This window comes from Triplophysa dalaica, chromosome 21, assembly GCF_015846415.1.
Source record: "Triplophysa dalaica isolate WHDGS20190420 chromosome 21, ASM1584641v1, whole genome shotgun sequence".
NCBI classification, from domain to species: domain Eukaryota; kingdom Metazoa; phylum Chordata; class Actinopteri; order Cypriniformes; family Nemacheilidae; genus Triplophysa; species Triplophysa dalaica.
Genome location: NC_079562.1, coordinates 3,741,658 through 3,813,746, shown reverse-complemented (window position 1 = coordinate 3,813,746; position 72,089 = coordinate 3,741,658). Strand labels below are relative to the sequence as shown.

General features: G+C 39.5%; 2 protein-coding genes across 2 annotated transcripts; both read right to left on the bottom strand.

The window, feature by feature from the left end:
- Positions 1-51,226: 51,226 nt before the first annotated feature.
- Positions 51,227-58,037, bottom strand: arl8bb (ADP-ribosylation factor-like 8Bb). Its single transcript, XM_056735333.1, has 7 exons — positions 57,817-58,037; positions 56,468-56,548; positions 56,026-56,099; positions 55,852-55,945; positions 55,047-55,114; positions 54,678-54,748; positions 51,227-53,980 (listed from the first exon to the last, which is right to left on the bottom strand). The coding sequence occupies exons 1-7, from the start codon at positions 57,937-57,939 to the stop codon at positions 53,931-53,933; spliced, it is 561 nt and encodes a 186-aa protein (XP_056591311.1). The 5' UTR covers positions 57,940-58,037; the 3' UTR covers positions 51,227-53,930.
- Positions 58,038-60,945: 2,908 nt separating this feature from the next.
- bhlhe40 (basic helix-loop-helix family, member e40) lies at positions 60,946-64,590 on the bottom strand. The gene is made up of 5 exons (XM_056735505.1): positions 64,256-64,590; positions 64,103-64,166; positions 63,806-63,913; positions 63,265-63,388; positions 60,946-63,062 (listed from the first exon to the last, which is right to left on the bottom strand). Exons 1-5 carry the CDS (start codon positions 64,333-64,335, stop codon positions 62,209-62,211), a joined length of 1,230 nt encoding a protein of 409 aa, XP_056591483.1. The 5' UTR covers positions 64,336-64,590; the 3' UTR covers positions 60,946-62,208.
- Between the last annotated feature and the right edge of the window lie 7,499 nt (positions 64,591-72,089).

The following is a 72,089-nucleotide window of genomic DNA, read 5'->3' as shown; positions in this document are numbered from 1 at the left end:
TCCTCTGGGATTCGAAATAACCTAAATCCTGCACACAGTTGTTATTTTAAGAGCATTGCAACAATATATTGCTTATCGCCACTCTGAGAATTGAAAAATATGAGAGTTTGTCCCAGAAAACTGTTTATCACTGCAATAAATTTAAGAGAGCGAGAGAAAGAGAGAAAGAGATTATGTAGGGAAACCTCTTCTCCTAAAAATGTATGATCTGCTCCTTTACACAAAATATCATGAAATATCAATACTTCCAAGCATTAAATCATACAGTAAATTATTTCTACCCACAAAATGTTTCCTTTTAGCATAACCAACAATGAACATAAAACGCAACGAGAAGTATCACAAATTTCCAAAATGTCCTAAAAATGGATTGTTAAAGAATAAATTGCAGTTTGTTTAAAGTGTTGCAGAGTCTGGGCGTGTGTGTTTTTCAGAAGACAGGAACACCATCCAAGCGTCTCGGTTCATTTATCATGCTATGAATATATTTTCATTCAGCCAAAAATATCTCCCTCCCCTTGCTATTTAAAAACAGAGAGGCTTCCAAAATCATTGGAAACATAAAAGAGGGTTTTGAAAGCATCTTTTCTCCACCTATGCTTGTCTATTACCGATACAAAAGTATAAAATAGGGATATTATAATGCATAAAACTAAACATTTAACACTCCCAAATCAGATATATTGGCCAAAGCCCAGTGCTGTTCTGGCAGCAGAGATGGAACAACTATTTATAAGAAGAGATAAGAAGTTGGCTTGGCACAATGAAATCATGAATGAAAAAAGAGATTTATCATACCAGAGATATCTGTCCTTTCCATTAGTGGAGAGCGCAAAGGCCAACGCTGGTACGTCGCCCCATTTCAGGTTTAACTAATTGTTTTACAGGAGTAATTTGATATGGCTGGTAAAACATTGCAATTACCTCGACCCTTTAAATCCGTCCAAAAGAGACACGTTAGTGGTTCTACAGAGCCGAATGAAAACCACCTGGGAGGAAACGGGCTCGCAGTCGAACAACAAAGCTTGAATCTGATTAGGCTACGAGGACGAATGACAGAATCAGGCCCGAGGCATGTGAATGAACGCTCAGCCTGTTTGGAAAGTCTTACGCTTCGGAGCAGGAAGAAACGTTGTTTGATTTACTGGAGCTCCCGTCCGAAACATCAGCCAGCAAAGACGCAGCTAAACTCTTCTAAGAGTCGTTTTGAACAGGAGCCAGCTCCGGAAGAGGGTTGTCGAGCAGAAAAATTAAACAAGGTTGGCATGAAAGGTTTGGATGTGAGGGGAAGAAGGGAACTGAATTTCATTACCGCAGTTTAACCGCAGAGACAGCGTGATCCAGTAATCAGTGTAAAGTTGAGTGAAATCTGCTTCTTGAACGCGCACACACAATCACATGTGCTTTTCAGACAAAACTAGAAAAGCTGATTTAATTTTTACAAATTAATTAAATTATCATATTTCTTATTACTACATGATCTATAAATGATCACAGGTTTAACAGATTTGATTGCTCAATGCTTGATTTCATGCCATTGAAATGATGCACATTTCAATTTTTTACTTACTCTGAAAGCTCATATCCTGAGACTTGAATATCATATCTATAATAAGGTGCTTAATAGAAAAATACAGAAACATTTATTAAAGGACATTGTGGAGGATCTGCTAGAGATGAAAGTCTTTGGTGTGAATGTGTTTTAAGATTTCAAGATTTCAAAAGCTCAGAATGCCAACTACCATCTCTTAATTGTATTCTGTATCATCCAATTTATATAAACATAGAAACAAGCCCTAAATGTGAATGCACTCAATTCAAATACAAGTTTCTCTTATAGGGAAAAATCATGACGCTATCACTTAACCCCTCACAATGATATTATATGTGTGAACGATCCATCATAATAATATTTCTATGAACAAAACTTCTATAACTGTGGGGAAATGTTAAGCATTTCATTTTCAAAGTCATAACAGTGCACGGTTTTAGAACATGGCTCTTATTTGTCTCCCCAAATATGACTCCCAGTCACTTGTTTTTGAAACTGCTCTATTACTAGGCATCATCGGAGAAATCATGATATCTAGTTCCCGAACTTGCTTGGTTTTGCTATGGTTGGTTGACTCCTGTAAGTTTTCTCTCCTCTGATCACAGTGGATGGGGATCGTCCTTCCCTGTCGGTTTTCCTCCATGCTCCTGATCACCAACCAAAACAACAGTTCGCTGCGGTGAACCTATGCACGGATATTTTGAAATGCTCGGCATACAATGTGTAGAGTCCCGGATGGTTAAACTCGTGCTTTGTGTGTGTGTGCGTGTGTAATAAACCCACTCAGATGCATTTTAGCAGTGTGTTAAATCATCATGACATCCCACACAAGTATGATAAGAATGTAATTAGACCTAAACTTTGGATTTTTCAATTAGTTCTAAAAATAAGCCTGAGACTTCTGCTGCGAACAGGGTCTCTGATGCAATAGCATCAAATGTCAGTCATTTTTCTGAACAAATGTATTTCTATTGGTCTCATATTATTTTTAAAAATCGGTCTGTTGCATCATCTTGTGTGGCCGAGACCAAAGCCAAGACATCCAACAGCCAAGCCAAAACATCTGGCACGAGGTCGTTTTCACTTTTAATATTACGCCCACTTGTAACAATGGGAACTGTTCTACATCATTAGACTCAGAGCATCTTTCTTTCCTCCACACATGTACATAGTTCATCTATATATGGGCCTATTTAACAATATGTTACCACATATTGCAATTCAACCTTTAAAACAGTTTCTTTATTAAAGTCATCTTAGATAACAGAATGTATTGCAAAATACATGACATGTAAAATATATTCAGACAACATAAGGATAAAATCTGCATTGACTGCACAGTACATAAACACCATACTAAACACTTCATATTTCCATACACAGCTGTCTGCTGATTTAAAATAGCTCTTAACAACATACACAGTTTCTTGTCTTTCTTGCGAATTGTCGCTGTTGTATATAGGAGTCCTGTTTCTTGTGAAATGAAACATTTGCTATTTCTGTTTGAGTCTAAAACTACTGCAGCATCACTTTAGTGCTGATGTTCTTGTGAAAGATGAATGTGTGTTTTTGTCTTATGTGACTTATTATTTGATTGCGTTTCTCATTAAATCCAGCAGCTGTGTGTTTGTATACAAGCTTTGCTTGCACACTTTCAGAGTTTGCTCTAGGAATGCCTTGCTAATATTAACAGCGCCAAAACTTGTATTTTATGATTCTTCGCTGGTAAACATTCATGTACAGAAAAATTTACAAAAGCGTTTACAGAGACCCTCACATACAGTGTTAAAGGTTCTGCTATATTTAAATCACTAATCTAGTGTAAATGACATTGACCATGCTAACTCTATGGGCATGCAGACAGATTTTCTTGCTTTTCCAATATTTAAAGCACACAATATGCTATTTGTAACCTTTACTTACCGTAGCATGTTGAGATGGACATAGGTTGCTCATGCCGACTTAACTTAATGACTTTAAGCCATTAAAGGGATAGTTCACCCAAAATATAAATGATGTCACCATAGCATCACCCTCAAGTGGATCTGTATAGATCTCGTTTTTTCTGTGGAACACAAAAGAAGGTTCTTTGAGAAATACAGTGAAAGTCAATAGGGTCCGACGTTGTTTGTCTATCAACTTTCTCCGACATGCAGCTGTGAATTATTATTTACTAATTAGAATTTACTACTTATAGATCTGTGTTTAGGTAAGATGATGTAAATGACTGGGAAATATTTTTACCAAATTTCAAATAAACATAGTTTATATTTGCTTTTAATTTGCAGAAACTAAAAACTGGAGAAACAGGTCAAAATAACAGACAATATGTTCTGTCAGACCTCAAAAACTGCAAAGAAACCAAGATCATCTTCACATTAAGCAATACCACAGTCATATTTGTACATGTATTTTATTTTCTTTGTGATAACCTTCATTTTTATCACAGTTTGTTTTGTCCTGTCATGCTGTCAGTCATTCACATTACTGAGGTTTGATTTTGTTAAAATTCAACAGACACTCGACTGGAATGGCCACAATACATCTAGAAATGCTGATTAAATAAACATTTGGATTTGAATTAACATAAAAAGGAGTAATCTCTTTAAAACAAAATAGGGAAAATAAATACAATTAGACATTGTGATTTGTAATGAAAAAATTTAAATGAAATAAAAGAATTATGCAAAATTCAAAAGTATTTTCAGTAGCGGCCCCAGTCAGACCTCTACTCTTATTAATATATTATAAGATGAATAAATGAATAAATGAATAAGTGTAAGGCCACGTTGTGTCCAGTGAGAGTAAAGTCACTTTTGGAATAAATGTGGCCATTAAGTCCCATCTGAGACCCATCTAATGTTTGGAATCATATCAGACCCACTGTGGCTAATTAGAGATTATATTTGGAACAAACCCCACACAAACAATTAGAAAAGCTGTGGACGCTATGGTGCTGTGTTTGTCTCGGTCTGTCTACTGGGTCCCAAGAGAATGTTTAATTTTGCTCAGTTTAAGTTTGCATCCAAGTCCCTACCTTGCGTGTATTGATGTGCGTGTGTGCGAACGATTCTCTCCTGGGTCACGCGTGTTTACAGACCGGCCGTTTTCCTAATTACCAGCATGTCTGAAGTAGTCTCTGATAGTCTCACCGCTCCCCTGAGATAAATCACATTAGTCAGCGATCTCCCTCTCCACTAATTTATCTTAATCTCACCACTAATTTCATCCTTTGGGGGCTACCCGCTTTTTTCTTTGTTCACCTTATCTCGCTGTCTTCAAGACCAACTCAAAAAAGGAGAGAAACAATGTATTGTTTAAAGAATGCAGGTTATGGTTTGGTTTCTCTCAGGAGTGACACTCCGTTCTCTCTTGTTTCTCGCACGAGAAAGCAAAAGGCTTCTGGGAAGAGCCTTTGTAGTGCTTGAGAGAAGAATAGGGGTATTTAAGTAAGATAAGGCGATCGTTCAACGGCTGTGTCTACGGATGTCATGCAACTTTCCTCTGCCCATCTTTGCTGTTTTAATACATCCAGATTTCCAAGGTATTCCATTAGCACTGCATATAAAGAGTAAACCAAATGATCGTTGTCTGCCTTTTGGTACGAGATTTCTCAAACTCTCTGGGATTATAGCGGTATTTTATTTGCTGCCAACCGCCTTTTATATATTCATAACTCCTGTGTTGTCCGTGTGTTTGTCCCGTTCACAATGATTCTACGGCAGTAGAGCTTGGCCAACTATGACGATAAGTTTACAATCCTCATCCACTTTGAAGTGACACTAAACTGCTGTGGAAAAGCAAAGTGAGCCGAGGTGAAATGAGCTGTACCGAGCCGAGTCGTACTAAACCTGACAGTACCATACAGTGGAAAAGCGCCAATAGAGACTAAGTGATGAGCTCCATTAACACTTTAGGAGCATCATACCAGTGCCTTAGCAACCAAACAGAAAAAACAACCAAATACCATAGCAACCACATAGCAACCACATAGCAGCCTGGCAACATCCCTATAATTGTTCTGGTGTGTTTCACATGGCACTACTTATAATATCTTCTTAAAAAAACAAGTAAATTAAGTGTTTATTTGCAATAAAAATGCATGTTTTTAATAATGCTATCATGTCTTTATTGTGTAAGCAAGGTTTTTTTTTTTGTTGTTGTTGTTGTTGTTGTTATTGTTATTATTACTTAAACAAAACAACCCAACTGCATGTCTGATTAAAATTATAAATGCTGATCAGAAAACATGAAAATATTTAATTAATTTTGCAAATGATCTCTTCAAATCAAGCAAACACTTTTGTCTCCGCAACGATTTCTACCAATATGTTTAGTCGGTCTCTGACATTTAAGAGGTAGATGATGTTAGTGCACTTAGATATGATTATTATTTTATGAAGATTATCATGTAAACATCTGGAATGTGTCATCCTGGTTAGTGTGTATTCCAGCCCACCTGTTTCAGATAAAAAGGGCTGAAGAATCCTCCCATGATTTTCACCAAGTCTAGAAACTTATCTGAAAAAAAGCAGAAAACACACACACATTATCTTTAAATATCATGTCACTGCATTCTCTGGAAAACTTATCTGGACGTACATGTGTGACCGTTGTTGCAGTAGATTACAAAACATCAAACCGCATGTCATTATTTTAATGGACGAAAACACACTTTCCAAGCATAAAATACGTTGTTAACTTTAAAATCGAAATGATATACTGCAGGTCTCTTCCTGAAGGGACACGTTCTCCAGAGCTTGGTTCCAGCCCTGTTTTTACACACCTGCTTGTCATTTCATACATATATAAATATATATACACATCTGTGTTTATATGTCTACATTTTCATCAGCATATTGGACTGAAACAATTTCCTTGACAAGCCAGTATGACGTGCCATTCGCCTGGACCGAAACAAATCCTACAGATGACACACATGCCTAACTCATGCAAAGGTTCAGTTTTGAACATAAACAGGATTGCCCTCTGCTCACAGCCCAACGTTACAAAACACATGAGGTCATCTGTGTTTACATTCAATGCATGTATGAGTCTGTCCCACTAAACCGACACAAAGACGGATGGCAAATCACACGTATGGCAGTCGAACCTCACACTATCTAATCACTTAAAGCAACAACGCTCACAGGACGAGAGAACGCTAGCTCTCACGGCCTACACTATTTCTCTTCTTCCAATGGGAGACAGGGAAGATAATCCTGACTTGATAAATCCAGCTGTGATTGAAGCCAGAAGGAAGACCAAGTCTGATTCGGTAAAACCGAACAGTGCCCCTAGTTTCCCAGTATTATTGAAGCTGTCCAGAAAACAGCCTCATTATTCTTCTGTCTGCTTTTAATTTACTCCTTAAACCCTGTACTGATAATCTGTTATCAGCGTACACCCAATCTTACCCAAAGACACAAATCTAGCACGCCACAGAATGGAAACATCAATGGAAATATCCGGCAGTTTAATGAGGTAATGCTCTCGCAATAGTGAAATCCCTTTCATACCCTTTCGAACTGTCATGTTGGTAAATGTAACCATGTTCTCACCCTCCTCCATGTCAGAGCGGCCGACTCGGAGCGCTATGATGAATGAAGTCGGCAAAGTCCACGAACCCTGCATTTCGTTCCCAGTTTAAATTACATTATAAAAAGAAAGGACGCGACATGCCAGAAAGAGATCGGTGATCAGCCCTGGAAAAATGGGACGGATCCGATTCTGATTTTAACCATTTAGTGATGCAATGACATCAAGCTCCAAAACCAGAATCTCTCAGATGTAACAGAGGATCAGAAAGATCAAGGGTCACCCCTCCAACGTCTCCATCTCTGTGCCCATCCAGACAAGAGGAAAGAAAACAGATTACTATCAGTCTCATCTTTCATAATGAATTCAGTCTGTTTAGTGTAACTTTTGTGTGCGTTTATGCAGGTTTTCAAAAAATGTCCTTGGAAGAATACACCTGACAAACCAAAGTGATCTCAAGGGAATTCAAGCGGATTTTTCTAGGTGGGTTATTTGTTTAAATTTGTACGATGTGAATAATAGAAAAACATACACTGCAAAAAAAAACTGTAGAAAATAAAAAAAATCCTGCAGCTGGGGTGCCAAAAATGTATCTTTTTTTATCTTTGTTACTTAAAATAACATTTTCGATTTTTGATTTTCTTGTACCCCGTGACCCGAGGTAGTTCGGATAAGCGCTAGAAAATGGATGGATGGATGGATTTTCTTGTAAATTTGCAGTCATTTTCTGTAATTTTACGGTTTTGACCGTTTTTCAAATATATTTTTCCGGCAACATTTTTTTTCAAACATTTTATCACAAATAATTTTACCATAATAGCAAAATGTAATCTAACATAAAATTATATTGGTTTTGACTACATCAACTAATAAAAATCCTTTGTCTTCATTTAGTTGCTAGTGTGTGTAAGTCTAACCGTAATTCTGAATGGGTCTTTGGTATAAAGTTCTACAGGGAATGGGATGCACACGAAGGCATGGATAAGGGTGGATCCTCGTCGGCTCGCCTTTCTTCTACGCATTCCCAGAATGGCACGCTGGGAATGCATAGGATCTCCTTACCGATTCACCCCGAGCCCAAGCATCTGCCCCCAGCCCGTCATCCCCCAGGAACCACGAGCCACAGCGCTCAGACTCTATACGTGACAGAAAAGAGGGAGACACCCAGAAAGAAAGACAGAATGCACAGAAGAAGAGAAAGACAGAAATAGAGCGAGAGGTTTACAGGACATAAACTCCGCTCATGTCACTAGGCTGGAGTGTTTGTGTGCATGTGTGGCACTATGTTTATAACAAGATTGAGTTGCTCTACAACTTGTTGCGTGATGCTAAATAAATGCTGGCATGTGTGCCCAGAAACATGACGCTTTGGCTGAAAAGGGTCAGTCACCTCATGTTCATAGTGCCTGCTGCTGCCCGCCCAAAGAGTCTCTTCGCATTAATGAAAACAAGTGCTGCAGTTTTGTTCCTCTGCTTGTTCTTCAACACTACAGTATGTGGCAGGGTCGAGCTCCACATCATTCTTCTGCTAACAAGAAAATAAATAAGTGTTTGCTTTAGATAAGGTTACTAATTTTATGAGACCGGACTATTCTATCCATACTTTGTGCCAATGATCCATATAAATACTGCCTATTTTATACAGGGGACTGGCTATATTTAAACAATGTCAGGTTTTTCAAAATATCCCCTTAATATACCCACTTTGTTCATACATACAACACATTAAAAGTATATAATTTATCACTTCTTTTCCCAATATGTGTAAATATGCAGATTTTCCCATACTGATTCCAAGTTACTTTCTAAACCACCATTGTCATTACAAATGGATATATTGACCCATCCTCGGCCCATTAGCGGACTAACATAAGGTCACACAGTCACTTGTGTGTTGTTTTCCCTGGAACAGATCTCTGCCAAGTTCATTTGCTCTTATGTTGTCTGTGATCAATACGCCCTCTGTAGCAAATCCCCACTGCAGGCTCTGTTATCGACTAGAAGAAAGTGAATGTATTATACAAACATAACCATGATCAATGGCTCACAATGCCTATTAGGTTAAGCTAATGGAAACAGAGCAGGATTGAACCCTTCACTGGAGATAATTAAAGAGAAATCCCAATAAGATATCTGAACGGTATCAAGTGCTCAAGGCTGGAATGATGAGAAATACTGTCAATGAATTAATAATGAAGGACATATTCATTATCAATTCATCACATATGTGTAGAACCGATTTGTCAGTCAATATCAAAGAGTTCATGGTTGACTCCATTTCTCTGTGGTCGATTATACAGACATGCTGTGTAAGTCATGAATAAAGCAAGTAAGAAAGAAAGAAAGAAAGAAAGAAATAAGGTAAGAAAGAAAGAAGGAAAGAAAGAAAGAAAGAAAGAAAGAAAGAAAGAAAGAAAGAAAGAGAAAGAAAGATTTAATTTAAATGAACACGTAATTAAACTGTACTGTAAATGCTAAAGCACAACACAATGCAGTGCAAAATTGCAAAATAAAATGTAAAGAAGTTAATATAAAGAAAATCAATACAGGAAATACCTACATATCAATACAGTAAATATTCAAATTAGGCTAGTATTTCATAATAATTCCTTAATAGTATGCCCTATTTTACATATTCTTACTGCAGGTTTCAAAAGCTTGTATCTTATAAATACAACAATTTACAGATGAAAACAACAATTGTTTTTAGCAATCCAGAATCTTACAACCTTTCTATTCTGTCAATAACTAATGTTCTGTTATGTCTGCTTTTCTGTATTTGTATTTTCTTCCATTTTATAAGTGCCATACACTAACATGCTATATAAATGGCTGTATGAACACACACTGACCAAAATCACAAAACTGCAATATTGATTTCTTAAAGGATTCCAAGTAACATTAACCAAGATTCTGCTGATTTCAGGAAAACTATCAAATGAAATTTTGCTTCCAACATCCCATTATTATAATCACACTAGGTGTAATGATGAGAAATATGTATTTTGGCCTGAACAACTCCAAAAAACACCTGCTACAGCAGTGTTAAGGTTGGCCTTGCTCTGAAATCTCATGCATTACAGCACAGGAAGGAGCAGCTCTCACGTCTCACGACTCTCTTATTTGCTTGAAAGCAGGTGTGTATACTGTAAATGTGTTCGCACGGTTTTCTGGCCGGACCACACATCAAACACAGCTGTACATTACAGCTGAAGATCCTGAGACGGCAGCTGTCTGCACCTCTGCTCTGCCATTCTCATCCACACGGAAACAGCGAACATGCATATATCACTCACAGACACCAGGAGACATGTAAAACCAGAACCTAATGCTCATGACTTACAGATGCCTGTGTGTTATTCCTTCTTTAATCATGAGTTTACAAGAAAGCAGGCACACTCCTGAAAATATATACAAAGTGAGCAGAACCTCATGACAAAATCAGATCCCGTGCTGAAATTAAAATGGGACATATAGCATTTAATCAGTTAGTTTGTAGTAATAAAATAAAGTTTCTATGCTTTTTAAGATGTTTGTGTATCTGTAAAAGTACATTTATATTTTTCACTTTTATATATTTCAGATAACAGCTCATATAGTTTTTATCTAAAAAAAAATCCTCCTAACAAAGAAGTCACTCATTATCTTGGAAAGATTTTTTTAATGTTTCAATAAAAAAAATTACAGCATTGAAGCCCATTTTCGACTCTCCACAAAAACCCAGAGCAACCGCCAAACCAAACTATTATTCAGTAAAAACTGTGTGGTTTTAAAATATCCTTTAAATTAACAGTTTCAGAAGCATTCCCCTATAAATATGTATCTCATTAAAGAAAACCTCTTTTCCCTACCACTGAAAAATCACAAAAACCATACAATTGCTAACATAATATTTGTCTCCGAAGAGATGTAGCCCTACTTTGATGGAATGAAGAGATGAGCCCTTTCTTCCAATCTGTTTCTCCCTGTACACCTTATTGATGGTTTCCATTATAATGAAGTTACAGGACAATCTGAGGAAACATTAATCATGTTTAAACTATCATTCAAACCGTTCGCTTGTGTGTGAGCTTAAGGACAGTTGACGTGAACAGCGCAGAATAATGAACGACTACGGTTCAGTTTAAGAGCCAAAGTATGCAACCTGAGTACGCACCTGCTAGGTTCTGTTCTTCTGGAGACTAACCAGATCCAGCTACAATTAGACCTCATCCAGGACTTATTTCATCAATGCTAACACTGGACTTGTATTCCTTTAGTTGTCAAATGCAAAAGTCTGTGGTACGAACATCAACCACAACAAACCATGGTTATGTTTTTGAGCACATGCATCATCATCCCTTACAGAAAATAAAAACACCTTGCTCTAACGTTCAAAATTATTTATTACCTTTGTATTGGCTATAAGATATGGCCATAGGGTGGCTTTTTGGACATGTACTATGGAAATAGTTAACACGAATAATTCAATAATATATGATTTAAAAAGTACCATCTGATCATTATAACATTTTATTAACTTGGAAAATAATGGCATATGCTTAAATGGATAAAAATTCTTGCATCATTTACTAGAGCTGTTGCAAACCTGTATAAATGTATTTTTTCTGTTAAACACAAAAGAATATCATATAAAAGAATGTGGGAAACCAAACTGTTCTCAAGCACCATTAACTTCCATATAAGTATTTTTTACTATAGCAAATAGTGCCCCAGAACCGTTTTGTTTGCAAAGACCCTTCCAATAATGTTTCTTTTTGTTAAGCAGAACAACAAAATTAGTTTGAAACAACTTGAGGGTGAGTGACTATCTTTATAAGAGCCAAACACAAAGTAGCACAATAAGAAAGGGGGACAAGGGTTAAGCTGTCATAAGTCTAACAATTGCCACAAAGTTCATCCCAGTTGGTGCCCTTACTACAACTACACATACCTGTGTAATACTTGAGAGGTTTGAATGACCCCAATAATGATCAAATCAACTCGGGTTACAAATGAGAAGGGGCCTCTCTGGCTCCTTGTGTCACCGCATGCTCTCCAGAACAATGCACTGTAAAATACCCTGACCTGCCGACTGCTCCTCTTTCCCACAGTGAAGAGCACTTTGCCCCTTTTCCTCCCTCCCTCCCCAGCATATAAAACAGCAGAATTTAAGGGAGTCCTGCTTAGGAGAAAGATGAGGCGCCATACGGTAACATACATCATAAATTACGGTCTCCACACACATATACACTTTAAGGAGTGCGCTCTCCTGAAACGCACGGACTGCCTTGGTTTTACGGGCTGAGACTGTGACATTGTGCTTTAGTTTGACTTGGGCCTCGTGTTATAATTAATGGCTCAGGTAAGGGTGGGAACATTTTGTCATAATTAGGAGTGTTAAGTTGCAGGTCTAAGCTGAAACTTATTAATGGTGATGTATAGCCGAGTCTAGGTTGCGATAGATTTTAGGGCGCCTAAACAATATGCTGCGAATCTATTGTGCAACGGAAGGCTGTAAAGGAAAAATGCAAGAGTTTACAAAACCAGTGTGAAAAAAACCTTTGCTGACGTATGCCTTTTTCTGACCAATCAGAAGTTCAGAGGGGCGAAACTAGCTTTGCCTTCTGTGATACAATTTTCTTTATTTTAATGCGTCTTTTACACCTAACAGAACAGAAAATGTTTTAATAGAAACAGAAAAAATACATTAAATTGTGCATGTTATTAAATGGAAACATCCAAGTTCATTTACACACATTTAGAGTCATGCAATATTACACAGTCAATATTACACATCACACTATGAAACATGACGTGAGTTTGGCAGCTTATAATCATTTTATTGCTGTGCGACATATAAAAGCCATTGTTAGCATGCACTGGTGTGTATCGCGCGCAGATTTTGCGAGAGGACTGAGAAAATAAAAGGCACTTAATTGTCAGCCAAAACAAACTTTAGCATTACAGTTAGGTGCCACTTACACTGTCCCCTGCTTCTATAAAACCACAGAACCATGACAAACGCTCTCGAAAGACTGAATCAGATTACAAAGTTGTCCAACTACGCTTTAACCAATTACACGTGTTGAAAGTCCCCAGGTTCAAGCACAAAAACTGTAGTTATACCCATTTTTAACTTCAGCTACAACTGACGACCAACAGCGGTACAATGACAACAAATGAGCTAATGCAGCAAATGCCGCTGATGCTTGCCAAATGCGTTCAACCACAAATGCTTTTCAATTGACTGCTAATTACTCAACTTACCATTTCAGCAAATTTCACATTTGGCTCCACATTTAACCCACTACTTCTTGACTAGGGGATTGTTTACGTATGAGAAGGCTCGTTTTGTCGATTTTGTGTGTATATTTCTCATTCCTCCAGGCTCTGCCATCTTGATTCTGTCAATGTTGACTCTATGAATGTGGGAAATTTGTCACCGCTGTGGTTTAACTGGGAACTTTCAGTGTCAGGAAAAGTTCCCCGTGACGGACGCCAGCGCACCACATCACTAGACATCAATGCGAATGATTGTTACCTCATCAGCGGGCCAGTTTCTGGCAGGTTAAGTGATCTTTAATCTGAACCTGCTTGGAAAGTGGTAGAGGGGTGGAGGTCTGAGAAAGGGCGGTGCCTCTTTCCTACGCTTATTTCCTGTCTGCTGATCTCTCGCGGACCCTCGTGCTTCCCCCGCTAACCCCTGATGCCGGCTGACAGGAAGCAGGGCTCGACTGATAGGGCCTTGGTACATGTGAACTGCTGACACAGATCACAACTGATCCATCATCAACCTTTCAACTGTCCTCTCTCCTCACTTTTCACCCTTAGCTTCTCTCGCTCTCTTTAGATGTTGCGCTCTTCCTTTCTCCTTGTGGTAGAGTTGCCATTAGAGGCAAATCAATATCAGCAAAGCGCCAATGTTGCCTGCAAAAAAATGAGGCAAAAGATAAGAGAAAAGATCAAATAGACATGAATATAAGGCAAAAAACAACATCTAAAAACAAAAGTGGAATGAATAGGAAAGACTGCTTTTACTCAACACTACACATTATACTTGGATGCATGAAAGTCTTAAAGGGACAGTTCACCCAAACAATACAAATGTGTCATCATTTATTCATCCTCATGTCATTCCAAACCTGTATGACTTTCTTTTTCAGAACACAAAAGAAGACATTTTGTAAAACGTTGGTAACCAAACAACATTGAACATTGACACAAATTCACAGAATTTACCAAAATATCTTTGTTTGTGTTCCAGAAGAAAGAGTGACATTTTGACATGACATGTGGTTGAATACATGATGTTTTGGGGTGAACTAACCCTTTAAACCAAAAAGAATTATGCTCTTTATCCTAAAAGTCCTCAGTGTCTCATCCTTCTCAAGTCTCTCAGGTATACGTTAAGAGACTCTTTGTATGCGATCTACTTCCTGTAATGAGAGCATGATTCAGTTGATTTTTATCATGGAAGACGATGGATATACTGTCAACTTGCGTACAAAGAGACTCTCTCTTCCCAGTTACCTCTCGCACGCTGCTCTTATTCTAATTGGACACACAGAGTATGGAGCTAAATCTGAAAGCAGGCGTTTGTTTAGTATTCAAGGGGATGAGCTGGACAGGTCTGATGAACTGAATCATTTGACCCATGGGAAAACCTATTGTGACTGTTAATCTTAAATTCCCTTTCTCCTTATGTTACAGAATTACCTCATTAGCATTACAGATTGCTTCTCGTAGAAACAACAGTGGAACATTCATGAACCAGGCATAATGCACAAAGCAATAACAAGCCTTTCTCAACAAGCTCCAATCTCATTGGCTGGCTCTAAACAAGGGAAACAAAGTTATGTATGACAACTTTTTTTAAATTCATTTGGTATTGTCTTTATGAAAACAGAGACAATTTGATTAAACTGACTTGTCCATAGATTTCTTTTTTAGGTAAAAAGGAGCAATGTGGGGATTTAGAGCCATCTAGTGGTGAGGTTGTGAATCTCTACCAACGGCTCACTCCACCCCTCCTTTTCGAAGCACTATGGTGGCTGACACAGGACAAAGATGAGGTCACGTTTTTGCTTCTTTGCTGAAGGAGATAACGTATTTACAAAACGCGCTCAGAGCAGTTTGTCCATTTAGGGCTACTGTAGAAACAAGATAGCGAATTCCATGTAAGGTGGCCCGCTGTGTAGATAGAAATTTCTCATTCTAAGGTAATAAAAACATAACGCTTCATTGTGTAAGATCTTTATACACCACGTAGTTATGTGTATCATATTGCATTTCTCAACTCAACTCAACTCAACTTTATTTATATAGCGCTTTTTACAATTTTCATTGTTACAAAGCAGCTGTACATGAGACACATTTAATACAAGTATGAATTCTAAAGCAGCCCCCCCGGCCAGGCAGATAGTGCAAAACAATATGCAAACGGTGGTGAGGAACCCAAAACTCCCATCGAGAAAAAAAACCTCAGGGGAACCCAGGCCCAACCAGGGGATTCCAGTTCCCCTCTGGCAAAAGCTGCTGCCTCTGCACAAGCTCATCAGTGCTTGCACAACAAGGCTTAATAAAAATATAAAAATTAAAGATTATCATTCACAATCTAATAGCATTTGAAATGTTGTAGAAAAAAACAAAGTTGTCGCGTCCTTTATCCAGCTCTATCCTCTTAGCACTTGTCAGGTCACCGCTTCCCATTCTCAGCTCTGCCATCAGGTCTGGGCATGAACTGCATCCTGCGGTAACCTTGGAACAAAGAGACAAGACTGGCTGAGAGTAGAGTACTGTTCTGCACTCTTTGATGCAACAAGTACATCATTTGTTGTTGGATGTGTTCCTGGTTCCGGTTGATCTAAATAATGCAGCCTAAATCCTCTGAGGATTAATATTATGGAGGTGTAGTGTATGCAAGATTAAAAAGATGAGTCTTTAGTCTAGATTTAAACTGACAGAGTGTGTCTGCCTCCCGGACCGTGCAGGGAAGAATATTCCAAAGTTTAGGCGCTAGATAAGAAAAGGATCTACCACCTGCACTTGATTTTTAAATTCTAGGTATTACCAACTGACAGGACCCCTTAGAGCGTAATGTACGTGGTGGTCTGTAATACAATAGAAGTTCATTCAAATACTGCGGCGCTAGACCATGTAGGGCTTTATAGGTAATAAGCAAGATCTTAAAGTTAATGCGATGCTTTATAGGTAACCAGTGCAAGGTTGACAGAACCGGGGTTATATGCTCATACTTTTTTGTACGTGTAAGAACTCGAGCTGCCGCGTTTTGAACCAGTTGCAGTTTTTGTAATAGGCCCGCAGGGCAACCACCTAGAAGTGCATTACAGTAATCTAGTCTTGATGTCATGAATGCATGAATTAATTTCTCTGCATCTGACAGTGACAGCATATGACGTAATTTAGATATATTCTTAAGATGGAAAAATGCAATTTTACAGGTGTTTGCGACATGGCTTTCAAATGAGAGAGTACTGTCAAATACAACGCCAAGATTCTTAGCTGATGACGAGGATTTTATGGAGCAACCGTCAATCGTTAAGCAGTATTCTTGGTTGTTACGCATAGCAGTTTTCGGTCCAGTAAGTAACACTTCTGTTTTGTCCGAGTTTAGTAGTAAAAAATTGTTACTCATCCACATTTTTAAGTCAACTATGCAATCCTTTATTCGATGAAACTGCTGGGTTTCATGAGGCATCGAGGAAATATAAAGTTGAGTATCATCAGCATAACAGTGAAAGCTAATTCCGTGTCGCTTTATTATATCTCCTAGAGGTAGCATGTATAATGCGAAGAGCAGGGGCCCCAAGACTGAGCCCTGTGGTACACCGTACTGGACTTGTGATTTGCGGGACACCTCATTGTTTATTGCTACAAATTGAAAACGGTCGGATAAATAAGACTTAAACCATTTCAATGCTATTCCGTTAATGCCGACGTAATTTTCGAGTCTATGTAGAAGTATGCTGTGGTCAATGGTGTCAAATGCAGCACTGAGGTCTAGCAGCACCAATAACGAAATACAGCCACGGTCAGACGCTAAAAGCAGATCATTTGTAACTCTGATCAAAGCAGTCTCTGTACTGTGACATGCTCGAAATCCAGACTGGAATTCATCATTAATGTCATTCCTTTGGAGGAAGGAGCATAATTGAGTTGAAACTACTTTTTCCAGAACTTTAGATATAAAAGGTAAATTCGATATAGGCCTGTAATTCCCTAGTTCTTTGGGGTCGAGTTTGGTTTTTTTTAAAAGAGGCCTTATAACAGCCACCTTAAATGCTTTAGGCACATGTCCTAATATCAGAGATGAGTTAATAATACTAAGAAGAGGATCTATAATTTCGGGGAGCATTTCTTTCAGTAGTTTTGTAGGTATAGGGTCTAGCATGCATGTTGATGATTTAGATGATTTAATGATTTTAGACAGTTCATCGTGATCTACTGTAGAAAATAATTGCAATTTCTCCTTAGGGGTGCTGTAGTTAGTTTGTTCAGCGGATTTCACGACAGGTTGCATTGTTATAATTTTTTCTCTTATATCTTGGATTTTACTTGTGAAGTAGTTCATAAATTCATCACTGTTATGCTGATAATCAGAATCTGACGTCGATGACGACTTATTTTTTGTTAATTTAGCCACCGTGTTAAATAAGAACCTAGGGTTGTGATGGTTTTCCTCTATTAGTGTTGAAAAGTAGGCGGATCTAGACGTTTTTATTGCTGTAGTAGAGTAGGCGGGGCGAGACCGTGGTTCGAGTCCGGTGAGTAATTGTGAATTAGCGTCAGCTGTGCGCACACCGGCCTCGAATCACGTAGGAGATGGGAGAATATAAAAGGAACGAGCGACCGGACCGTCGAAGAGAGAGGACCGGGCCCGAACTTGTGTTTGTATTTGTATTTATGTTTATGTTATTTCGCCGGCGGTCGTCCGTGAGGGGCCGCCGGCTGTTTTTATTTCTGTTAATAAATGTTTAATGTCTGCCGGTTCCCGCCTCCTTCCTTCCATTTTATTGAGATTTGTTACATTGGTGCCGAAACCCGGGAGGAAGGAGAGACATGCTGTCGGAGAGTCCTCGCCGCCGAGTGGCCTCGCGGTGCCGGAGAGTTCGGGCAGCGCGGACGAAGGGCGTCCGCCAGTGGCTGCCCGAAGCGGTGGCTCTGGGGAAACGGAAGTGCACAGTGCGGCCACCGTCAAAACTTCGGTGGAACGGCGACCTTTGCTGCCGCGCCCCTGGGTCGAGGTGGGGTGGCTTTCGTCCAAGTGGGAGCGGGGGGGTTGCCGCCGTCCGCCAGAGGCCGGAGCCTGTGTCCGTCCCCCGAGGGGGAGGAGCAGGGGGCGGAAGTGCCGGGTGAGCCACCGCCTGCCAGAGGCCGGAGCCTGCGTCCGTCCGCCCAAGGGGGAGGAACAGGGGACGGGGAACCCGCCCCGACTCCCGGATAAAGGAGGAGCCACCGCCGGCCGCCAGGGGGCGGACGGTCGAGCCGTCCACCGAAGCCCCAGGGCTACCGCAAGGCACCGCGAAGGAGAGTACTCCGGCTGGTTGAGGAACGAGCGGCAGCATGTCGGGGAACCGGATTTTTTTTTTTTCCTCTCTCCCCTCTCTCTTTCCGGTCGCTCCGAGGGCTCCCGTCTCCGTTGTCTCGTCTCGTCGCTGCATACCCCCCACCCCACCCCCCCCGAGGGAGGGGGAGGGAGCTTGCACAGTCGCGGGGGTACCCCCCGGCCTGTGAGGGGTGATGGGGGTATGTAGTAGAGTAGGCGGGGCGAGACCGTGGTTCGAGTCCGGTGAGTAATTGTGAATTAGCGTCAGCTGTGCGCACACCGGCCTCGAATCACGTAGGAGATGGGAGAATATAAAACGAACGAGCGACCGGACCGTCGAAGAGAGAGGACCGGGCCCGAACTTGTGTTTGTATTTGTATTTATGTTTATGTTATTTCGCCGGCGGTCGTCCGTGAGGGGCCGCCGGCTGTTTTTATTTCTGTTAATAAATGTTTAATGTCTGCCGGTTCCCGCCTCCTTCCTTCCATTTTATTGAGATTTGTTACAATTGCATTCCTGTAATTTCGAGTACTATCCTTCCATGCTATACGAAATACCTCTAAATTCGTTTTCTTAAAGTTGCGCTCCATTTTACGGGATGCTTTTTTTAGAGTCTGAGTGTGTTCATTATACCACGGTGTTGGGCTGCTATTTTTAATTTTCTTTAAACGCAGAGGAGCAACTGTGTCTAATATTTCCGAGAAAGTAGAGTTAAAATGTTCAATAGTAGTGTCAAAATCGTCAACGTTATTACTCATGCTGGATATTTTAGACAATTCAGGCAGATTATCGAGAAACGCATCTTTGGTAGTTGAAGTAATCGTTCTACCATATTTGTAACAAGGAGTTTGATTTGCAGCCGTAGGCCATTGAAGCAAACATAATATCAGATAATGATCCGAAATATCTTCACTCTGCTGAACGATTTTAACATCGTCCACATTTATACCATAAGAAAGTATTAAATCTAAAGTATGATTACGAAGGTGAGTGGGTCCTGACACATGTTGACTAACGCCCATGGAGTTAAGAGTGTCTTTGAAAGCCAGTCCCAAGGCATCTGTATCATTGTCTACATGGATATTAAAGTCACCGACGACAAGGACTCTATCTGCGGCCAGTACTAGTTCTGATAAGAACCCACCAAAATCTTTAATAAAATCTGTGTGGTGCCCTGGAGGCCTATATACAATAGCTAGAATAAATTTTAAAAATGTTTTGTCCTTAGTATTAGGTGTCGATACGTGAAGTACCATGACTTCGAAAGAACTGTACTTAAAATTAGACTTCTGAGAGGTAATAAAAGAATTCTTGTAAAGTGCAGCGACACCTCCCCCTCTACCTTTTAGACGAGGCTCGTGTTTATAGTAATAATCATGGGGAACGGATTCATTTAGAGTAATAAAATCATCTGGCTTTAGCCATGTTTCTGTCAAACAAAGCATGTCTATTTTATGATCGATTATCAAATCGTTAACAAAAAGTGCTTTATTTGAGAGAGATCTAATATTAAGCAATCCGAGTCGTAACAGCTGATTATCTGTATTTTGTTCATGTTTGATTTGTTTAACGTTTATTAAATTACTTTCAAGAGGTTTACGCAATATCTTATGTTTGCTAATCCGGGGGACAGACACAGTCTCTATTTTATGTTGTTTGTAAGAAGGGATTATTACATGTTGTATATTTTGTGTATTCTGTAACGCGAGACGGCAAGCAGACAGTTGGTTAAGCCATTCTGTCTCCTTCCTGACCTGGGCCCTAGGTAGTCAGACTTTAGCATTATTAAGACTGTGTGCCAAATTTCTAGAGAGGAGGGAAACCCCATCCCAGGAGGGATGGAGACCATCTCGTTTCAACAGGTCAGGTCTGCCCTCAAAACTCTTCCAGTTATTTATAAAATCTATATTATTCTGCAGGCACCACTCAGACAACCAGCCATTTAGTGATGATAATCTGCTATAAATCTCATCACCACGGTAAGCAGTAAGGGGGCCAGAGAATATTACAGTGTCTGACATCGTTTTTGCGAGCTCACACACCTCTTTAATATTATCTTTAGTGATCTCCGATTGACGGAGTCTAACATCATTTGTGCCGACATGAATAACAATCTTACTGAATTTACGATTAGCCTTAGCCAGCACATTTAAGTTTGACTTGATGTCAGGCGCTCTGGCTCCCGGTAAACATTTGACTATTGTGGCTGGTGTCTCTATGTTAACGTTCCGGACAATAGAATCACCGATCACTAGGGCACTTTCAGCAGGTTTCTCAGTCGTTGCGTCACTGAGCGGGGCAAACCTGTTCGAGACTTTAATCGGAACGGTTGAGTGATGTTTTGTCCTGCGACTATGCCGTCTCACCGTCACAAAGTTTCCCAGCTGCAGGGGATTTTCAACCGGAACCGAGCTGTGTGCGCTAACATTGCTCGCATCCGAAGTGTTTTCTACGGTTCTTACACTCTTACTATCCTCAAATAAAGATTGGATGCGAGACTCTAATTCTAAAATCTTCTCCGTCAGCCTAACTACTTCCCTGCATTTATCACATGTAAAACCCTCGCCGCTGACAGAGAAGGCTAAACTAAACATATGACATGAGGTGCAAGTAACAACAATAGGAATAGAAGCCATAACTCACCGGGTATGAAGTGCAATCCTAACTTACCAAGGTTGCTTGATGAGTCTTAGTATATACGCTTAAAAAGAGAAACAGTTAGCACACAAGACAAATAGGGGGAGATGATATTCCACAATGTAAACAGAAGGCAAGCTAACACGCTAATATGCTAGCGGCGTTACGTTTCAATGAATATAGGTTTAAAATATAAAGTTATAAATAATTCGGCAACGACAGTGATATGTAACGATAGTAAAATACACTAATAATAAGACCAAGAACAAATGTGAGGTGAAGCAAGTGTCAGAGGATACAAACTAGCCGCCGGCAGCGATGCAATCAGGAACCGGAAACCGATGCAATCTATGCAAAAAGTGTCAAGAAAGACACTCTATTTCTGTCAATAGACACGCTTAAATATTTCACACAGCACCTTTAACACAAAGACAATGGAAAGAACAGACTGTCTGTCTGAATGCTGCACGGAGAAATTAGGTGTGAGAGACAAAACTGTGACATTGAGTCAAACTGCACATCTGTGCTTCTTCCCACAGGACATCAGACTCTCAGTCAAGCAAAACAAGCCATCAGCTGATGAAGAGTGAGAATGTGACTCAACGTGGCTCACCTATTCCCATCCGATTGACAATCCTCCAACTATTCTCATAGAAATAGATGAAGTCCTCTGTCTCAATGATCACAAATATAGCCAAGTACTGCAGATCGGCCAATTTGATTATTTGAAATAAAATAGAAAGTGATTTTAGAGGCCAAGCTGATCAAAAGTCTAACTACATAAGCTGTGCATTGTCTACCCCAACTGCGAGAATCCCACCGGCATCACAGTCTAGTCCACTTCCCGCTGTCTCTTCAGCATCCAGCATTCGAACCCTGGAACAAGCTCCCTGCAAGACAGAAAACAACAACCTTTGCTTTTATCACAGTCATGACACATACTTCCATGGGTCTGTGATGAAAGAGTGTAGCATCCATAGATCTACTCTCTCTGTACTTCAGTGTCTGTAACTTTTATTTTGTTGTATTTCTAAGGCAAAGCTGCAAGGGCCGAATCTCTGAAGTCTGCAGAAGAGATCAGACGTGTGTTCCTCAAGAGTCAAAAAATCATCAAGTGCGTTCGGCATGCAAGGGACTTTTCCAGGGAATGAACATCATAAGACAAGATCAAAACATTTGGCCCACTGTGATGTGGAGAGTTGGAGAGGACAGTCAACTGGCAGCGGAAAATGAGACTGACAAACTTTGTAAGGCAGACAATATCATTTTCTTTTCTTTCACACAAATCAGTCTCCCATCATCAGCATTTTTAAGCTAACATTTTTCAGCCTTTTTACATATACTTTGATATAGACAGCTTTACTGAAGGAAATTAAAGCGTATATTTGGGTGAAATAGACTATTTATAGTTTTAAATTGAAACTAATGTCTAACAAAACTTCCATAGGCTACAACAGCAGAGGGTTTTTTTTGTAATGCCGCATGTAGAGTGCATTGCTTTGCAGCACCCCCAAATAAATACTTATAATCTTAAACTTTCAGTTTTAATTAAACCAACAACATCTTCAGTAATACAATGCAAAAATCCCAATTATTTTGGTTGATGGTGTAATTTTTCTGATGTTTGATTGCACAAAATGTGTGATACATTTCTTAATTTCATAAAATGGCATCAAAATCTGTGGCCCCCTGGATGCATCTTGGGGCCCCCAGTATATAAAATATGCATTTTAACAGTAAAATATTTGAAAACATTTTATTCAGTAAAAATATTTGCAATGCATAATGGATAATACTTATCCTTGAATGATATATATGAAATGCATTTAAATGTAGCCAAAACAGGTTAAAATAGAAACCGATCATTTAAACAGAAACATTTTAGTGTCAACCGTTTATAAAATATTGTCTAGGTGGGCAGCTTATTAGAAATTTGTAACGGAGTCTGCGTATTTGACCCTTAATTTAAAAGGTTTAAGTCAAGACAGCCAGCTTGCTTGTACAAGGCATCACTTGGCACCAAGGAAAATAAGTTTATGGGGAAACAGTGATGTAGGGTATCTGGCACAATGCACAAGAATAATTCAGAAGATAAGTTGCTTCAATAGGCAGCAAAGGAAGAAAGAGAGAGAATTAGAAATAAATTATTGCTTAAGATTAAAGGCAGGTGAACCTTTTCCAATACTTGGAAAGAAAGCGTCCATGTACACAAAACTGCATTCATCACAGCCCTGGACCGTGGTCAGCGCATTGGAATGTTTAGAGGATTTAACACAGGGTCATTGTTGTTGATCTTCTCTCAGAGGTCTCCCTGCCGGACCTCAGTTATTCACCACTGTTTTTGTCCTTTGGGGCCCTCAGACATCCACCGAGCAGAACTCTGGAGTACACACACGCGCCGGGGCACGGCAGCCCTCCGTCGCCACATCTGGAACCCACATGTGAAATAGGGCGTGTCAGACATTACCACAGTACCCATTTAAACCACTTTAAGAAAGTTTGGGTAAAAGCGTGTCTGTGGCGGTTGACATATAACACACGCTTTTTGGAATTATGATTATGGGAGAATCCCTATTTAAGACTGAATGTAGTTTGGGACATATAGAAGACCTTTCCGAAATAAAACGCTAAATCTCTCAACAAAATGCTCCTTGAGGATGTGGACTGGGTTAAAGGTGGCATGAATTAAAATATTTTTTTTATCCCAAGCTCTTGTTATTTAAGAGAGAATCGTATTCACACGAGCATCCTGCAAGTGTCAAACTGAAAAAACGCCCTTGTTTCTGAGATTACATCTCTTATTGACTCCAGGCCTAGCGAACGGCAGGTTCAGGTACAGACTACTTCTCTAGCCCCGCTCACTGGTTCGCGCATTTTTCAAGGTTTTATGTACCATTTGCGAATAATAGAGTCTGCTTTGAAGTGTTGGGTGATATCCATAAGTTACCTGTGTAATGTCGAAAAATGCACCCCTGCCAGATTTTGTGTATTTATCATGGAAACTCTCGTAACATTTGAGACCCGTGATTGCGGTGATCTTTTGTCCGGTTTGGGATCACTGGTTTAAAATGCTGACAGGTTTGGTCATATATCATTAAACGCAGTGCAACTATAGACTATACAAACAATACGCAAAGCCATGCCATCACATCCGTTACGTCTCAAACCAAATTCACAGAAGCCTCCAACTATCCAAACTGCTATCCAATCAAAGCGATGGTCGTTTACTTCCAAGTGTCTGCGATGTGCCACGCCCATTATAACCGAGCGTGTGCAGACCTGGCCTCAAAACCAGTGTAGAAAATAGCCTGTAACTTATTGATTTTGATGTTTTTGGACGTAAAAACCACGCAAATGTCATAAGTAGACCTCATACAACCGTAAAAAACAATAAACAATGGCAGTTCATGAGACCTTTAAAGGAACCATACACTTAAAATAAAAACGTTGTCATTATTCATTCACTCTCATGTCTGTGGAACACAAAAGAAGATATTTTGAGAAATGTCTCAGTGGTTTTCTGTCCATTCATTGGAAGTCAATGGGGGACAATTTTGTTAGGTTACCAACATTCTTCAAAATATTTTCTTTTGTGTTCTGCATAAAAAAGAAGAAAGCTAAACATGTTTGGAATTACATGAAGTAGAGTTAATGATGAATTTGTGATACATATTTTTCCCTAAATACAACATTAACCATTTTCCTCATATAAATATGTTTAGACTTATTTCTACCTTCTCAACTGTTATTCGAGCTGGTTAGGTTTGGAATGCCGCAGTGTTCCAGGAAGCAGTTATCTTAGGATGTCCCACAGCAGCAAGGGTTTCTCAAACAGAGAGTAGAGAGAAAAAGAAAGAATCGTAATTTCAGGGATGGCAGAAGCAGCCGTATCCCGAAGGTGCCGTGAAATCATCTGGTTACCTCACTGTGGCTCGCACACAAAGAGACTTATGTCATCAATATACTGTTGTGAGGCGTTTAAGTCTTTACAGCTTGTTGGAGAGGTGAAGCCATTAGCGCTTTTTTTGGGTGGTGTCACCACACACAATCCACTTAGGTCATCCATCATCACGGGCTTCTCTCAGGGGTAAGATGCTTAAGCTGGAAGCTAAGAAAATTAGTGTTGTTGGTCATATCAACAAACAGTGTACACAAAAACATAGATGTACATTTTGTTGTTGATTATTTGCAAATTCTGTCATTGTTTATTTCAAAGTCCGTATTTGACACCTTCTGTGTTTCCGCTATATTAATTTTGCCGTGGCAGGTCATCATGCCAAAAATCCTCCCAAGCATGACTAAAGTGAAGCACGGTTTCCCCTTCCTTCCCATTAATAATTTGTCATGCCATTGTTGCTAAGTTTGCGACTCTTTTACTAGATTTAGCGACTTTTCCGACCCCTTTAGCGGCTTTTGTTTAGAAGACGTGCAATGTTTAAGCGGCAGGGAGAAGCCAAAGACACTAGATGGAAAGCCTACAACCTTTAGCCAAAAAGCATAATGACTAATACTGATGCCCTAGCTTCAACGCAACGTAGGAAAGGAGTCCAGATGCGAATTATTTTTTAATGGATATCAATGTGTTTTGTTAGCTGTTACGGTTTCTGCAATTGGAAAACCAGAGTATCTCTGGAGAAGCAGCACATTCAGTTCACCGTACGGCGGCCGGCTTGTGAGTACAAAACAGTGTTTCCAAAACCTGTCACTGATATCGGCTTTTTGGACATATAAGCAGGAAAACAGTTGGTCTGTGAATAAGCACATTACTTAGACAGAGGCTGCACATGGGCTGTGTGACAAAATATAGCCAAATTCTCCGCTCTTTCGTGCGAAAACACTGACCTTCTTATGTGAAACAGCAAGTATTTTGAGAAATCAAGTCAATGGGAGCCAGTGTTGTTAAGTGACAAACACTCTTTAAAATATCTTCTTTGGTGTTCTGTAAAAGTAAGAACCCATACACCCCCATACATCTACGGCATCGCTGTGAAGAACCGTTTAAGTACCTTTTTTTTGTTTAGTGTATAGGTTTGGAAATAAATTAGGCAGAGTAATGGAAAAAATATATTTATTTAAAACTGATTTGTCTTACCACAGAGGGCAAGGTCGTTCTTAGTTAAAGAAAAGTGAATAGTCTCCTCGAGCATAAAGGTTAGCGGCTTCTTGTGAAATTCTTTAAATTAAATAGAATCAAAAACTGTTGAGACACACACTAAAGCATATGGAGATATTGCAGCTCTTGGGGCACTCACGTGGAAGACTGAAATCTGTAGTAGTTTGTGGAGTTTTGTATTATTTCTGGAGACTGAAGACAGGAAAGCAATTTTACTATAGATTACTTTCGGAGGAACACATGGAAGAACTTACACTAACCCCGGTAGCCAAAATCCACAGGCACACAGACAGTAAACACTGAAGACAACTGACACCTTTGGAGATAAAAACTATGACAAATGCATGACATATAGACCATTTGATTTGACCGTGAAGTTTCCAGATTCATATTCTCTCACAAACAAGCTGTACCGTCACAGACATATCCACAGAACCATAGAAGAAATGCAACAAAGTGTTAAATGTACGGTACCTACTTTCTCACGTGTGTGTGTGTATGTATGTATGAGTGTGTGAACTGTGAGATCTCTTTACAATATCAACTGACTCATGCCAGGCAAAAATGTCTCATAATAGGTGAAATCCAATCCTCGAATTTGGAAAATAACAAGGAAAATTACAGTACTCTTAAAGGAAAAGGCCTTTTTAAGCATTTAATTTAAAAGTGCCCATTTAAAGAATGTCAGGTCATGTCAAATACTACACAACTGCAGTCTTATAAGACAGGAAGTGGAATCCATGTTAAAACGGGTCAAGGCAGTTGTACACAAGTCATGAAACTTAAACTCCTGGGTTGTAAGTGGTCAAAGTTCTGCTACACTTGACCTTTCCTAAGACTGTAACACACACTGAGTAAACAGATGAAGGAGACAGAGGTGTATTATTTGCACTCTCTCACTCCGGGCACAAGTCAAAAACGCCTACCCGTATGATATCATATAGTAGCATTATACTGGGAATGACCAATTATGCATTTCAAAGTGCATGTGGGTGGGCTCTCAAAACCCCTGGAGGTTCTTACATATGTGTGAACGTCTATACAATGTGGTGAGAACGTGACTCTGTGCCCAACAAACACTTAGAGAGAAAGAGAGATAGAAAGGGTTGACAGAGAGAGAGAGAGAGAGAGAGAGTCACTGACCTGGTCAGGATATGAACATCAATGAGTAAAAGCCGATCGTGTTACTCAGTTTGATTTATGAACTAGCAGCTGCAGTAAAGTCTGGGACCACAAACAAAGAGTAACTCACACACATTACCACTAAACTGTAACACTACTCACTGCAAACCAATTACATGATATCTCTATACTGTAAATCAATGCAGTGCGGTATGCGACCCAAAACACAGGGATGTCTGAGGTTAGAAATAGATTCATCTTTGGTTTTATAGGGCTCCGTCTCACTCATTCAGTACACACACGTGATATGAAATGAATACGGTAATGCCCCGTGTCTGGACTTCAAAGAGCTTCATTACTTATAGGGGCTCTTCTCAGAGATCTCTTCATCGGTTTGTGAAGAGAGGATGGGAAAATCACCTGGCGTGAGCAAAATTACATCACTTCCTGTTCACAAAAACTTGTGGGATTAGAATTCGGTCATTAAATGAAAGCACTCTCATTTCAATTCAATGGTTAGAAAATGAGAAAAGAGAAACTTTAACTTAAGTTTAACCACATCACCATTGCAGAAACTCACTAGAATTATTAGGTTTCATGTTTCATGTTTAAAACAGAGAAGGTGAAACTTAATTCATGATTATTTTTCTTACCCCATTGGAAGATTTTTTCGCTCGTTTAAACATAAAAATAATTAATTCATACATTTTCTTTCATAAAACAAGACTAGATCTCTTGAGTCAATTTCCTTCTTGATATAAGAATTAGTTTTGACATTTTTAATCGAAAAACAAGACATAACTGGCTAGTAAAAAATTTAATATTTTGCTGTGTTTTTATTTGTAATGTTCAAATCTTGTAAGGAGCTTAACTGGTAAAACATTTACAGGGAAAACATGATAATTGAATGTATATTGCATTAAATGCAAATGTATAAGTTGAGGATACCAAAACCGCATATTTTCTATTTAAAGGTGAAGTCAGTTTTGAAGTTGCAATTCTTCTATCCCAGCTCAATAAGGACAGACAACTACAAGCAAGTCATTTTTGCAATTATATTTGGCGACACATGATGCAAAAATGTCACACTTCACTTTCTACAAGCAAACGCTTTATAAGAAATGAGAATAAACTCAACAAGTGGCATTCATGTCATGTGCTATGAACGTTCTGTGCGTCTCATGAGGTTTAAAAGCAGATCAAAGCATCTGAAGCCTTTACAGTGATAGGCACAGCGCCGCATAAATCTTGCCATCATTCATCTCTATCAGTCCTGGCTCTGATCCAGCTGGGTTAAACTTGACTGCATATTTCAACTCAAATGCCTTTTCTAAGAACAGCAAGCTTTGACAGTCCCTGGCACAATCTCTTTTGTTTGAAACTACTTAAGCAGATTTACGAACCTGCCTGTTGCAAACTGTTTTACACAAGCTATATAAAGTGAAAGAAGCATGCGGAAAGATTGGCAGACATCTGATGCGTTACAGCGAGCGATCGTGTCACAACAAAGGCCGGTGCAAAAAGGTTAACATGTGCTTAAGACTTATTAATCTGCTTCTAAGCTCCAGGCCCGGATGCAGTCCATTGCTAAACATCTTTCGATACCCCACACATGATATTTCCCATACAAATGGCAAAGGCCTCTGCACTGCATAGCATTACAAAACACACCCCTTTGGCCCCCAGGGGGGCACTTACTTGTACTTTTGCCCGGGTTTGGTTTCACACAACCCCGCTGCGGGCTCTACAGCTCTGGGGCTATTGTTGCCCGAGGTTCACCGATGCCTGGCTCCCAAAACAGACGTCAATGGACTTCCTCATCCTGCTCATCTATAATGGTATTAACCGAAAAACAGGCTGGTGATGGGGTGTACGCAGCACTGGGTGTTGACCCTCTACATACAGTAATTTACAGCTAACTGTAATAGAACGCGTGTTGGTCAGAGGATCAGCGGTAACCGCAGAAAAGGCCAGAAGGTTTTAGTGGGGGAATGAAATATGTTGGAAATCATGCAGCCAGAATATTTTGAAATACAACCAAGTTGTGCGAAAAGTATCAGCGGGCAACCAGGAGGTGTTTTGTTAGCGTTTCTCATAAAATATAGATTGTGCAAGAAAGGAATAGACCCCAGAGACAAATTTTACAAACAGTGCTGAATGATGGCAAGCGTCTCTCTTGCACAGAAGAGTTGAGTAAGAAATGATGTGTCATAGGGAGTTTATCATTGTTTTGAAACCGCTTTGACGATGACTTGATGTAAATCAGAAGAGATGTTTATTAAAGAGGTGGAAAGACACACTTTAGCATGACTCAAATTGGCTTAACGTGGACGGAAAGCAACAAATATAAAAACACTGCCAACGCAGAGTTGTCTCAACCCATTTTCTAGGTTAAATTACACCAAAGGTTGACACAACACAGCATCTTTCTGGAGTGTGCTGTATCTTTTTCTCTTCTTCACGCAACAGACAGGACAAACTCAGCTCACGTACTATTAAAAGTGAATAAAATTGGATCCAAACAAGCTCATAGCAGCATCTTCTACACGAATGCTTCATTTACACTCTCAGTCGAACCCTATGGTGATATTTTCATAACCCTGCGTCTATGAGGTAAGAAGCTATAAGCGACAGACAGTACAGAGATACACGCTCTCGACAGCTGCCTCCGATGTGACATCTTTTCTGGACCTTGATCTTGTAACACCACGACGGTTCCTAAAATAGAGGTGTCACACCCATATAACACGAGCGATCGAAACGGTTAAGAGCGCCAACTTGTGAATGATCAGGCCGTTCATGTTGAGCAACTATTAAGCTGGAAAGTGCAAGGTTCTGTGTAATTTGATGTAATGCCAAGCTGTCACTCAGGTAAACATATGTAGGCTATTTCATCCATCAACACAATTGACTGTGTTTATCGCAAAGTAAACTATCTGTTGGGTGTATTTAAAAAAGAACTCATACGCATAAAGGGATTGAAATTCTCAAAACTGCACAGTCCAACATAAAGATATTTACAGCATTGTGTCAGAGAATGTTTGAGTCTGGTTTAGCAGAAAAATATTAGTTCAAAGCTGATTAAATATTAGTATTTGCCAATAGACAACAATCGCTCATTTGACACAAATTAGTCAATGTAAAAAGTCAATATAATAAAAACATTCATGGTTAAAAATAATTCCTGCTTTATGCTACATATGTCAAAAAACTGAAATTTAATTATGAATAAATTGCATTAAGTCTTAAAGTTCACATGACGTTTAGTACAATAAAATAGCAAAGCTAAAGGAAAAGGTCACATGGCTGGAAAATATTGTAATGTTCTTGTCATGTGTTATAGTGCGTGTTTACTGTAACTATTGTTTGTATTCTTGGGCATGAATCACACCACAAAATTCATAGCTTGTTGGGGAAAGTGAAGGTGCTTCTCTTCAAATAAAGAATAATCAGGAAAAAACATGCAGCTAATCCCATAGATTTAGATTTAAGGAGCACGCTGGGTGGTTACGACACATGGTTGCCACAAATATGGACAAACCAAACCACTGGTTTAAGTTAACATACAGAATTAACTATAAACCTCTCTGCAAGATGTAAATACTGGCCCAGAAGCGCTTCCACTTCCAGTTTCAATATTTATTATAAGTATTTGTAAATCTTGCATATCGTCGCTGTCCTTCCAAAACCATGTATGTCCAAATTCACAGTTGATACAAGGTTTCAAAAGGACAACAGCGATATGTAATCAAATCTTAAAGATATTAGTTAAACATTTTAAATCGGTTATAAATATTCTGTTGGTGGAATTTTGTTCAAACATTTGTGTAACTGAAACAGAAAGTTCTTCTAGACCAGCGTTCAACCAGTGTCGTACCAGCATTGTTTATGTCATCGAAAGAAGTCCATGTTCTTTTAAACAGATATTTGTGATTGTCGGTGTTTGTCCTTTGTTGACACATTTTTGTATCTCGATAGCTGCTGGAGCTTTTACCACAGTATACTGTATTATCATGGTACTAAATTTTGTCACACAAACACATTGAAAAACACCTATTTATGATTTTTAGTGTATAGTGCACTGCAAAAAAAGACTTTCTTACTTAATCTTCTTGTGTTCCACCAAAATGTCTAAATTTTCTGGAATCAAGATGCATTTTTTTTCATAAGCAGAATGACCTAAGAAAATTAGTCTTGTTTTTAGTAAAAAAATATGAATTTCAGTGAATTTGTGCTTAAAACAAGCACAAAAAATCTGCCAATGGGGTGAGAAAAATAATCTTGACTTGAGTGACTAACCTTAATTTAAGATGATTTTTCTTACCCCATTGGCAGATTTTTTTGCTTGTTTTTAGTAAATTAATTTTGAAATTTCAATGAATTTGTGGTTGAAACAAGACTTTGATTATATAAGGTCATCAAGAAAATGCTAAGCAAGAAAGTCATTTTTTTGCTTTATTCCAGTGTAACCACCTACAAAATTGATGCATTTAATATGCTTGAGAAACTCTCGTAATGTTATTTATTTTTTATTCAAAGCATTTTCATTTGGTTCACAAAGTGTTGCAAACTTGCAATGGTTGACGGAAAGGACGCTAATATGCATTCTTGAAATCCAATGAATCATCATTATTCACAGCATTTTTAAGTGTGCACAATAACAATATCGTACATCTTCATTGACGCGATATATGGTACGATTAAATACAGGCATACCTCTAGTCTCAAACATGGGTTGAAACAACCCCCAAAAAGTTAAGTGTCGCTACTATAGTTTTTGCGCCCAACCAAACCCTTACAAAACTGCAGCATCATGCTGGCAACCTTTTTACAAAAACAGTAGGCACCACTAAAAAGGTCAAAGAATTTGCTGTTAAATCCTTCAACTGTAAAACAAAGCAGTATGATACAAAGCCAAACACCCCAATAAACGTGACACAAATTCATTTGTTTCTGTATAATCCTATGCAGGAAAAAATCAGATGCAGGGATAGTGGGCATCCATAACAGGAACAGGTGCTCATGCCAGTATTTTGCTAGGGCAACACAACTCTGCAAGTCTGCCCAGCGGGCAAGGTGCAAACACATTTACCACTCCCCTGGGCAACATTAGTCCTGCGAGAGGGAGACATGTCAAAGCTTGTGGTGACAGTTAACCTTGGCAGAGACAGGGCATCCTGCCAAGCGGAGCACAGCAGAGCCGCAGACAGACACAGGAGAACTTAATGAGCTCTGTCCTCAAGCCAGCAGGCCACAGCGTCAGGTGGCTGCTGTATGTGAAATACACCAAACCAACAGAGTAAACCATGCCCGAAACTCTATAATACCAACCAGATGAGAATATAAATGAAAACAAAAGCTGGTAAATACATAATAGCTGTAAATACAAACCACACTATAACTGAGAGTGACCCCCCACTCTTTGGAAGTATTTTCCCTTTATTTTCTTCATATCACATAATTGTGAATGACGTGATGCAATGGTACAATATAAAACATTTGAAAGCCTAAAGTATAATCCGTTTATTAAAAAATAATGTATACATCCAAATAGAAAAAAACTTGAATGAGAGTGTACGGAGACTGATTCAATTACATCATTCACGACGCATGAAGACAAAGCTTGATTCATGAGTAATCAGATAAAAGGGAATCACTTCTGCTCTGAATGAATCATTTGATATTTGAGGCTTTGTGACTGTCATTATGATGATGTGTGATCTAATGTGTCTGACACACAGTGACGCCGTAAGCATAAGTACAGGACAACAGAGCTCATTGGATTTCTGCCTCTCATGTCAGTGTACATTACATGCACATTCTGATCCTGAAACAGTGTTCTAGTCCTGAACTGGGAATATGACTCCTGTAGTCTTTAAAGAAGGCCATTGTACTTCCAGCTTTCATTCTCTCTATCAGTTTAAGATATCAAAACCATTTTTTGGTGGTTATTAAGAGGTGTCTGTAATTTAATGATCACAATCTCCATGCGTGACAGCTCACCATCATTGTATTTCAAAACTCCCAGAATATTGAGAAAATTGCCTCGTGAAGTTGTTAATCGGGGGCTCTTTTGAGGGCCATCGACTCAAAAGAATTAAGTTCTTAAATATTTAAGGTAGGAAATTAACAAAATATGTTCATGGAACATGATCTTTACTTAACATCCTAATGATTTTTGGCATAAAGAAAAATGTATCTTTTTTTTTTTTTAAATAATGTTTGTGATCCAGGGTCACAATTAAGAATTCCATCAAATATTCTGATCCTTGAAAGAGCAACCTCTTCAGAAATGTTTTGATCCATTGTGAACAGTCATCCAGCAAAACAAAATCTGACACCCAAATCCTAATTGTTTAGCCTGAAGTTAAATTCTTATATTTTCTTTCTCAAAAATAGAGTGGATGCATTTAGTAGACAGCCTAACCTCTGTAAGTTACAAAAAAACAAATGTGTTAAAATATCACTTTCCAAGCATTGATGAAAGATGAGAAAGGTGATGCTGCCACATTTCTGGCAGACGTTTGAGGAAAGGTGGTGACATTTGTGAGCCCTCACCACAAATCCGTTATTATCACGCTGCTAGTGATAGTTAATGGAGGAAAAAGAGGATTTTCCATCATAGAAAGGAGAGAAACTTCAGAATGTCATAAATTGAGGTAACACACTTCAAACCAACTGACATCAATAAACAAATCATGTGGTAGGCCATATTTTCTTTAATGAAACACCATTTGGTTTGATTTTTTGCTAACGCCATGATATATTTTACCTGCAGGTTAAAATGTGTTTAACATCTTGATTTTCTGGATAAATATTAACATTATGACAGTCCTGCTATATCCTAAACTGGTGTTTATACAGTATCTTTACCTGCACGCACAACAATATGTGTTCAACCAATGGCATAAGTTAGGATCGGTTTTCTGACCAATGGTGGGCCAAGGTACTGTTTGAAAACCTGTTTTACAATTCTAACGGAGCACAACCTTTTGCCAATTAAAAACCAAAGGAATGTAAAGATCTAAAGATCTTGATAAATGAATATCATTATCAAATGAATCACATAAATCCACACACATCTGTGATCTCTTAGCACGAAATTACTTTGTACTGAGTGAGACCTGGATTCCAAAAAATATATCAGAAAATTTCCAGTAGAAAACCTGATGATAGACATTATATATCAGCAATGTATATTAGCAATTAATAAGGCTCACGACTGGTCTGCTTGCCAGTTTTCATTTAACGCAGTGTTCCGTTCCACTTGATCTCTCGTATTCACATCAGCACAATACCCCTATTGAGTTTGTCCAAACAGGCGCTGTCTCCGTGCCAAGCTGTTCACATCTGGTCTCTGTTTTCACCTGTGGATGCATATCAAAAACCCAGAGCCGGGCCTCATATGCTATAAGTGACCCAGGGGACGAGTGCTGATTTTGGACCGGCTTCCCTGTCTTCATATTGTCTTAATCAGCAAGGACACGGGGGGTATATTGGCCCTTGTGCGTGCTGCTGCAGTGTCATGTGACCTCTGATGGAGAGGAAGGTGGGTTATGGCAACACTCACGGACATGGCGGAGAACAGGATTGTTGGACAGTCTTTCTTCCCAGCTGATGAGGTGAGTGGTGAAGAGGAAGAGAGACTGTAAATTGAGACTTAATATAAGGAAGGGTTAGAAATAATAAAATGAAAAAAAACTAATTTTGAAAATCCTATCATAAATGTGGACTGAATATATTCATTTAATAATTATCACAATTATTTAATTATATAAATAACCAAACACAAATTAATAAATAATGTGAATGACTTAAATTGTAAAAAATATATAATATATGATCTATATGAAAATGAATACATTTTTCTGAATTTTTTTTAAGTTTTGTGTCCTGTACACAGAGGTCTTCATTCTGTTTTACACCGGCCTCTAAATACTGTACCTCCAAATCTGTGAAGAATCTCCTGTTTGTCGACCAGTTTTATAACAATAACATTCTTGCCTTACCCTACCAAGAGCCAACGCCCCACAAAACAAATATTTTTCATATTCTCCCTGTCAGCCATTGTACTCATTTTCCCCGCAAAATAACATAATTTATAGGGGTTGCATTCAAACTGTGGAGCATCTGGGTCCCCTGGGACGAGTACGAACCAAGCAAAGGAAAACAAAACAACCAGCGATGCACACAGTCTCCGTGACAGAAATGCATGAAAATATAAGAAGAAGCATAGAATCACACACACGTATATGGAGGGTGACAGATAAAGAGAGAGAACGCAGTGTAAAAGAGAAGCAAGAAATCGTATCTCAAACTAAACCCTGAATAAAACCAGCTTCAGTCACCACGAATGAATTCAGGACTTGGAAAAAACCACTTCAGGTCTACAAAAGACAAACAAACAACCAGGATTATTAAATGATATTTGTTTTTTCGTAATATAGAGACCACTGAAAAAGAGTATATTAAAAATTCCTCTCTGGTAATATGAGTATATATTGGCAATGATGTCCATTCAGCAGAGCCAATATAGAAAGCCGTTCAAAATCACCATCCCGAAGAGAACACAGAAGTCAACAACGGCCTAAGTACGAGGCCATAAACATTTACTGCTGGATTTGGTCCTATATCAGATCAAAGCTCTTTAACTCAAACCTTTTCACAGTGATCTACTGTCTACATGCCAGATCATGAGCGTTTTCGTCATTATGGGATTAAGGCATTCAGAAAATAAAGCTTACTTTTCATTACAGAGTTCTACTCGCCATGAAACAAAACCGTTTCAGTGATGACAGGACACCCGTCAGAACGCTGGATTAAAAATCAAAATACATCTGTATGTCTGACGCTCATCCAAAGAGAGTGCAAAAGGAAAATATATTCTTTGTCTGAGCTTTGCTATAATGATGTATTAGTGTACTGTGTCAAATATCACATTCTCTATTTCTGGCTGTGGTTAAAAAATATTACACAAATAGTTTATGCAAGCTGTACACATATTTAGCTCAAATATACTTAATTCTGTCGGGGTTACCACCGTCAAAAATGATTGACAAGTCGCATACAGTTTAGAATAGTATTATTTTTCTTAGGTATTTAATAGTCCTTTAGGTTCTAATTTGGTGACGACATATCGTATAATAATTTTGTAATATTTAACATTTGAAACTGTTTGTTCCTTCACTTTCCCTCAAGGTAAATGAAATACATGTTCTCACAGAAGTTTAATTGCACAAGCACGTTCAGCGATTAAAAATGGTAAACAGAGAAATTATAACAGGTTGAAATTTTTATGAAAACAGGGTGTTCCCAAGTGCTTGGCAATCACTAAAGGAAAATACATTTCTCTTTCAACGTTCATTCATATAAAGACAAAAAACTAAGCATATTTCTTTAGACCGGTAAATAACTGATGTCATCAATTCTAGATCCGGATGCAATGCTGCAACAAAGGGTGTTTTGGAAAACAAAACCTTCCTTGTGATTTTTTGCACACCTTAAAATGCAACTTAAGGTGTGTCTCAAATGGGTTATGTGAATTACATCTGGAAAAAAACATTACCAATGTTTGTTCTTTTACTCTCTTTCTCTTAGAAATAAAAGGAATGTGAATAACAGACACGTTTTCTTTTATGCAAATCTGTTTCGAAAGCAAAGCTAAAGGAGAATTCATTACTGCTTCCTGTTATGCATCAAATACGTAATCCAAACACGCATTTTGTCCACAGTACAGGTGTGGTTTCTGTGGTGTCGGCCAAATATTGTTATAAGAAATCAACATTGTTTGATTTGTCGTGTTTGATTAGACTGATTACGCTGTGAAGTTTTGATGGATTTATAAATTAATATTTATTTGACGGATGAAGACGGATTGCAATTCTGGATATGAAGTGAATGTAAACTCCAGTCAAATTACTTGTTATGCTCAATAAGTCAAACACCTATCAAAGAGAGAGCCGTGACAAAATAAAGATGATTTGTTTGTCTTTCCAGCCTTTTGGCATACAATCCTGCACTTGTAATCACAGAATTTCTCCTAGAAATAATAATGACATATACAAACTGTGAACGTATTGATTTTTAGCATTTTTCACAAATGTTAGCGCTAATTGACTGGCACATACAGTATAATGCTGTGCTCTCTTTTGTCCTGAAACTAATTTATAAAAGAGAAAGGGAGGTTTGTGTACATCTTTGCAAGAGTAAATTAACAAATGACGAACAAGTGATGGAGATCTCAACAATGCCTGAAAACTGTCAAAAGTCGAAGACTTAAAATCTCAAATCTATAATAGCATTTTTTTTCATACTTTTACTCCATGTCTGATTGGTACCATCCTTTATTCCTCTAAGGAATCTCAAGACATCCAAGATAAATTTGATCCATAAATAAAACATAACTGTGAACTCACTTAAGTCTGCTGAGTTTTAAACTGGACATCTTTTGGGAAATAACATATTCCTTTGTGGTTTACGTTGCCCACTGCCGTCTGAAGACGAGTCCCAAGAGGCCAAGGTCTATGCGCTGGTCACAATAATGAGCTAAGACTTAGACAAATGACAGCTCAATAAGTCAGACTGCGATAAAGCCAGACTAGGGGATGTCTAAAACCAGCATAGACTCTATCCTGACCAGAGTACTAAGACAAGCCCATCCATCAGACCCAAGAGGTAACCTGGGACAGTCTCAATGGTCGGGCACAGTCAAGAATGCCGTCCATTTAGCAGAGAGACAGAGGGTCCGGGTAAGAGGTCAACAGGGGGCCTGAGATGGTGTAGGGAGGGCAGGACGCAGACAATGAGAGGAAGAAGTAGTTCTTAAGAATGAAGGACAAGGATGAGGAGAGACAATGAAGGAGGGGAGGAATAATCGGACCACCAAGGACACGGTTATCACGGTGACATTCCACAGAGACACCCACCGAGGTCTAGGGTCTGACCTAACGCTGCACATTTTCTTCAGTTCGCATAACCTGACACAGGAATTTCCATTTGCATCCATGTCAACGGATTACTTTAGCATTCCTAGAATGTTTTCAACAAAGATGGCATGTTATTTTACATATCGTCACGAATGTTCAGCATAAATCGGACCACTAAGTCGTTCCCTCAAACAAATTAAACCAGCCGAGTCACAATGGTGCGAATCATTGTTAGGTCAAGCATTACTTTTACTTTAATTCATAATAAAAAAATTATGTTCCAACCCTGCTTATAGATCTTCGGGGAAAGAGCATGAAACCCAAAAGAAGATCTTTTGAGAAATGTTTTGACTCGATAATGGAAGTCAATGGGGTTGTTTGTTTGGTTTGCCAACATTTTTCAAAATATCTTCTTATGTGTTCTGCTCAAGAAACTAAGTCATACAATAGTGCAATGAATAGTAAATAGCCAAATCTGGGGTTGAAAACCCCATTTTACTGTCAAATCTAATGGTTGTCCTATTAATTATTTGTTAACCTATACTCAGTTGGCAAAATGTATACATTTACTAGTTTATTAGTAACGAGTACTTACAGGGGAAATAAAACAACTTACTTTTCGCCTTTAGTATATTTTACTTAAATCAAGCAAGTAGCGGCAAGCGAAGCAATAGCTTTACTACACCAGCGAGAGGCAGTCGAGAGCAGATCCTGCCTGTACTCAGAAAAGATTCCCAGCATGCTTTCGCCAGACTGCATTAGGAGAGTACATTTTTAAAAGCATGATTATTTTATGTTTTTAGTAAAGTTAAAGACTTGATAGTGTTTAATGTTCACTTCTCTTAGATATTTAGAAGAGTTTGACATATTTTTCAGTTTTGTGGTTACCACTGTTTAGAAGATAGGTGCATGGGATTAGGGTCTGCGAAGCTCATGTGTTTTTATACCAATGTCCATAGTCTGTGCATACAGTTCTGAGATCAGTCTCCTCTTGCTCATTTTGTGTTGCACAAGTCAAGGTGTTTGATTTATGCAATTTTAGAATAATATTCATGTGAACTGTAGTAAAATTTTATTTAGCTATACAGTATTCAAAATTTAGTATTGCAAACTTGTCCGGGTTTACAGTGCAATAAATCCAATGGAAATTCGCAAGTTGGTAATAATAGTTATTTCTGAATACTCCACACTGAGTCAAGAGTACATCTGAACTAATTTTTTTAGTAACTTGAACTCAACAATACCATTTCGCTTTACTTAGTTTTTTAAGGCAGTCGGTTTGCATGCTTTTTTTAAGTAAGATCAACTAATTCGATTTTACAATGTATACCCCCATCAGTGTCTCTTCTGGTTATGGTCCTGGAAACAGCCGCCATCACAGCCTGTTTCTCCTGGGAATGCATTCCATTCAGTCAGTTTGTTAACACAGGTACAAGCGCACATCCCATCCCATCCGTTCTGCCCTTACTTGCCTATCAAAATAGAAGTGCATCTGCAATTCCCTGGATGTGCCAATCCTCACATTCTTATATCTATAAATCAATGCTGTTTCCTATGAAAAGCTTCGGGCGCATCATTTAAACAACTCTCAAACAATTTTTAACAAGACACAAACATGACCGGTTTAGCATCAGTAATTGCCTCCCATTTCTTTAAAAAGCCCAAAAACAGGAAAATGAAATTCATCACTAACAACACAGCCAAGTAGGCGATCTTTCATCTGACACGACGGTGTATTTTGGAAAAGTCTCAACGTCTGTGAGAGAGAATTGGCTGAGTGGAAAACTGCGTTATTAATCTGGGGAAACTAATAAACGGCCCATTAAGCACTCTTGAAATCTGACATGAGAACCGAGATGGCTGACAGGGAAAAATAAGAGCATCATGCATTATTAACTCTGATAACAATATATATGGCCACATTTCGTAGGCTTCCCTCCCCGCCCTTGTCTCCAGCATGTCAAAACAGTGTGTCATGTTGAGCGGTTTATGCTGAACAGCAGTCAGGTGGCTGTAGTGGAGGGCAAATGTATATTTTCTTTTTTCACTTGTGGTCGAGAAGACCAAGAACGTCTCGGTGAACGCCGCATCTGCTACCAATCCAGATAATTAACCATTATTTCAATTTGCAAAGAGAAGTTCTTTACCACAAGGCTACAGAAAGCCAACGACGCAGAGGTATTTGCTGAAAAAGCAGAGCGCTGTCCTGACTAATGTTTTGAGGGAAAGTGAGCCAACTGTAACAACAGCTGAGCAAGCGCTCTATTTAGATTTAATTGTTAAACAGGCACTAAGCAAACAACTTGTGTTTCGGTGTTGATAATTATGGCGGAATGTCTTGATAACGTAATACAGTGGAAACCTTAGTAAAGATAATGAGATCATTTATAAGTATTTATACATCACTGGGGTTTTTGATGTACCTTACGGTCTTCATTTTATTTAAGAAAATATAATTTAATATAACAAATCTTTCCAATCTTTGTATGAGGTCAAATACAATTCAAAAGGGCAATTTGGTGGAATCAACAGTTACAATATGTTGCGCAATACAGGTCGGATTTAATGTTACATGAATCGTAAAATGCATCTTGATCATTATAGCCTGCTTAAATAGTATGTTTGCCAGTAGAGGTTTGCAAAAGGAAGAAGTAATTCGTAAACAATTTGTGGTACACCAGGGGAAACCAATAACTGATCTGAAAAGAACATCTGCCTCTCTATTAACAAAAGAACTCATTAAAAAATGACATTAGCATAAGCAATTTCTGTATGTCTCCACATACTTGAAACACTCAAATTAAGAAGAGAGATTTAAAACATCAAGTGTACAAGTTTCCTGTTCCACCAGTCAAAAGCTACACAAAATCCAGCTATTGTCACTGTGTCAACAACAACGTGAATATAAAGTCTATGTCAAAAGACTATCAAAGGGATACACCACCCAAAATAAATATTTCTGAGTTGTTTAGTAGAGAAAAGAAGATATTTGGGGGATTTTAGGAGTTCTGGGGTAACTTTGACTACCATTTCATTTTTTTGGTTAAAGGTGCCACCAGAACTATCAGTTTCTAACATTCTTACAAATATCTTTCTTTGTGTTTAAATTAACAACGAAATGTATAAGGGTTTGGAACAACTTGAGGATGAGTAACTTAGGACAGAATTTTCATTTTTGGGGGAAAGTATCCCTTTAAGTGACCTGTGTGAAGAGAAAGGAGCTTTGGTTGGGTAATGTAGGCAAGACTTCGCTGTAAAAGTGCTTCATGATGCCATCGAAGAACCATTGTCGGCTGAATAGTTCCTTAAATTGTTGCAAATGCAATCTATAGAAATTCTGACAGTCTTATATACAGTATGTTCCTCACTAAACTGGCAAACATTTGCAAGTCACAAATTCCAATCAGTCATGTTTACAATGTACAGCAGTTCATCCTACAGCGTTCAAATCAAATATTTTCAAAATCAAATATTTTCAAATCAAATAAGTCCTAGGACCCCACAATCCAGACTGATGTAAATGCTCTGTTGGTTCAACTCCTGTAGAAGTGACACAAAACTTCAGCCTGCCCTCCCATTACTTTATGCACTGTTAGCATTTCAAATAATGTAGACGTCGTCTTCAAATAATTACATTCGCACACCCTACATCTTCATCCCATAACAAATACATAAATTCAACATAGCTTCAGAAAATGAACCAAAAGAGAATCCTCCCCACCCTCTGCTTTCCTGATAAATACTCAATCTATATGTAAATATAAGGTACTCCTAAAATATCTGGAGAAATGAAAATGCATTTCCCTTTCCTATTTGATCAGCAGCCCCAGAGCTAAACCTATGACTTTTAATGAAAAGTGTTTGGCCGATTGAACGGACAGAAAGGCATCAACGCATAAATACAAAAGACGCACAGAAAGGGTGACAGGTCGATAAACGACCTTGAATAAAACGACAAATTCTAAATCCAAATGGATTCACTGGATTTGAAAAGCTCATCAGCTTCCCTTGTAAACTTGGAACAGAGGCAAAGCCACTTCCATATTAAAGGAATAAAAAAATCAAATAAACATTGAACTGTGAACAGATCCACAATGAAATGTGACATTGTTTTAGATGTTATCTTTTTATATTGGAGGTTTAGACTAATGTCTGTAACAGCAGATATTTCATAACCAGAGGAAGTCAATCTATATTAAAGCTATGCAAATTGGTATCAAATTCACCTGAAGATGGATTCTTACTGTAAATAAACAGCTAGACACCGCACAACAGAAAATAATGCAGAACAATAGTTTAATATATTATATCAATATAAATAGTTCAACATGTGATTATTTTATAAACATTCATAAATCCATGTTTAATAGTTACAAAATAATGAATTCAATTAGATTTGACATGCTTATTAAAAACAAATGTGCAAGTTGTTCTTTAAAACTTAAAATTCTAAATAAATATATATATATATATATATATATATATATATATATGCATATATATTCACCTTTGAAACTATTTTACTTTTCTGAGAAATCTAGCCATTGTAACCCATCCCAAGAGTTAGGGTGTGTTCACATATGCCATGTTTGGTTCGATTCAAACGAACTCTGGTGAGATTCTTTTGTTAGTGCGGTTTATTTGTGTTAGTGTGAACGCTGCCACCCGAACCCTGGTCAAACAAGCAGACCAAGACCTCTAAAAAGATGGGTCTCGTTACGCTTTCAAATGAACTCTGGTGAGGTTGAACCAAAAACAGGAAGTGATAAGATACGACCTGAAAACCAAGTGATTTGGTAATATATAGAACTGTTTATTAGATCTGTGCTATCGTATGTAACAGAGGAATCCCTGGTGCCGTTTTGACTGCTTTAAACACTTCATGAGGTCTTGGTGAAGTACCGGCTTGCCAAAAACACCCTTATATGCGCAATCATACACTGAGCATGTTTAACCCAGCACACAGCATGGTTTTGGATCACTGGTAAATTATGTTTTAAAACATTAATCATAAAAGCTGTCAAGTCACGTTGCGACTTTACATGTAAGCTGTTACGTTCCGTATCTTTAGTTTCGCTGTATAATACCAATCTGAACGCTAAGCGAGCCAGGACTAAAACGATTTTTAAGAACCGAATTACAAATATGAAAGCACCCTTAGATTTCAAGCATTTCTTTTTTTATTGCTTATATATTACAGTCCCATCATGTTGTGACTCAGGACTCAGTTGGAAGTCAAACTTTTCCCATTGCTTTTTCTCCAGACCAGATGTTTCTTAATGACTTTCACAGTGGTTAGTTGAACAGTAGCGTGCTATTGAGTCTGAAATCATCTTCACATTCCAGACCTAACAAGCTGTTTGTCGATGCCTGTTGAGGACGAAAATCAAAGCCAGAACTACTGTCACAACAACACAACCTACATTGCATTTATGAAGCAGCAAATCTGTCATTTTTGCACAAATGAGTATAAAGTTATGATCTTGCATGTGATCTGAGCTATAGGAAGGTGTGGCTGTGTAAGTAAAGACAAAAAAGATATTGTTTGGGCCTACAGTACTAATGATAATGCAAAAACTCTGTTAAATCACTGAACGCCTCATGTAAAGTACACCATGCCTATGAACCTCTATTCTCTTTTTTTCTGTAAATTTCCTATAAAACAAACTTCTTTATTTATAAATGTACACCGTGTTCCTGGCTTCTTGAGACAAAGTTTAAAGTTCATTACCAAACAATTGTGCAAAATCCATCTGTGTGCTCTCATGTCTTCTCATTCAGCAAATTTCACTTGGTTAAACATTTTACTCCTAAGAAAGAATCGGAGTAATAAAACAAAGCTGCTGAAGCACATTCTCCTTACAAACAAACTAAAGAAACACAAACAGCACAGCCATTTTCACATAGACCTTTTGCACGCCACTGATGCAAGACATGAAGGACTTTAATCAAAGAAAGCCATTGAAAAACTGGTGAAAGAGTGCAGATATTCTCATGAAATCCACACACGACACCACGCACATCAAACCTAAATATGGCATCTGATCTCTTTACTCTACTATACAAGCTTACTTATTTTTTCTTGTTTGGCTACACATTGACAAAGCTAACATGTAAGCAGGAGATTGTCATATTGGTGCAGTTTCTCATCATGCAGCTTTGCTGTTGAATGTAAAGATCTTTGGATGTAATGACTCACCGAAACCTGCTATGTCAGGAGGTAGTGTTGATGGAAGTTAAACTGTACAACAGGAAGTTAGAGAGCAAAATGATCATTTAATGACTGCAGCATGAAGCAGCACATTCTCCTTTGTAGAACTGTGATCCTGATAATCAGTAAAACATCCATAAGTCGTCTGGTTTTCTATGCAAGATTCGCTGCATTTTTGGTTATAGTCAACCTATGTGGCGGCCATCTTAGCAATACACTCAAACTGCTATTTTGTAGTCATGCAAATACAGATTAACAGTTTGTCGAAAAATACTTTTATTTTACTTTTATTCAAAATAGAATATAAATAGTATTTTTCACAATGTAATTTTTATTAAAAAAATGTTAGGTTGGGCCAGCCAATACACATGCTTCATTAATTTTGTTATTTTCTTGCAAACATGGCCAATCTCATTTGGGTTACCAGCTCAGATATTTAACCCGATTGCCACACATCCATCAATGCCAGTTTACCAGTTTTGTTGCTAGATTTAACAACTTTTCAAGCTGGCCTTGCAACTAATTTTTTTTTAAAAAGTGACAACTTTTGACAAGTGACTTGATGAATGTTTTTTTCTTTGTCACACACCCTTTGTCACAACATAAACTGCCTGCGTCCTATTTCGAAGGCTTCGTCTTCTGGTGGTCAGATGGGTCAACCCCATTCACTTTTGCAACTTAGCCTACTGTTTTATTTCAGTTATATTATTATATTTCAGTGCATAATAAGTAAGCCTCACTGAGTCACTGGGAGTAAATGTTAAAGGAGTGATTTAACTCTGCTTCATGCATTCTGACTTCTTTACAATGTTAAACGTTCTGGCTTCTCATGCTTAACATGGCCAACTTGTCAAAAAATGAGTTGACCGTATTACGTAGTATTTCTATGCTCGATACACTCCCCCAAGGTTCGTATAGGTTTCAGAAAGTTCAGGCTTTTCTCAATATGCATTCTTCAACGGTCTTCTGTCCTTGTGTTCTCGTTCTATGTCATCAATAACCGTCAAAGTCCGGTTCCAATACTCAAGAACACAAGAACAGAGAATGCATGAAAGTACCCGGATGTGTTCTCAATATCAAGCAGCCTTGCATGCGTTTGAAACCTGCTTGAAGTCTCAGAAGTCACTGGAAGTGACTCGTCCATCCAAGTTCATTCTTCCGAGGCTGCCTCGCAAGAACGGTCTCCACAAAACACAAGTCTGTTCTTTCTGTTCTGGGAATTGACTTTTCTTGGTCCCTTATTGGGCTATTCTCCCAGAAAAGCACACCCACGGCAAGGTCGATGCTCAACGTCGAGCGCTATGACGACCCGCTTACCATCAAGATTGGCTGCGCTGCGTCAAAATTGGCTGTGCTGTGGGCCTGCTGCTGCAGCTCGTTACTCTTGCCATAGTGAGAGAAGTTGAGGTGTGTTTGTTTGCTCATGGCATTTCAGTGATAGATGTTATATAAACGGTGGATATAGCGCTGGATTTGCAGATCGTTGCAGAGCGTCCTGACATGAACCGCACACGTTAAGTTAAAATAAGTCACACAGTATGTCTGTGTTTTGTTGGTAATTCAGACGTAATGACAACAAGATGTTGTTGACCAACTTTAAAAGCATCACTTTTATAGCACAAAGTGACAGAACACTTCGCCAGGTTGACCACTTCACTCCAACAAATATCAGACGTCCACAGGTTACAGCAACTTACCACAATCGAGTTATCACTCGAAGAACAAGATATACCTTGCAGCACTGGTGACCGAATCTATTTCGTCGAATAAAATATAGGGCTCAAGTTTAATGGGCCATATCAAACAGTGAGCCACACTTCAATGACTAAGATCACAAACAAACAGTTTGTTTTCTGTCAGTGAGGACATAGATTCACTTAGCCAAAGATTTTCTTTAAACACTTTGTGCCTTTTGGCCTTTTGTGCCCAAAGCGAGTCATTGCTGGAGTATGTGGTTCGCGAACTTCCATTAAGAGTGATATAGATACTTCATCCCTGTAAATGTGTTTGTTGCCTGAGGAGCAAAACAAATGGAGCTTCAACAATATAAGTAAACCACTTTTTAAGATCAATGTCCCATTAAATACCTTTAATACCATTATATTATTTTTCATTATTATGCATCTTATTTAACTTCTTTAAACCGAGTAGCTTGCGGTTTCAAAGTAGCTCCCCTATCCCTGCAAGGAATATACAGCTACAGTTGCATAAGAGGTCAAAACAAACCGCAGGTCCAAATGTTACCGCAAGCCTCAGAGAACACCAGCGGGTGTCTCTGCTACTGTCAGAGGAGCAAGCGCACATCACAGCTCCGTTTGGAGTGCACTGAAGAGGAACATTGCGTCCGTGTGAACAGCAGACGAGAGATATGGGGGCTTTTCTCCCCGAGCAGATAAACGGGTGGATGAGAGACAATTTGCAGGGACTCGGAGCACTTCAAGTTCTGGCAGCGGAGGTGAGAGCTTTTCAGCTCGGGCAAAGAGTGAGAAATCACAGCACAGAATAAAAAGGTGTTATCAGTTCACTTTCTACGTTGTCTGGAGGTTAAAGTGAAATGATTTTCTCAGAGTGAAGGCGAGAGAAATGAGCATCCATGAGTTGCGATAACAAAGTAACACTCGCTAAATGAAAAAAAGGTTAACCGGTAACTTGCAGTATTTCTGATTTTGTGACCGTAAAACTACCTATTAAAAATAATGCATTCAACTATTTAATAAATACATACAACATAGATATCATATTATTCAGCATATTGGATCATGTTTATATTTGATATATTGTAATAGTGATGTTTGGCAAGTTTAAAATGGGGCCTCCAAACTTTGCCTCAACACTTTCAACATGCATAGCATTTGAACTTTCTTAAACTCGATTAGACCTGAAATATCTCTCCAGGGTAGCCAGGGGAAGTGCTCCATAAACTGTCACTCTCACGCTGTCTTATTATGACAAGCCACAGGCCCTGTGAGAAACCTCGGAGGGGTGAGAGCTCCTCTCCCATTTAGTCTCATCACCATCAGCCGCCTGTCAGAGACCCGCCTGTCCTCCTGCAGCACTTTGCTCCCGCGCTGATAAACTGTAATTAAAGTCTAGGTATGTGTGTGTGTGTGTGTGTGTGTGTGTGTTTGGTGCATGAGGCTAAAACCTTCTTTCATTTAAATCTGTACTTGTGACATTTACCTAATGCTAATGTTGAGAATAACTGGTTGTTAGTTGATAGCTCACCAAAATATATAAATTCTTTACTCGTTTATTCACCCTCATGTCATTCAAAACCTGTATATGACTCTTTCTTCTGTGGAACACAACTGTAGATATTTTGAGAAATGTCTGTGGTTTTGCGTTCTGACAATGGAAGTCAATGGGGGCCAGTGTTGTTTGGTTGCAACATTCTTCAAAATATCTTATTTTGTGTTCTGCAGAAGAAAGAAAGTCATAGGTTTGGAAAGTCATGTTAATGAGTAAATGATAAAATAATTTCTATTTTAGTGAACTTTCACTTTAAAACAATGACAGCCAAACTTGCAATTATTTAACCCTTTTAGTGTCACTGTTACAATATTGGAACACATAGGTTTACTTTAGAATTTCACAACTAAAATCTAATCTGATCAAAACAAACTATATATCATTGGAAAGGCCTAAGACTGTAAAATACATATTTGACCAGTGTTTTAAAAAAAAAAAATTATTAGGGGTAGTAATTTATTGAGTAAGTGAGCATAAAACGAATTAAATGCGTCTAAATGTCACCGTTCCAATGGAACACTGAAGTTGTGCAATATAAATCCATTTTAATCCTGGCAAACTATATATCATTGGAAAGTTCTGAAAATGTATTTTATATATTTTGGAACTGTTTTGCAATAGAAATCACTAAATAAACTTAAATCACACTAATTTTTGCAAATGTCACTGGGCCCATTTGGTACCATTATAAATATTACATATTCATAATCATATTTGATGGAAAATCTAAAAATAAATCTATAATACTTCTATATAATTGAAAAGCACCAAGAACTTCCTTCTTATTTATAATGACGAAATTTATCAATTTTTAGTTTGTATGCAGTAGACCATTTCAGCCTATATGACACCTAGTGGCCGTTGTTGGTGTAGCGATTACAATTATCACAGAAACCACATTTTTTGTGATATCAGCTTTAAATAAAAAAAACTTGTGTAGAAGTATGTCTTTAATTTTCTGATGTCATTTTGATGAGATTTTTTTTAATGTTTTGGTGACATAAAATTATGTTAATTTATTAATTTCCTTTTTTCAACTCCAGACACTTATAATAAAGTATAGAATCTCTTCTTTACTACAAGACCAAGATTAGGTATCTAGACCAAAGCATTCCAGAGTTACACTAGTTTAAATGTTGAAATCACTTTTAAGCTCCACCATCAAAAAAGGGGATGACAGTTAAGAGAAATATATATATGGATATAAATAAATGTTGTGCACCTGCTTTTGATATTTCTGTGCTGGCAGTATATCTCACCTAAAGGCCAAATTCACAACCCTACACTCATAAAGAACTAAAAGTAAGAATTTCACTTACAACAACACCTAGAGTTCATACACACATATTTCAACAAACACCTGGACGTCCACATGTTAACTACCTAATCACCACAACAAAAAGCCAACCAGCTGTTCATTAGTACTCAACTAAATGGGATTAATTACAGTGCTTTTTATTGTAATGTTGCTTATGGCCGTCGCGGGGTTGGTTAAAGTCCAGCTGTATGTGAAAAACATGTTGGACTGTTTTAGTACCACGTCGGTGTCAAGTCAGCATACATTAAATCTGATCGTATTAACTTTTTTCCTACACATTTCTAGTCTAATTGTGTTTGATACATTGTCCAAATTTTATGGATTTTTCATCCGTAATATTTCTGAATAATTTTATTTAAATGCTTAACAGCAACAAACATTCTTATTTTTTACCACATGTTTTACAATCCAAACAATTCTCCAATGATACAATTACTTATACCGTAAGTAAAATGGGTCGCAAACCCTATTTCATGTTGAGTTCAGTCATAGTGGTCAAAATCACAAAACTGTCATCAGATCATCATAAAGGAAAGCTTACAGACCGGCCATTATTTACTCCCAAAATGACACATTTTGCTTTAAGTTACAAACATATGACCTAACATACACAACTCTCTAAAGATGTCCCTCCTATGAAACACGCTGTTGTGTAAATCGTGTTTTCTAGACTATTTTTAAACGCCCTCTGGGTTTTTGGGTTGGAGAATATGTTTCAGGGCAGGTGTCTATATTTCACATTAATGCATTTTGACAGAATGAATGGATAACATGTTGTGCTTCAGTGCCAAGAGACTGCAGATCTGCCGCCAGGTATTTAAGCAACACGGTTAATGCTTCTGACAATTGGAAAGCGTTTCGTGGGACTCTCCTCACAAAATCCTCTTCCAGATATATTAAAATTGTCTTGGACAGCTGGACGTGTGAAATTCGAATGACGCTTTAAATATTTTAATGTGTTGGGTGAAACACAGAAATTGATTTGGCCAGAGGGCCAAAAGGTTTTTATATCGCTGCATGAAGTCTTGTGTTGCTTCAACCGATCGCCAATGCAAGTAAAAAGGTCATGTGACTTGGCAATTTGGAAAGGTTTTATCAGATTTTTTTAAGACCTTGATAATACAAATTTCAGACCCTTTCAGGTGTAAAGGGTAAAAGAAAGAACTAATAGTTTAGGTAAAGAAATACATACATTTTGCATTGCAAACCAGATTATTTGGATAGAATAAAGGGATGTATTTTATACTGGTAAATGGCACTGACCCTAACATCATTCTTCTTGAGGGTACGGCCTGTCACAGCATCTTTGGTCACAGACAATGTACACCCAATTGGCCAATCCATCACAAGGCATGAGAATATGACATTATAGACAGAATATGTCTAAATATCCAAGACAAAAAAACTGTCAATGAGTTCAGCTGTCATGGGTTAGGTTGGTCCACCACAAGTTTGCTAATATATGCTCAGATTCGTCAATAATTTGTCGAATGTGTTCACATACTTCGCCATATTTGGATGGTTCGAGTCTTGCACTGAATCTGATAGATAAGTTTGAAAAGCTAGATTTTTTCTACAGCACGGTGCTGCCCCCACGTGGCTTTTTGATGCTTTGCAAGAAAAATCTACTTTTTCCTACTATGTCCATAAGAATTAACAGTAAATGTTTAGTTCAATGCCATCATAAAAATAAAATAATAAAAATAAGTTTGTTTGCTTTTCAGGGTAAAAAAATCTTACTGAGTGTATATTTGATCTACTGATAATCCCGTCAAACAATGAAACACCTGGACAACGGAATATCAAAGTGACATTATTGTTTTAAAGAAAGATACTTATTCAGTTACTTTAAACAAGTTAATTCATAGGTTTAACCTAACATAATCCAAGTGCTTTTTTAGGACAACTACATGAGGCTGTCTCTATAGGTTTTCATGTGTGTTTGTTTGTGGGTTACATGCCAATGAAATAAGCATTTAGCCTATATCACTTTAAAATGTCAAACACCATACAAGCAATTCTAAAAAACATTTATTGAGCAACCACAACAAACCAAATGCAATACACACTTAAGTGCCCTCGGCTAAACAAAAAAGCTTCTTTGTTTTTGATTTTTTTTTCTTACTTACAAAATCAGCAAACAGATCAATTTAATCTTCATTTGTTGATAGTCACATCAATGGGAAAAAGTCTACTGTATAATATGTCAAATAAACAACTCAGTTTTATTTATATAGCGCTTTTCACAATGTTTCATTGTTTCAAAGCAGCTTTACAGGAATAAAGACAAAAATAAACAAAAGTTAGTATTAGTATTAATATAACAAGGGTCAAGGCTGCACAAAAATAATAACATGTCAGAAAAAGACCCACCCACATCAGCTATCAATGAAGAAACACAAAACGTTATCTGCATTAATCATTTGCACATCAGGAGTCTTGGATTTTAAGTAACATGTCATTTGACCTCTCAAAATAAAAGTAAAGAAAACAAACGTTGATAGGTTAACATTCAATCATGATCAAATAAAAGGTATAAAAACATTGCAACCATAAATCACTTACTAAAAATTGCAATAAATTACAAAAAAAAGAAAAACGATTTCCAGCATTAGCATGCATACATCTTAAAACAATAATACAATTAAAGAATCATGTTTTTAAAAAGCTTCAAACCAATACTAGATGATCAATACAGCATTGTTGTTTATATTAATCCGGTCCAGGTTTTGTTATCAGGTTTGGCGTTAGATAAAAATAACCAAGAAGAGTGTTTCGAAAGTGAGGGAGCAAGCTGTGATAAGGCGGATGGCACCTAACTAAACTAGTAACTACTGTGACTAAATTCTCAAAAGAGCAAGCAGGCCATTTACAGTCAAAGCATTTAATAATCACAGATCCAAAACATGAAAAAACACGAGCTGATTACAAAAGTGAATTATGGTTTGCAATAGACCTAACCAAACAGATTTACGAACCATCTTGTATGTTTTCAATGCTACAGTCCCCCATTTTTAGTAAGGCATTGAGAAATAAATCACATGTTAAACACAAAACTTAAAGAATCAGCATGATAGAAATATAAGATGACATCTGATCCAATAGATCAACACACAGGATAAACTTCATCCCCTCAGCGTCTTATTTCTGTACTAATAATGCTGATCAACATGCAGGAACAAAACGAGCCATTTTGATCCCACCACCTCAATAAGTGATCTCTCCACCCCCTTTTATAAAATAAAGCTCCATAAGATGCGCATTACTCTTTTATTTAAAACACTTTGAAGCATACGTACATCTATGCATTTGTTCTAAATCACTTTGCAAGAGCTCACTTGCTGTTACTATGGCCGAAATATCGATAAATACGTAAATGTAATTTGCAGGTGTATTATAAAGTAGTAAGAAATGCAGTATCTAGGCGGTGCTAACCACTGAAAAGTACAGATTCATCTCTGTCGATTCACTTAGTAGGACTGAGTGTTATAATCCCGATATAGTCAAAACATAATTACATGATTAACAAATCTGTTTTTATGAGATGTCATCAATTACACATGTTATGCTAGCAGTGTTTAATGTTTCTGCTGTTGCTGTAATAATGGCATCTACGGTAAATTCATTTATTTACAGCAAGGCCAATTATTTGTGCTTATAATGTCTATAATTCTGGGCAGGTGTGGGGAAACCGATTGAATAATGTAAATCCACAAGGCACTTCACTTTCGTATATATCAGTAAATGCCAAATTTCTTCATGACCAGTTCACGTGCTGAACATAGAACGAAACATTTTTAGCAATTTTTTCTTTAATTCAAAGGTGTTTAGCAGTTTAAATTTTGACATGTTAGCTTGGAAACTGTACAGGCAAAGTTGTAAGATAACAAACAAGTGCATATTTTAAGTGTTTTGATTTTCTTGTTAATATTTCATAATACTAATATTTTAATCCTTCACACGCTTCTATTTGCTTAAAAGAAGTCAAACATAATAAAAATAACGCAGCGCGAAACATCTTGTAGAGGTTAAAACCCACAAACTATCTAAAGCATTGGTCAAAAGATGGTCTTTAGAAGACAGGTGTGAACAAGGACATCTGTAGATAGTTCTACCTACTTTCTCAACCTCCGGTCAGACATGCGTGTGAATAAAAGTCCAAAGTCCATCTAGACAAAACAAAACCAGGCTGATCTATAAAAAATAACAGTACTAGTGGGATGTCTGAAGCCCATTGATGTGACACTGATGCTTTACAGAGTCTGTAACAGAGGGAAGGTGTGAGACAGACGTAGAGCGCTTTTCCACCATCACGCCAAACCGTTCTAAGCACGGTCTGAAACGGTTACATTTATGTTTACACATGAACCTGGTTCAACAAGGCACGCTAATAATATGCTAATAATTGCGTGCAGAGGCATTATAGCTCAGTTTCTTGTGTTACCAAGGCAGCGCGTGAGGGGTTTCAGTATACATTCAAAACATTTACGTTATTACCCCTGCGCTGCGAAATGAAATCATTTACGTACCGGCTGGCATGGATCTGCACGGAGTGGAACGATTAAGCAACGAGAACGATTCGGCGCGATGGTGGAAAAGCGCTCATAAAGACGAACAGACACAGGTCCACTGGGACAGTCAGGGAGGGGCTGCTGGGCTGACTAGAGAACTTAAACAGAGGCAGAGCTGGACTGACGGGAAGAGACGGGGTCTGTTGTCAACTTCTCCGGGACTTTGAATGTTGGATGAGCCACTGTAATGTGATATCTACAGGAAAGAAGTGGAGAAAGAAAGAGCGAGAGAGAGAGAGATTAATAATCATGATCCCATTTCCACCGTAGCACATTTTCTTCCAAACCAAATATGTCAGCTGGTTCATAAAACGTCTCTAATAAAATTAAACTATGGCCTGTAAAACATAATCTCTTTTCTGTCTTTTCCACTTATTTCTGAACCTTTACAGACAGTGATATCTGCCAAATTTCAAGCACCCATCTCAATGAACATCATCACAGCTTGAGAATATGACTATTAAATTTTTTTTACTTTGGCTTGAAAATGTTCACAATGACACATGCACAGTAATTACAACTCGCGGTGACAAACCGTGTTATGTTTTTATTATCACCGCAGGTCCCCTTACATGGAATTCGTCATGTTAGTTCAACAGTAGCCCTAAAGAGACTAACTGCTCTACAGAGTGTTTTGTGAATACGTTATCTCCTCCAGCAAAGAATTGAAAGCGACATCTTAGTCTTGTGTGAGCCGACGTACTGCATCAAAAGGGAGCGGTGGAGTGAGCTGTTGGTTGCAGTTCCCAACCTTACCACTAGATGCCACTAAATGTCATGCACTGGACCTTCAAGCAATATAAATATACAGTCGTATTTTGTTTGACATTGAAAATAATCAACAGAAAAGGAGCAAAGCAATGTCCAACCATTCACAGATCTCCATCACTCACCAATGTTGTCCTTCTCTTTGCATGAAATTGAGTAGCAGCAAATCTCTCTGTCTTGGATGGCTGAAAGATTCCTGTAGAAAATTGGAAAACATTGTTGGCGGCGAAAATGTTAAGAAATTTTCCTGTCTATGAACTCTTTCTGTTATTCTGCCAAAAACATGCTCAAATTCACACATCTTCTAATAAGTGTGTTTGCAAGTGGAGAAAACAGTGAAGGTCGTGAGAAAATGGTGAATTTTGAAACACCTAAAAAGAAAGTCTGAAACAGGAAGGAGACGCGGTGTGGTGTGGCCCACCGATGCAATTTCATTCAGCACAAAAGCATCCAGAGATCACAGTGATGTTATTTTAGTCAGTTACAGTGCTTACATCTTTTCGATGAGTTGTTTCTCGTCCAGCGCGCTGGGAAGGTCTCTTTTGTTGCCAAGGACAAGTATCTGTGAAAAGCAAAGTTACCATAAATCACCCATAATGCACCTCTTAAATCTACATATCTCACTTGGCCCACTAAACGTTTATACTACTGATCAGAACCTTTCTTAATATGGTTAAGAACGTATGTCTGTGCATCAGAATTGTGTTAAAGCTGTCTCATAAATTAGTTTCATCAGCGAATAGTGGGCAGCACGGCACAAAGCCCCATCACTCCCCACAGACATATAATCTATGAGCGATCTGTTCGCTCTGTGCTGTCAGAGCCGTTTCCTCTGCTGAAGATAACACGCATAATGCCACCCGCGAGGGCATTTCAGTCCACAGGAGCTCGCAGCAGATGTAATGCTTGCTTAGTCATGCTCCTTAAAAACCACACAGCGGCTCTGGAAAGATCTGGAAAGCAGGGGTGTGGCACTGGGATTCACTTCTGGGCGCTTTGATAAAAAAGCGCCACTTTAGACAAAATAAATATTCTCTCTTGTCCTCGTCTCATTTCTGTACGAATTCTTTTACAGATATGTGTCGGTGAATAATTTCTTAACCTGTGTGTATCTAGTCTTATAACACTTTTAAATCCCCATTGCCATAAACTGAATGGACGACAAGCAAATTTTTCCACAAAAGAAAGCCTGTCATCTGTAACTAAATGACCGAATTGACATTTTATTAGTAAACTACTCATTAAAGTAGTTTCAGCTATAATACATCAAACAGAATGTAAGTGTTCTCCTCCCCGTACAGGAATGCCTTGCAGCTGTGGTTTGTCTAACAGGTTGTGTAGCTCATTTCTTGAGGCTTCCACTTTTTCACAGTCCGCAGCGTCCACCATATATCTGAAAGCACAACACAGAATTCTTATTACCGCAATGCAGAAATATAACCACCGGCCCTTTGAATCACACGTCATACTCACACTATAGCGTTGACACCCCGACAATATCTCTCCCACATGCTTCTGAAGCGTGGCTGCCCACCTATATCCCAAATCTACGTAAAGACAACAATCATTTACCATTGGCATCACAAATATCAAACTACCATCTACTCAACTGTCAATCATCTATTACAAAAAAAGAATTTAAAATAAAAAAAAGAATTTAAATAACAATTGGATCAAAGCAGTTCTGAAACATACAGACTTCAACGGAGAAATAGCATGAATAATCTACAACATTTTTTTTTAATTTGCAATGAAGTCAATGGGTTCAAATTTAAAAGTAAATCATATTATCATGTTAAAATACTTTAAAGCTCCCACATGCTATTAGTTATGTAACATACATACTACATCATTTATAAAACAATTCAAGTCAAAGAAAAGTGTCCTTGAGACCGGAGAAAACATAGAGACTCACTTTAATTGTTACATTGCCCTTGGTCACTTTCCTCATGTTGAAGCCGACCGTAGGGATCATGTCTTCATTAAACTGGCCAGACTGGAGAAACACATTTTAATTAAAAAACACTTAGTTCTTATACAAAGGTTTTATATAGAAATTTGAATTAAAAGTGCAAATCATAAGGCACACTGTGTCTTGTAAATAAATCCCTTTGGTTTGGTTTTTCATCAAGCCCAAACATCCTTTATTGCAGAGTACAAACCCAACACCGCTTAGCTATTTTTATGGTTACATTAGCAAATCCTTATTGGGTAACAATACTGCATGTGCTTCAATTTCCTGCACACAAATAAAAAAAGACCTATCTATGTGTTTTAGCAGACCCCATTACTCTTTAATCCTAGATTGACCAATGAGATGTTGAAACTACAGTATTTCTATTCGCTGGAACAGCAGGAATCCCCTTGACTTGAACATGAGCAGGTGTAGTTGTGAAAATCTTCTTTAAACCCTTTTTCACTCGTTTTACTGCACTGCAGAAGCAGCAAGAGGTCAAGCATGGATTTGCATTCCCGCTTGTCTGTCACAATATTGGTATGGTGATCGTTTTTTGTCCTTGTATGTTTGCCGATTGTCTCCAAAACAGCACAGTTGCGTGAAAGCCCGAAAATAAATACAAGAATTAAAATTTTGGCCAGCTTGCCCAAGAGCAAGTATTAGAATGCACTTAACCGCACCGCTGGGAGTTCTTTTTGTCTCGGATCAGGTGAACCTGACCTTAACCACATCAGCACCGTGACATATCAAAATGACTCATCCGGAGCTTATTAGAGACAAAAATTGCATTGCCTATGATTCACTATTAATGCCAAGATGCTTTTCAACAATTACCTAAATGATTTCTTATTTTAAAAAAAAATGCAGGCAACAGGCACGGATGTACATGCAAAGCCAAAATGAATAATAAACATAATTTTGCAGATAACATATTGATTTGATCATATTCATATAATAGGCTTAATGATGCTGTAAGAGTATACATTGTATGACGTAACAAAAGATAAAATCAAGACCTCCCTAAAGGTCATACTGTAGGTAACGTTACAACAGGCTTGGGAATCCTATATACAAACTATATCATCACTCCAATAATTATGACAACACATTATTCGTATAAAGAGGTAGTAAAGAAATGATCCACCCTTGACACACCTCAACTCGTGTGTATGACAGCACACACATCAGCTATAGTGAGTCATACAGCTGCAGATGCATTAAAACGTGAAAAGGTTGTTGGGTTGTGATATATTGCGGTATTCATAAAGCTTTAATGTTCAGACTGTAGGGAAGTAGATCAAACTCACAGCAATTACGTTGACGAAAGTAGTTTTCCCAGAGTACTGCAGTCCCACAAGAGTCAGCTCCATCTCCTCCTTCCAGAAGAGCGTTCGGAACCAGTCCAGAAGCCGATTAAAGAGGGCCAACATCTCTCAACGCGACGTGTAATGCTGCTGTATAAACTATGATCAGATGATCAGATTCTCACCGCTGCATGAGACAGTCGAGAATAAAGAGGAAGCGCTGATGTCTTGTGATTATCAGTGACGCATAATAACAGCGCCACGATAGGCGCACATTCAACTTTCAAAATAAAAGTCGTCATGAAAAAGCTTTCTCAATGGAAAAAACATAATAATAATCAACATATTTAGTGCATTTAAGAATAAATATTACAATTAAATAAGAATATAGGAAACGTTAAGAAAGAAAATAGGAAATCAAATGACAATGTGTTATATTTTAGAATAAAACTCTCAGTGACGTTTTCTGTATTTGGAAGCAAGAAGCATACTTACAAAAGATTACCGGTTACAGTTAAATTATTAATATAGAAGAATTTAAAGAACGAAAAAAATGTGTCTTCAGAATAAAGGTCTCCGTGTTGTTATTTTAAAAAACAAGAAACTCACTAACATCAGACATCTTTAGCACGTTTTTTATTTAACAGTTTAATCAATAATAATTATCTGTTTTCTTTTTAAAGTAAATTCACTGAGAATCTTGTTAGAGGGGACTCTAATATTATCCCGTGAGATTTGCGTGCGCATGCGGTTTAACAAGCTCTTGCAGTTCATTTTCTTTGCCACAAGATGGCGATAAAGCTTTAGAATAGACAGTAAGCAGGTATTTGTTGTTTCAGTTCATGCTTTTTGTTTTGTAATTGCTTGTAGTCTGTTTTAAACGCAAATGTAATCTATTAGTTTAAATATTTTGTGATAGCTTAAATATTCAAATAATTTGTTTTAAACAAATACTACAAAATCACAACAGTAGATGCTGTTGTTTTTAAAATAATGAGTATTGTCACTGCATTTCTTATTGCAGTTCATCCAGAGATACATTGTTTTTGAGTACTAGAACAGTTTTCATGTAAGGATCTGTGTTTACTTTGACTAATGATACGTACGCTTTATATTTTTTAAAGCTATAAAAATATAATATGAATCATAAGTGAATGATTTTACAAATCAAATTTACAAATTGTTCTTGTATACAACTATGAATTCTTGTGTCATCATTCACAGTGTAGTGATGGCATGTGGCTGATCATGCGTGTGCTCACCGTGTGGCTATACATGTGATCAGTAAGGCCCACGATTACGCCTGTTTACATCCCAGCAGGGTGGAGGGGTGAAACTACAGAGCACAGAGCCAGACACGGGTGCAAATCTTAACCTAATTCAACAGGTTACAGGAGCTGGAAATACAATGAGCATTATGGCCATCTGTGGTATAATAGCCTTAATAAAATGAATACTGATACTAATGACAGTATTAAAGTAACTTCTGTAATTGTTGCTTAAAATATTTTTTTGCAGTTGTTTACATTTACTGCATATGAGGGAAACATTTTATGATTAGTGCATGTAAGAATAAATATAACAGTTAAATAAATAATATAGGAAACGTTAAAGAAAGAAAATAGGAAATCAAATGAAAATGAAAATCTGTTTATTTTCAGAATAAACGTCTCAGTATAGATTTTTTGTATTTGAATGCACAAAATAATACAGGTTACAGTTAAATTGTAAATATATAGAACATTTCAAAGAAAGAAAGAAAGAAAGAAAGAACGAAAGAAAAAAAGAAAGAAAGAAAGAAAAATAAATCAAATAACTGTGCATTTTCTTCAGAATGTAAGCCTCTGTGATGTTATTTTAGAAAACAAGAAACTTACTAACATCAGACATCTTTAGTACATACAAAAAATTAACAGTTAAATAAATAACAAATAATGATGAATCGTTTCCTTTAAAAAAATAGGTAAATGCACTAAGCATCTTAATAGTGGGGACTAGAAATGATATCCCGTGTGATTTGCGTGCGCATGAGGTTTGATAAGCTCTTGCAGTTCATTTTCTTTGCCATAAGATGACGACAAAGCTTTAGAATAAACAGTAAGAAGGTATATGTTGTATCGAATCATGCTTTTTATTTTGTGACTGTTTGCAGGCTGTTTTATACGTAAATGTAGACATTTAAACAGAATGATTATCCTTTAAGAATATTGGATTTTCACTGTTATCTATTAGTTTAAATAGTTTGTAATTTCTCAAATGTTCAAATCAATTATTTTTAAAGAATACTACAAATCACAACATGATGATGCTGTTGTTTATAAAACAATGAGAATTGTCACCGCATTTCTTATTGCAGTTCATCCAGAGATGCAGTGTTTTTGAGTACAAGCACAGTTTACATTTGTTTACTTTGACTACATATAGGTGCGCTTTATATTTTTTAAAGCTATAAAAATAAAATATTAATCAAAAGTGAATGATTTTACAAATCAAATTTACAAATTGTTCTTGTATACAACCATGAATTCTTGTGTCATCATTCACAGTGTAGTGATCATGCGTGTGCTCACCGTGTGGCTATACATGTGATCAGTAAGGCCCACGATTACCCCTGTTTACATCCCAGCAGGGTGGAGGGGTGAAACTACAGAGCACACAGCCAGACACGGGTGCAAATCTTAACCTAATTCAACAGGTTACAGGAGCTGGAAATACAATGTGCATTATGGCCATCTGTGGTATAATAGCCTTAATAAAATGAATAATGATACTAATGACAGCATTAAAGTAACTTCTGTAATTGTTGCTGTGTTTTTTTTCTTCAAATCTTTTTCTTTTGCAGCTGTTGAAATGTACTGTATATGAGGGGAAACGCTTTCTGACTGCTGATTTCTAATACCATGCAATTTTGTTTTGCCTCTGTTGAGTAGTCAAATGATTGGGCTTTATAGGTGTGAGGCTGAGATGTTTGAAACCTGACCCTTATATTGTCTGTCTACATGATTTGCATAGACAAAGCAAGTTTATGGGTTATGTAATTGTTACATAATGACGGGCATTGAAGGGAAAAACAGTGAAGTTGTTTTCACAGCCAAACACGTTCAAGCTCTCAAATCAAACTCGGACAAGAAATTTCCACAGGAAAAGGAGCTTTATTAATACTTTTTTCTTTATGTATGTCAACAATACTTTAGACAAAAATATATACATCAAGCAACCTTCAGTTAGGTCCCAAAATAAAAATCCCAAGTACCTCTTCCTATACAAAACTAATATATTGTTTAAAACATTACATTCACTTTCGTTTGCTTCTATGTTGAAACCAGGATTACAAATGCAGATGTCTGGCGATGCAGATATCACGTTTACTGCTTTAAACAGGTAAAGGCAACAGTATGAACAAAGACCTGCCTTCATTCGACCAGAAATGAACACACGTGATGCAGATCGAGTCTAGGTCCAAAGCTATACGTACACAATCTCATGGCATACAGCGCGTCGGCTGTCTAAAACACACCTCTCAAACGAAAATTGGTGGGTCACGTATCAAAAATACAGATGTACAAGTAGTATAAACAAAATAATTACACAATGCAGTCACCTCACAACAACTTCTCCTAGGTGCACGATGACCAACTCAAAAGCTACAATGTAGTCGTGATTATATTACTCCTGTATATACACGAGCGTCACGTCTGATGGAGTTTACCTCTTCATAAAAAAACCTCGAGTGTGTCCGTTTGGGATACGACAGGTCACGGGGTGAGTTTTACGACTGAGCTCCGGTCGACAAAAACAAGGAGATGTTTGGTAGCATTGCAGTCGAGAAAGATGATTCTTATGCTTAAAGCAGAAACAGAAGCGTCTTGTCCTAGCTTCCGCGGCACAGCTATGTCCAAAGCAGCATCTACAGGGGGGATGTTAAAATGACTTATTTTACATTCAACAAATGAAAAGGTGCTTGTGCAAAGGGCAAAGTCCTTAACGTTGGGGGGATCGTCTGCACGTCACATTCCGGGGGTTTTGTATTTTGAATTGGAACATTCGACGTAAGTGCAGAGATAAGCCGCTCGCCCAGAGCTCATCGTTTGACCTTCTTCACAGTGTATCACAGTGCTTTACACGGGGCCTCGTAAACTGTCCACATGGACTTTGGTTGTCCTTTCCGTCTCAGGGTCTGTGTACGCTGGTTGAGGAGGGAGCTAGCCAGTTGACTGATAAGAGTGTGTGCGCGTGTTTATGAGGCCGTCATACTTCTGAAAGGATCTGAACAGCTGCTGGCTGAGGTTGAGGGTGCTTTTTTAAACTTTGCCCATTGTCAACCCAACCTTCTCGGAGAGCTTATTCAGCAGGAAAGTCCACTTTGCAAGACCAAAACATTCAGAGAGCGGGTCCTCAGTCTTTGGTTTCTAGGTTTAAGGGTGGGACTTGTTTAAGAGCCTGCAGGAGTGCAGGAGAGTCCATAGGGGTCGGGGAGGTGACTGGAGAACCCACTCTCGAGGACATAACCAGGGATGAAGGGAGTTTCTCCGGAGACAACCCGCTGGAGGACCCACCCATGCCCGGGTACAATACGGGCATGGCACCCGGGTACCAACACTTCTCCAGCATCGGCAGGTACGCCGCCGTGCCGTTAGGAAAGAGGTAGAACGGCATGCAAAGAGGCGGCTGGTGTGGAGAAAAGCTGACGTAGGGACTGTGACCTCCCACCACCTCGTGCCCCGAAAGAGACTCATCTTCAGAAGAGTCGGACCTCTGCCGCTTTGCCTGCGGCTCGTCTAATTCCTCTTTAATGCTGCCGCCCATTCTCTCTGCCAGGCCGTACTTGACGTCACCGTCTTTGCCGTAGCAGACCGGCCGCTGGGCTTTCGGGTAACGTTTCTCCAGTTCTCCCCCATAACCGCTATCAGTATCAGTATCGCTACCGCTCTGCTCGCTGCTGTGGGGATAAGTCCTTTGAATAACAGGAACGCAGTTTTTAGCATGACCCTCCATGGATTTTGGCTGCACACCTGCTGGTTTCTCCCGGTTCTCCTGGAGTTTGGGAGCGGGCTCGGAGGGGCAGGGGCTTGGCGGGCTTTGTATGAGCTCCGACGCCACTCTGTGCAGATGGTTGATTATGTGAGTGGGCGTCAGATCGCGCACGGTCTCCTGGTTGGCCAGGAACTGCAGGACCTCTTTGGCACACAGATGGAACCCGGAACGAAACATTTCCTCACTGTTTTCCAAGGGCCCATTGCCTTGCTCACCTGCATAAAAAAAAAAAAAAAAACATCAGACATCTTGCTTCACAATAATCGTGCCAAAAATGCAATCATTCGATTTTATGCAAGCACGTCTCAGTTTCGTTACTCTTTGAAGCATTCACAACAAAAGGGGGTGGGGAGGAAGTAAAAAGTTCAGCAGGTCTGTACCCTGTGGCAAGGTCACACTTGTCTGAGCAACACACACCTATTTGCATTCCACTTTGCAGGGAAATAATTTTCTGTTGCTGCTGCTCCAGCAGGTTGTTAAGAGCTTTCACATGCTTGAGTGTCAGTTCCAGCACAACAGCCTTCTCCAAGTGTCCCAGAGTCTAAAACAGGAAGAACAAAGATAAGCATGTTGATCTTTCTTATGTAACGCGTTCTGCAGAAGCTCAGAGGACAAACTCCGCTGAGCGGGAATGCAGGCACTCCTCCCTGCTGGCATGTACGCGTGCATGTCTCTAATATTGAAATACTTGGAATGACAACGTAACTTCAACTTGTTGATATGTTGACTGGTTATGTAACGTTGTGTGAGAATGATTCAATTTATTCTACACCTGTATAAGTTTTATGCATACAGGTTGAGAAATGTGTTTTTTACGCACTCGATCTGCTGTCTAAGGGCGCGCCCTTTCACGAAGTTATTGAAAAGCAGGACAAACATGATTTATTCATTATTAACAAGCAGGTGGCGCTTTGATACAACAGGGTGAGGTGAGCTCATCCACTCCCATATTACTTACAGTGAGTTTAAGGTGTTCGGGCAGCAAATCCTTTAACTGCGCGATGCACTCGTTTATTCTGTCCCTCCTTTTCTTCTCGATCAGTCGATGTGGCAATTTGTATGTATCCTATAGGATCGAGCAGATCATTTAATACCGAATTCCTTGCGCAATACAACAACATTAAGAACAAACTTGTGCAGTTTCATTATATTGTTTAAAGTAGTTTTTAATGTAAATGCAATACAATTTACAAGTAGAAGATGTGCGCAAAAGTGCGCGTAATAATGCGTCGGTGCGTAATTGCGCGTTCCGTACCTTACTGTCCTCGCTGCGCTTCATTCCCCGCCGCTGTTTATACACGTACATGGGGAAATCCATTCTAGATAAGAAAATAATATAAAGCCAATGAGAAAACGAGCGAGCTGAAAATCTTTCAGTAACATATAAAGCATTTTGAGATCGACTTACCCTTGCATGTCAGAGATATGATCCATCGGAGCGTGTTTGGTTATACATGGAGGAGGTTGCGCACTGGTAATCCTATCCATTTCAGACTTTATGTCTTACAGACGTGTAAAAACGGCTGATTTAAACGAATATATAAAAGTAAAAAAACAAATCCTTCACTTTCTCATCAAAGTCCACACGTATTTCCCATGAATTAAGAACTGAAAAGTAGCTGAACTGGTTGGAGTTCCACTGTCTGGTGTTGTGAGCTGGAGATGTATGCAGGCTCCGCTGCTGGTTAAATGAGTGTGTGTGGGTGGATGTGAAGTACGTGTTAAATAAACCCTGTGACTGCAGACACGTCTCGAGCTTTAGTCACATGAGCCTCACGTGTGTGACGGCGCTTTCAGAGCTCAACCCATTTACAGCAGTCGGACCGCCCGCCCGTGTCCCGTGTACCGCCATGCTGCCCCCCCCCCCTTCTCTCTCTCTCTCTCTCTCTCTCTCTCTCTGAGCTCGGTACGCACAATAACAGCTTAACTCAGGAAAACGAGTCTCCTGTGTTTGAAGTGCGTGATCCTGGATTGACTTGTGAAAAATGTGAATATATTTGTTTAAACTGTGAATTTCAAACATTATAGTTTTGGACGTAGAATAATATGAATAATGTGCATTATAGATAAATGTGCAAAAAAATAATTCACACCCTATCTGAAAAATAGCTATTTTAACTTGTTGCACAATATACTTGGCATTTAAAGGGCTTCCTTTTTATAAATGAAAGTACGCATTCACAGTAATAAATAACATATGCCATTATTCTATTTTTATTCTATTGTGATTACTTCTTTTAAATTCGAATAAAACATAAACATTAATAATATTCCAGGATTTATTAAAGCCTTATTCCATCGAATAACCTACATATTCCTATACATCTTAGTTATTAACCAATGCTTCTCTTGCAACCCGGTGTAAGCGGATCTGCCAGCATCATAAAAACACATCAAGCGCGCAGGCGATGTAACACAAACATGGGCCGTAATGTTTGTGTCAAAGCTTCTAGAAGGAATCGTGTCAAATTAAAATGATATCATGAACACCTGTGGCCCCATCAAAATAACGCAAGTGTTTATTAACGAGACTCCCTTGACATGATGTTGGCACATGAGCGTGCACGACCCATGTTTACGCATAGTAACAGATGCGCGCTCCGTTATTTCACACCGGGACCGTTTGCGCTCCACGTGAAGGTGCAGTCTCTCATGGATCTCTCGTGCTGCGGCTCGGTTTGTTGTTGCCGGTTGTACTCGGCGGCAGTCACGTTGAACTCCTCATGGCTGGCGGTGCGGGGAGAGGGAGGAGGCGGGGGACCGTCCAAATCCCCGGTGCTTACGTCATTCTATTTATTTTAGTACTTAGAAGCGCGAGCTCAGCGCAGGCGCTTTGATAAGAACAATGCAAATGGCAGCAAAGGAGAACTCACGTTTGCATGCTTTAACTGTAAACCATATGTCACAAATGTATCAAAATATGATATCTTGTTCCTCGTAACCGTTTTAATGGTCCGATTGTTTCAGTAAATAAATCAAATATAGACTACGTTATCCTATGTTCAAGTGTACGCATATTTACGCAATGCAACAGCTTTATAAGGGGAGTTTGGTACTATTTAATTTTTGGAGATTTGCAGCTGTGCACAGAGAATTTATTAGGTTACATGAGACACTTCCTTCAGTAGCCTAATTGAAATAATGAAAAGTGGACAGACTGTGTTACACTTAAAACTATTAGCAACGAAATATGTGGGCTTGATATAGGTCACACTTTATCATGTTAGACTGAAATTACATAATACTGAGACACAAATGTTCCTGCACATAATTATGAATCGGAACTGCCTATAATTGTACAGATTGTTGCTGCTGCTCCTATGTTGTCATTCGTGACATTGCCATGTATGGACATCGCCAATATACTGTAATACAAGGTGATGCCAATGTTACAAATCATCACAAGAAGCTTGCGTGACGAGAAACAGGACGGCCACCCAATCCACTATAATTGATGGTGAATACCAATAAGGTTATTTTACTGTGGTAATAAATGGATGAGCCAGACACGTAATGTGGTTTAATTTTTCAGTAGTAAATTTCACAGTTTACTTTTATTGCATAACAACTGAATCAAGGACTCAAAATGTGATAAGTGATCAGAACTCTGTTCGCTGGGTGACTTTAAACAGCCTCGACCCTGTCCAGATGCCAATGATGTTTCACGGTGCATTATGTGTTCTGTTACGGCTTTTTTTCTTTCTATAGGGAAGTCCCACATCTGACCATAAACAAAACCCGTACACTTAAGGTTATTACTGCTTTAAAAAATGGATTTTATCGTCATCAGCGGATGCCCTTTATTTATGTCTATTTAGAAGTCATTAAAATATTTGCTTGAAAACAATGTTAGAAATCAATTACACGTTTAATTAGTACATCTAGGTTATCGGTGATGTGACGACGTTGCTTTTTTAACAATGCTGTGGGGTGCAAGACACGAGACAACCACGGAAGTGGATGAACAAAACGCCCCGAAGGGTAATTTATTTAAGTGTCAACAAAAACTAGATGCTTTTCGTGAAGCTCAGCTCCGGATAAAGTCCTCCACTCGTGGTCCTTCACGTGAATAGTTCCACTAGGCCGTCTTTGTCGAGTGAGGGAACGTCACTACTTCCGGAAATCCTTCTAGCTGGGGAATCCGCCTTTCGTCATACGTCCGAATCTTTAAAGAGAAGGGAGAGACAAGACACGTCAGCCGGGAAAGAAGCTTGGAGCTGTAACTCACTCTTTCTCCTGGCTGTGAGGCTTTTATCCCTGCTGGTGATTGATCTCAGGTGTTGACGATCGGCTGATTTCCTGAATAACCATGGCGACGCTGATTGGGTGCGAGCCAACTCGCCACACTCCCCCCCCCTAAGCGTCGACCTGGTGGGGAGAAGCCTCTTCTTTACTCCGTAGGAATCCGGTGTTGGAGCAGGGGGGGGTCGTGACCTTGATCGAGTTGTCCAACCTGACCACATCCTCGACAGACCATCCGCATTACCGTGGGAGGCCCCGGCCCGATGTTGTACATTAAAATGGAAGTCCTGGAGCGCCAGGAACCATCTGGTCACCCGGGCATTAGTTTCCTTGGCCTTGGACATCCACTGTAGTGGAGCATGATCGGTGACCAAAGAGAAACTACGCCCGAGGAGATAGTACCTGAGCTCCATGACTGCCCACTTAATGGCCAGGGCCTCTTTCTCCACGGCGGCATAGCGGGTTTCTGCTGGGGAGAGCTTTCGGCTGATGAAAATCACCGGGTGTTCCTCTCCATCTCTGGTCTGGGAGAGGACCGCCCCCAGGCCGGTGTCCGACGCGTCCGTCTGGAGGATGAAGGGGCAACCGAAGTCTGGGGCGTGTAGCACCGGAGCAGACGTTAGGTGCTCCTTCAATGTCTGAAAGGCCTTCTCCGTCTCTGAATTCCACTTTACCTTCTCTGGTTGCCCCTTCTTGGTCAGGTTGGTCAAGGGGCTGGCTAAAGAGGAGAAATTCGGGATAAAACATCTGTAGTATCCCGCTAGTCCCAAGAAGGCACGTACCTGGGTCTTGTTGGTGGGCCTCGGGGCCTTCCGGACGGCCTCGACCTTCTTTGCCTGGGGTTGTATTAGCCCCCGACCTACCCGGAAACCCAGGTACTGTGCCTCCGCTAGTCCCAGGTGACATTTCCTGGGATTTGCAGTCAGCCCCACTCGTCTCAACTCGAGCAGCACTCTCCGTAACCGGTCCAGATGGTCTTCCCAACTTTCGGAATGAATCACCACGTCATCAATGTATGCTGCAGCATACTCCTGATGAGGTCGAAGGACGACGTCCATCATCCTCTGGAACGTTGCTGGCGCTCCATGCAGCCCAAACGGAAGGACACGGTATTGCCAATGCCCCGATGGTGTGCTGAAGGCAGTCTTCTCTCTATCTTTCGGGGTCAGCGGCACTTGCCAGTATCCCTTCGTGAGGTCCAGAGTCGATATGAACCGGGCCTTACCCAGGCGGTCAAGAAGTTCATCTATCCTAGGCATAGGGTATCCATCGAACGTCGACACCTCATTCAGTTTCCGAAAGTCGTTGCAGAAACGGAGAGTGCCGTCGGGTTTTGGAACCATGACGATGGGGCTAGACCATGGGCTGCGGGACGGCTCGATGACTTGGAGCTCCTTCATCCTGTTAATCTCCTCCTCTATTGCCAACCGGCGAGCCTCCGGGACCCGATAGGGGCGCTGCCTGACCACAACTCCGGGGGGGGTACGAATCTCGTGTTGAGCTACCTTGGTTTGTCCTGGTTTTTCACAGAACACATCCTCGAACTGACGGACCAGGACTGTGAGATCCGACTTCTGTATGGGGGAAAGCTGTTCCCCCATCTGTACAACTGGCGCCTCCTTTTCCGCAAAGGCGGCCACCTGCGTTGGGGTTGCCACCCACTTCTTCAATAGATTGATGTGGTAAATTTGGTTTTCCTTTCGCCGTCCTGGTTGCCGGATTCGGTAATTTACCGGCCCCATTTTCTCCAGGACTGTGTACGGCCCTTTCCACACAGCTAAAAACTTGGACGTTGTAGACGGCATGAGCACTAACACTCGTTCCCCTGGTGTGAACACTCTGGGCTGTGCGGAACGGTCATATAGGCGGCTTTGGGCGCGTTGGGCTTCGGCCAAATGCTCCCTTACTAGGGGCATCACTCGGTCGATACGACTCCTCATCTGCTGTACATGCTCTATGACACTGCGATAGGGTGCTGGTTGTTGTTGTTCCCAGGCCTCCCGGGCAACATCTAACAGGCCTCGGGGTTGCCGCCCGAACAGCAACTCAAACGGGGTGAACCCTGTGGAGGCCTGAGGCACCTCGCGAATGCCAAAGAGCACATAAGGTAGCATCAGATCCCAATCGCGCCCATCCTCTGCCACCACCCGCCGGAGCATCCTCTTCAACGTCTGGTTAAAACGTTCTACTAGTCCATCTGTTTGGGGATGATATATGGACGTCCGGAGTTGTTTTACCTTCAGGAGGCGGCAGAGGTCCGCCATCATCCGTGACATGAACGGGGTTCCCTGGTCCGTCAGGATCTCTCGTGGAATTCCCACCCGGCTGAAAAACAAGACCAGCTCCTTGGAAATGGCCTTCGTAGTTGCCTTCCGCAAGGGTACCGCCTCTGGATACCGGGTGGCATAGTCCACGATAACGAGGATGTGTTCATGCCCCCGGGCTGATTTCGGCAACGGGCCTACCAGATCCATCCCAATCCTGTCGAAGGGTACCTCGATTATGGGTAAAGGAATAAGCGGACTGGAGGGAGGTTTACTTGGTGTCGTTACTTGACAGGTGGGGCAGCTTTGGCAGAACCGCTTCACATCTCCGTCTAAGCCTGGCCAATGAAACCGGTCCCTGATGCGTTGCGCGGTGTTGACCGGTCCTAAATGTCCCGCTAAAGGGTGGGTATGTGCCAATTCCAGTATGGGGTTCACTTTGGACTTTGGGACTACCAGGAGTTGTTTTTCCTCCCCCCGTCTTTGTGCGACGCAGTAGAGTAGACCCCTTTTTACCATAAAATATGGAAGTGGGTGAGGTGGGTCCTGGCGGACTTCTCCGTCCACCACCCGGACTTGAGACCAGCAGTGTCTCAATCGGTCGTCTTCTCTTTGGTCTCGTCCAAATGACCCTCCTATGTTTACCTGATGGTACAAATCGGAGAACAGATTATTAACACGACCTTCTGACTCACCCTCTCGCTCGCTCTCGGTGGGCCGATGCCGACCGAACCAGCAACGCCAGGCCCTCAAGCATGGCTAGTCGTCCTCTTTGGTGCACCCCGGGGCGGTTCCATGTGCCCAACACAGCCGACTAGCCATGCTTGAGGGCCTGGCGTTGCTGGTTCGGTCGGCATCGGCTCATCGCGAGGAGAGGGGGTTAATGGTCTCTCTACTGGTCGTGAGGTACCCTCCATGCGCCGCCATGGTGGTGCGATCCTCCGAGCCGGGTCCGCTGCTCTCTCTCCCATGTCCCGAGCGTTTGCCGCTTCCGCCAATTCCACCGCTTCTACCGCCTCTCGAAATGTTCCGGGGTTCCTCATGCACACTGGGCCTCTCAGCCATCTAGGTAGAGCGCGCAACCGTCTATCGATCACCACCCTCTCAGCAACCTGTGAGGCCGTCGGGTTCTCCTGGAGAAGCCAAATTTGTGCCAACCGTGTGAGCTGTGCTGCTTGAGTGCGGACTGGCACTGACTTCTGGAACGTCCACTCCCAGAACTGCTGTGCCGCCGTGGTTGGAGAGACACCCACCCGGGCGAGTATTTCTTCTTTCAGGACGTCATAGTTCTCGTTTAGAGGGGATGGTAGAGAAAAATACGCCCGCTGGGCTTCCCCGGTCAGAAAAGGTGTTAAGATCTTTACCCATTCGGTTTTATCCCAGGTCTCCCGATTTGCGGTTACCTCGAATGTATGGAGGAAAGCTTCGACGTCATCAGCCTCTCCAAGTTTGGTTAGATAGCGATGGGCGGCGGCACGGTGGTCCGTGGAAGGCGTTCCCCCGGCAGCAGATTCAACGAGATGGGTGAAGGCATGCTCTAGCCTCTCCTGTCGTACTGCCATCTGTTCATTAAACGTCTGTTGGCGGATGTTCAGGTCCGTCACACGGCGAATGATCTCCTCCATGGTTTCGTCACCCGGAAGTGGGTCGGTAATGCAGAAGAGAGAGAGCTAGCGTACCCCTGGACAAAAAAAAAATTCAGAAAAAAATATTATTATACTTCCTGGATGTATGTCTTGCGTCAATATGCCCGCATTCTCCACCAGTTTGTGGGGTGCAAGACACGAGACAACCACGGAAGTGGATGAACAAAACGCCCCGAAGGGTAATTTATTTAAGTGTCAGCAAAAACTAGATGCTTTTCGTGAAGCTCAGCTCCGGATAAAGTCCTCCACTCGTGGTCCTTCACGTGAATAGTTCCACTAGGCCGTCTTTGTCGAGTGAGGGAACGTCACTACTTCCGGAAATCCTTCTAGCTGGGGAATCCGCCTTTCGTCATACGTCCGAATCTTTAAAGAGAAGGGAGAGACAAGACACGTCAGCCGGGAAAGAAGCTTGGAGCTGTAACTCACTCTTTCTCCTGGCTGTGAGGCTTTTATCCCTGCTGGTGATTGATCTCAGGTGTTGACGATCGGCTGATTTCCTGAATAACCATGGCGACGCTGATTGGGTGCGAGCCAACTCGCCACAAATGCAAATGTACATGCACTCCCATCAGAAATATGACGAACACATCTTTCATCCTGCTAAACCGTAAGACTCACTGTCGAAGTTTGTCTAAGAACATTATTATTGCTCACAGGGAACAATGCTGACCTAAATAAAGACTGAGAAAAAAATTAAGGTTAGAAGCCTAATCAAGATATATTGCCTTTCACATGCCCACTCAAGATAACACTTGAAGAGTTTCCCTATAATTTCTAACGAAGCTGATGATGGTCCTGTCATATTTTCCTCCCTGTGCACTGGTTTATTTAATTTCACAAATGTCACTTAACTCGCGGAAGGTTTCGGTGTGATGCTGCACATCGCATTGGGGGATTTCAGAGAGAGCTTTCGTGCAACGCCAAGCATCAATTAATTCAGTGTTTTATGATGTTTGATACCCATCTCACTTTTGAACACAACAGCAAGGTTATACACCAGGGTTTTAGAAAATAAACTGTTGCTGATCACCATGAGAGGTCATACAATGTGCATTTCTTTCGAGAAAGGATGGACCGTCGGCTTTATAAT

What these genes read in the sequence shown, in the direction of transcription:
- bhlhe40 (XM_056735505.1), bottom strand. Translation starts at nt 64,335, where the DNA reads ATGGATAGGATTACCAGTGCGCAACCTCCTCCATGTATAACCAAACAC. An exon ending in AGCGCAGCGAGGACAGTAAG is followed by an intron (nt 63,914 to 64,102) that starts GTACGGAACGCG and finishes TCGATCCTATAG; the next exon opens with GATACATACAAATTGCCACA. An exon ending in GCAAAGTGGAATGCAAATAG is followed by an intron (nt 63,063 to 63,264) that starts GTGTGTGTTGCT and finishes TTTTTTATGCAG; the next exon opens with GTGAGCAAGGCAATGGGCCC.
- arl8bb (XM_056735333.1), bottom strand. Translation starts at nt 57,939, where the DNA reads ATGTTGGCCCTCTTTAATCGGCTTCTGGACTGGTTCCGAACGCTCTTC. An exon ending in CTTTCGTCAACGTAATTGCT is followed by an intron (nt 56,549 to 57,816) that starts GTGAGTTTGATC and finishes GTGTTTCTCCAG; the next exon opens with TCTGGCCAGTTTAATGAAGA. An exon ending in AGGGCAATGTAACAATTAAA is followed by an intron (nt 56,100 to 56,467) that starts GTGAGTCTCTAT and finishes GTCTTTACGTAG; the next exon opens with ATTTGGGATATAGGTGGGCA.